Below are 59399 nucleotides of genomic sequence, written 5' to 3' on the forward strand. Positions count from 1 at the left end.
TAATAGATAAATATATATATATAAGTTTGTTACTTCTATTCATTATCTAGATTGTATATTATATACGTGGCCAAGACAATTCGTCTTCACTGAATGCAGCCCAGGCAAGCCGAAACGCTGGAGGCCAGCGCTCCAGCCTGTGCCTTTGAAGTGCTGACTACGCTGCAGTTTTGCATCGCTGTGAACAACATGTCAAAGCGCGCGGCTCCGCATCGTCGCAGAACTTGCAAAGGCGAAGATTGAAGGCGAGAGACGCGACGCAGCACCTCCCCGCCTCCAGCAGCCCCGGCCCAGGCTGGCAGCGCGGGGCGGCGCCGCGCGGCTCGCCGGGAAGCGTAGTTCGGGGCTCGGCGCTCGGGGTCGCTTCCTGTTGTCGGCGCGGAGCGCTGCCGGGGCCGCAGGTAGGAGGCCGCGCCGGCAGGGGTTCCCGGCGGCAGCGCAGCGGAGCAGCTCGCGTGGAGGGCCGGGGTGCCGCCGCCACGCCTCGCCTCGCCTCGCCTCGCCTCACCGGCGGCGGGGCGGCGAGCGAGGCCGGGGAGCCCCGTGCGCCGCGGGCCGCTTCGCTCCGCCGGCCGGGACGGCCTGAGCCGTGCCCTGCGTGCCGCCGGCCGAGGGGGGGACCGCGCGGAGGGAGAGGGTAGCACGGGCTGAGTGAGTGCCGGGCCTCGCCGGCCGCTGGCCTGAAGCCGCGTGCGGGGAGCCGAGCGAAACGGAGCGCCGTGCGGGGCGGAGCGCTGCCGAACAGGCAGCTCGCGAGTCGGCGGGAAGCATGGATCCGTGCTGACGGCCCGGAGACCTGTTTCCTTAACGGTGGTGGTGGGATCATTAAGTTGTTTAATTTCTTTACGTTCTGATGATTGCAACTATTTTCTTAGAATCTGCGCAAACGTATATGGGTGTCCAAATAATAGCTTCCTTATCTGCTGAAGATAAGCTTGTTTAATTTCTTCTACATTTTACTTTGACACCGTCTGTCAGAAGTTGTGTGCCCCTTGATTCAGCCTGAGGTACTGAAGAGGTTGCTCCAAAAGTACTGCCTCCTATTTATTTCCGTGGCAACTACAACAGATACAGAAAGCACAATAGTACTGTTTGATAGAGGATGCTCCTAGCTACAAAACACTTTTTTTTCAACGTAGTCAGCACATGTAGCTCTGCATTTTTGCCAGTGATGAACAAGAGCCTGCATGCCACATTCATAAACATATGAAACAGTGAAGGTGCCCTGCTGTCACTGTCACCACTGCTGAAATGCAGCACCCACCACCTCACTGTGCTCACTCCCACTGCTTTGGCTCCAGAAACGTGCAGCAAGTGTCTGTAAATGTCAGTGAGCACCACTTTTTTCCAAATGGAGGAATTCAGTGCCACATGCGCTCATGCATTTCCATGTCACACAGCATTCTGTCAGGCTGCCCCTCTGCTGCCATGTGTCACACAGCAACAACATGTAAAGGAATATTACATTGATGGGAAGGTTCATCCTGTACTGTTATGTCATCATCATTTGCCTGCTGAGGGCCAAGATCATAAAATAGAAGGCATTACTTTCGGAACTGCTCTTGTAGAAACTTAATAGTAATGCAGCCTGTATCTGCAAGCACTGTTAACAAAGCAGACATTATCTTGACACTGTTTACATGTTTTAGTTTTCAATTGTTGCAGTCCTATGAGAATATGGACAAGCTGACTTGTGTCGAGTTGTCCCTGTTTTAAGGAGCTCTGAATGTATGTCACTACTTTCACTTCTTCAGCACCTTCCAACCTAGGGCTTGTTACCTCAAAAAAAGGAACCTGGAAGCTATTCTATTCTGCTTTGAAATTCCCTTTTTTCAGGGTAGAGCTTTCTTATTTCTCACAGTTTCTGTGTATATAGCCTGCAGTATACTTGAGACTTATGCCTTGCCCTTTATTCATCCATAGCGCATCAGTTTTGCTTTTGGTAACATGGAGCTGTTGTGTAAATAGATCTCAGAACTACGTGTTCTGCTTTTCCAGCACCATTTCCAGCTGCACAGACACTGTGGATGGCGCAGTGGAGGCTGTGCTAGTGGTTCCCCTCCCTGCCCTCTTTCCCCCACTCTCCCAGGAAGGTTCTCTGGTGAAGAAGAGTCCTACAAACCAGTTAAGCATGGTCTGAGCTTGTGGATAACTAGGATAACTGACTAACAACACAGTTCTGTCTGCTCTGGTGTATACTTGTTTGGTAACCCCTTTCCACGGCCTAAGCGGAAAGCCTGTACTGATCCATCTGGATGGGTGTTTCATTTTAAGGTGTTGACACATGTGCCTGGAGCAGAACTGAGTGCTGGCATAGATTCACAGTACAAGCAAATTGTACTGTGTGTTTGTCCTCCACTGCAAAGACTAGATCACAGCATCAGCAGGCTAGAATGAGAGTGCTCAATCTGGTGATTCATTGTTTTCACTTCTTGAAGCTTTTCAGGCTTTCTAACCAGGAGAACTGGAGGTAGAGAAAGCATAAGTTTGCAGGAGCAAACCATTAATGAAAGTTCACCTCTGGTTTGAATACCACCTGTAAGTCATCCAGAGTGTAGCCTGGAGTGGGACTTGTGTACCTGTTGGTATTGTTTCACAGTTTCTTTGCCAGCAGCAGAAAAACCTGGACTAGTAAATCCTCATTTGCTTGTTACCTGTTGATGGATTTCTGATACAGTGCTTCAGATGGTTGTGGGAGAATTATGAACAGAAGAGGACAAGTCTGTGCAGACTTAACACCATTCATGACACTGACATGGTGTTTGAATTTGTAGGTCTTTAACTTTTAATGATTGTTGAGACTGTGTTGGTAGCATGACGGTTGTGATAAATGATTGGAAGGTTGTGTACAGAATTTTGTCTGTCATAAGTTTTTTTAAAAGATAAAACTCCAAGACTAGGTGAGCGTAGGTCAGATTCTTAGTGTAAGAGCTCAAGGTAGCTATAACACTACTAAAACAAGCTGGAGAGAAGTATTTGGTGTAGTGGAAATGGTCAGGCAATAAGTCTGGATATCACAACCAGCGTAATCCCGTGTATAAGAAATATTTAATGGCAGTGCAATCCAGGCAAGGAGTAGTAGGCATTAGATTAAACAATAATTAATCAGGTTACTTCTTCTGTGCTTTGTTCTTTTGCCTGCAGTTATCTTTTAAGCTACATTGGTTCTGGCTACAGTTGTCATATCATACAGTTTTGATATTATACAGTTTTCATATCTGCATCTGTTTGTAAAGTAGTTAATTTGCTGGTCATAAGCTTTTTTTATCTATTCTGAACAATAAGCACTTACAAGCTAGACTTTTGAAAAGGGTTTATTTTTAAATAGGCTCTTAAGAGGCAAATAAACAGTGCTGCATCCCAAACTGTGCTTTCAAGCCTAACTTGGTACATGCTATGTCTTGGAAGGATTGCTTTTCTTTATGGAATATTTGAAAGTGTTCTGGATCCTTTGTAGCCATAGTGCAGAGAAAGTCTTACTGGTGATCATTGTTTTCTGCGTTTTTCAGATTGAATTATAAAGCACAAATACATTATTTACAAGAGGTTTTAGGGAAGTGATGTATGAAGCGATACTTCATCCACACCACAATCAGAGCCCCGAGGAAGGAACAGTTCTGAGTTGCTCAGTCTTCTGGAAAATTCTGGCTAAATTCACTGATGAGTGTTGCGGTTTGAATTTGTTTCCAATTCCAGTCCATCCACTAGAGATTTAAATTTTAATCTGTGTTGTTTTGGCTAAATCCAGAGTGTGATTTAAACTCAAACAAAAGAGATTGCAAAGCGCAGAAGGGAGGGATCTCAGTTCCTGAGGTAAGGGTATACCTGTTTGGGCAAAGTTTGCAGGATGTTAAGCTGAAAAAGACAACAGAACAGAATAAAAAGGAACAGTTAACTGGATTATCAGTCTTCCACTTGAGACTTCCAGTAAAGTTTTACACAGAAAAAAAGAAGCTATGAGCTGTAGAGATTACCATTAAAAGCAACAAAAATAAAGCCATAAAAACTGTTTTCTCAAGATGCAATCAGAGGGATGCAGAAGGTCTTGGGAATGACAGAGGAACAGGTGGATAGTTGTAGCAGTAGATGAAGTCTCTAATCTCATTGATTTTCTTTCAGTAGTATTAAGCAGTTAGAAGAAGTGCACTGATATGAGTTAAATTGGGAGTATACAGGTCATAAAGGTAGTCAGTAGGGAGAAAAGAGGTGACGTAGAGCTATAGAAAATTATATAAGAAATCAGTAGAAGAGAAATGATCAAGAGGGAAGCTATAAATGAGATTTGGAAAGCAATAGTGTTATCTGAAAGGAAATTAAAATATTGCTGTCAATTAAGAAATCTCTTTGTAGATAGTGGTTGTTAAGGGCAAATTGGAAAGCAGTTTTGACAGTGTATAGGAGAGGCAGAAAATCGAGAGGAAATGAGCAGGAATGTGAAAGGTGAGAGTCACCAGAAGGTTGTAAAACAAAAAGAGTATTTAAGACATTCCAAATGAAGCCAAAGAAGTAACAGGGATGATGCAGAAGGGAAGTTACTTACTTTGGAGTAAAGGGGAGTGCGACAGCAAAAATGAAGGGTGAGGAAAAGGTAGTGTTATCACGGACTGCAAAGAATGCTTGTACAGTTGTCTTATTTTATCTGATCGCTTTTTGTGATCTGTGTCACTGCTAATATGAACAAGATAAAATCATGCCTTTAAACTTAAAAGACTTAATTCAAATCTTGTATGTCATGAGTTGTAGTGTTATGCATGCTGAAGGCATGAAGGAACTGGCATCCTTATAGGATGAAATGCCATCATTTGTACTCCTTTGCACAGGTATGCTTATCCAGGTAGACAAGAAGCCTGATGTAAATTTAAAACAGCTCATTCTATTGTTCTGTTCAGTGCCATCCTTTTCTGATCTTTTGCTATCTCTAGTTCCCACTTATCTTTCCATCAGCCTGTCTACCATACAAAATATCAGGAAACAATTGCACTGGAAAAGCAGAAATGAAATTTATTGGCTGTTGCTGTAGAAGAATCAGAGCACAATGATTTATTGAACACTTTACTTAAATGTGGAGGGTGTTTTGAAATTGTTATGCCTGCTGTGCTTGACCAGTGATGTTTGCATTACTAAATGACAATTCCCAGAAGCAAACTGAAGGAGTTTTGTTTTCTCCTCAGCACCTTCTGAACCTGTGGAACTGCCAGTTTTAAATTCATTGCAGATATATAGCTTACCTAACTGCATTTGTCTTGTTTTCTTTCTTTTGTTCAGAATAACTGTCAGAGTCTAGAAGAAAGAAGCATATTCATCAGATATGGAGGAGGATACAAAGCCTCTCTTGATTCCTGTAGGAGGCGATGAAAGTAATTATGGAATCATGAATATACAGTTTAATCCAGAAGATTTTAAATGCAAAAGGTGAGATGAAGGCTTAGCATACAGAATGATTCTGCGGTGGTTTTCTGTCTAATTTTTGCTTGCAGCAGCAGAATTCTATGAAGACATATAACTATTATTTGGAAACTAGGGTCTAAGTGCAATTTTGTCTCTGTACTATGTTTTCTCTAAGCACCAGATGATTTTTATTTAACACAACAAAGTGAAATGTTGGGACTGTATGAAGGCTTGCCAGATGCAGTAGGTGAGTGGCTGTCAATGTGTGTGAATGGCTGTGCGTGCATTCTGAAGGTGATATGGGGAAGAATATATTTTTAACTCATACTGAGGAAATATTTTGTCTTTAGGAACGCTATAGCATTTCTTCGGGTTTTTTTTTTTAGACAGAGCAAATACAAAAAATGGAACAGCTTGCTCTTTTTGCTTTAGCTGCAAAAATAAGATCTAGCTAAGCAATAATTTTCTCATATATAATAACGTTCTCATACAATTTAACAGTTCTGTTCCTCAAAGGAGCTCAGAAGAGAATTCCTCTGCTATGGCAGTTAAGGTTTTGTGAGCTGTTGTTTGTTATTAAATCAAAACTGAGATCAGAATGAGGACTGCCCTTCTTGTGTTAGCTGGAGACAGCAGTTACACTTTTTTACAAAAAAGAATACCTTGTTCTTTAGGACTGTGGTTTTACTCCTTTACCTCATTTTTTTTTTCTCTTTCCATCAAGCATCCTATTTAAGTATTGCAGGCTTCCCGTAGAAGCTGAAGATGGCACTGTTGTATACAAATTCCTTTTACTTGTGGCCACTTCAGCAAGAGTTTTTGAAGTTAGTGAATTCCTGCTGTCTCAGCCTGGACCTGTAGCTTTAGAAAGCCATACGAGACGATATGTTAGCCAGGGCTAAATAACTTCTCATTTATATGAGGGAAAGGGATGGAAGATGGAGGGAAGACAAAGGTAGGAATTAGCACAGGGGAACAATGGAACACAGGTGTGAGCATGCGCAGAACAATTTATATAGAGGTTCTGGGGAGCTCTTTATGTTGAAGACTGCATGTGTTGTGTTGGAAGAGCAGCGAGTTTCAAGAAGTAATGAGAGAAGTCTGCTCCGTTGTGACATATAAAAAACCAAGATCCACTTTTCAAAAGTGAAGTATTCATTCCTTATTGTGCTTTTTATTGTCCATGTGATTTCTTAGATTTGGTGATTCAACTTCATAAAACATTACAAACTGGTGTTTAGTTCTCTCTACAAAAGCAGTAGATGTTCCTGAATGTTCCTAGATTATATTTCTACCTTCATGACCTCCAGCAGATCCATTCTCTTTGTCCTTATTGTTCCTCCCTTAATTTCCTTCTTCCATTTAGAACATCCTAGTCTTTTGTCTTCTGAGCATGCAGAGGCGCAAAGACAATGTGCATCAGATCTGGGATATCAGAAAGACCTGGAAATCACTGTGGTGCCAAACAAGGTTGAATTTCTATCTTTTAGAAGGCATAGCACAAATTTCAGGTTGGATATTAGGAAAAGCTTCTCCAAAAGGGTGATTGGGCACTGTAACAGGCTGCCCAGGGAAGCTGTGGAATCACTGTCCCTGGAGGTATTCAGAAAGCATGTGGGTGTCTTACTAAATGGTCACGGTTTTGTGGGCAACGCTGATGGTAGATGGACAGACTAGATGGCCTTTGAGATTCCGACCTTAATGATACTATGATTCTATGATCTTTAGAACAAGAAACAAGGAAGAAGAGCTTGCCTTAACATGGTCAGAGCAATACTAGGGACTATGTGGTCTTGGAAGTGTGACTGGAAAGGGATTGCTCTTTCGATCTTCAGGGAGATGTAGCTGAAAGGAGAAAGGTTTATCATCCGAAAAGATCCAATGGTGCAAATGCAATAATAGTACATGATGTGCTCTGCTTAGTTGCTCCTTTTTTAAACTCACTGTTCAGAAACTATAATCAGATGTAGGTATGTGGTCACTTACCACAAATTTTCAGAATCCCTATTAAGCTTTGAGATTGGTATCAAAGAGTTCTTTGTAATCTTTTAAAGTTCATTTTGTCCTTTTTTGATACTGTTCTGTTCCTTTGCTTGGGTTTTGGGATTTGATTTCATTTACATCGTTACTTGGTTTTCTCAAAAGCTTGGAAGATTTAGGATTTTGAAAGGCGTGTTTTTCATTATTTACTTAAAAACAATGAACAAATTGCTTTTTTTAATAGAACTGTAAATTATTTTATCTAGTATTCTCCTAGTATTCTGGGCAAAATACAGAGCTACTTTTGACACTCTCAAAGGGGGTTCTTCACAATGACCGGAATTTCTTGCACTCTATTAGGCTTGTTTGCCTGTTTTATAGGGCCCTTTGAAAGCCAGACTGTCATTGTAATGGCTTGGTGATGCTTACTATATTCAAGGGATAGCAGTTTTTTTTCCTTCTTAATGCTCTTTAAACATACTTTTTGTCAGTGTATTGTTTTGCATATGAAAAACAGTGCCCCTTGTAAGGGAAGACCAAGCCTTCTGTGCTTTTTTTTCCCCTCAATTCCTTTTGAAGTTCCATAATGTTCTCTTACAATGCAGGAAAGATCAGAAGGTGAAATTAAACAGTTACAAATTAAACAGTGTTTGTGGGTGGCAGTCAGATAAGCTTTTTTCATGTGAAATTATTTCCTTTTCGTTTTAATGTTTCTCTTAACTTAAAAAAATAGATAATGGTAAAGGCTGACTTCCACGGCAGCTACAGTTTCTGCATTCTTGCTTTTACTTCTCCAAATCCACGAGAACTTCTTATTCCATTGCTTGGTTTTCATATTTCTGTATCACTAACATTTCTACTAATTCCTAATCATACTACTTCCTCACAAGACCTCTCTATAAACCTTCTTACCTGTTGTAAGAGAGGTATAGAATGTCTTTACCTTTGACATAGGGAAAGTGCTTGAAATGTGGTGTGGCAAAGCTTGTGGTACTTTATTTGCTAAACTGGTGTGCATCCTCTAAAGGATTATCGCAGTTCTGCTTCCATCGAGTATTTTAAGGTAGTTGTGTGATCATGCACTGATCATTATAATTACAGTGGTAAATATAAATATGGGAAAAGGTTAAGTTGCCAAGAGAATAAAGACCTTATAGGATACACTGTAAGTATACTTAAAATTCATACAGCTTAGATGGTAGAAATCAAGTCATGGAGTTGTTTGGAGCTGGTTTCCTCAAGATAAGTGCAGTAACATCTGTAGTGATCAGGTGGAAGAAATAGCAATCTATGAATCCACAGTCAATATAGATATTGACTATAGATATCTATATCCATAGTTTTTCTTACTACTTTTGCTCCTTACTTTAATTTCCATGACAGTGAAGCAGTTTCATTTCATAGTTTCTTCTGTGCACTGTACAGTGATCCTGTAATAATTTGGTGACTAATAATAATATTTTCAATCTCCTGGAAAAGTAGCTAACACATGTGGAGTTTGTTGAAGAAATCTGTGTAATAAGCTTCTTGTTGTCTTTTTGGAGGGAAAAAAATAAATTGTGCTATTCCTATTATTCAGTTATGAAAAGTTGTTAATAACATCACACAGATCTAAAACACGTTCAACAGCATTAAAAGCTACATTGTAAGGGCTTAGTTCTCCAGAAACAGTTGTTAGCTGTTTAAAAATATTTCAGCTAAAAGGTAAGGTAGGTATTAGCTGTACTGCTTCACTGCTCTGCAAAATAGAATACCTTTCTGAAAATATCCAGAAATGAGATGTGTCACCTTACAGGTGCTAGCAGCTGTGAGATTATATGTAGCTTGCGAAACAAAATTACTTATTCTGTTCTTTCCTCAACCTTCCCAATCCAACATTTGAGGTTTACACAGAGTAATACTTGGAAACAGCTCTAATTGTGAGCATCTCTTCTCATGTCCTTTGCTACCCAAGTTCATAATATGAGAAAGTTTGGACTACAGCTTTCTTTTTTTGTAGACCAGGGCTAGATTTTTATTAACTGTGTTTCTTTGTGAGAAAATAAGTAGTAGATGAGCAAGTTACAGGTTTGCGGGGAATGGTTTCTGAAGTACATGTGCAAGGGGTAATGTGTGGGAGGTAAGGACCTCCTGCATGGAATCCTGCATGTAGTCTCTACTCACTCTGTTGTGGAAAACAGCCATGTTTTACTGGTGTGTTTGTCCTGCTAAAAAGAGCATTGGTTTTCATGCTAGCTATTGAAATACAAGTTGTAATTGTGTTTGTTGGTGTGGATATAATACATTTGTGGATACTGTCATCTATCTCAGTGCATAGTGATTGTCTGTACTGTTCTGCATTAATAGTCACAGCCTTTAGTCATGGAGCCTCTCCCCTTCCCTCAGATCACATTGCCCCGCATCCTTTTCATATTCGTTTTGCCACATGAGCTATACAATGAGATTGCTTGTGTAAATCAGGAAGTTTTCTAGGATCTGTTGCAACTGCAGATGCTTGTATGTACAGACTGCGTGGCTACTAAGCTTAAGGTCCCTAAGAAAGAGTTTACCAAAATGCAGCCCAAATTGTGTCCTTTTGACATTTTGTCCCCTTTTGCATTGGGCTTTGAAAATCTTAAAGTCCTCTCTTGAAAGCTTTTGGACATGTCTGATTATGCCCTACGGCCAGTCTTTGATCTGAGCATGACTGGGGGCTGGGTAATGGCCTTGATCCTAAACAAGAGTGCCACCTACGCCCGATGAGATCAAAGAGGAAGATTATATCCTAGTCTGCCTACCTAACTTGCAAATGTTTTCTGGGAGACCTGTAGCAACTGTAGAACTGATGAGGGATCAGTCTGTCTTATCATAGTCACTTGCTCAAAATGACTGGAGGTATTCTGAGGAAAAAAAATCAATTACTGCTTTAGATCATTATCACTCTCATCCGGTGTGCACCAGAAAGGTTATGATGTTACCAGAAGGGGAAGTCACCCAAGTATTGTCTGCATTAAACATGTATTCCTCCAGGCAGAAAGCAGCAGCAACGCAAATGCAGAATTTCCTTGGGGTTATTTTGTGTTATTTAGCTTGTTTGTTTGTTTGTTTCCATCACACATATATTTGATTCTAAATCATGCTATTCTGTTGTATAGAATAGTGACATTTTGCTTATTCAGTCCAGACAATGATCAAAATACTGAAGAAAATGAAAAGTGTACTTTCAGTTATATTTTATGTTTTAATTAAAAAAAAAAGAGCTCATTTGAGGAGGCATTCAAACATATCATGTTTTCATTGCAACAATCTTTATTATACAGCTCTTCTAATGAGATATTTTTTGCAGCAGTGTCCAATGACTGGATCAACCCAACACATTTGGAGCTAAAAAAAGTTAAGTCTCATAAAGCTGACAATCCATGAGTATTTTTGTTTGCGAAGGTGCACTTCAGGCTTGAACATTAAGGCTATGGCTTAAAATTTATTTCTGTTTAGTTGTGACAAAGTCTTAATTAATTATTTATAGGAACACCCTAGAAGTCAACATACATAATCAGCATTTTCCCCTTCATTTTGTGAACTCTTTTCAAACAAACAAACAAACAAACAAAACAAAAAACAAAAAAAAAAAAAACACATCAGTGTGGAATGCTGTAAGAACTGAAAAGTGTCCATTTTCATTTTAGTGTATATGAAATGGTTTAGCAAGTCTAAGCAATTTTTTTCCATAGTGAAGGAGGATATAAGTAATGATGTCTTAAGATGAAGGAAAGAATGATTAACTTGTAAAGGAGTGAAGAGAGATAGTTTTCTCTGATTGTTTAGATTTTTCTTTACTGGTTTATATTTCTCCTACAGATACTCATAACTGCTGTGCCTGTTAAGCATTCAGGAATGAGGCCATGCTAGAACTTAGCATCATCTTTTCAAAGATATCACAGCTGACTTCAGAGCAATATTCCTTTTCTTTCCTCTGGATAAATGGGAAGGAAATGCTTAATTATTCACATGAGAAAAGAATGAAACCTTTGTTACTGAGAGCAGTGGCAGAAAGGTTTCCTTTGTAGGTCTGAGCCAGAAAGATGTATTGAGAATGTCATTCAAATAGACCATAATCGTATTACAGTAAAAATGACATGGATTTATTGCTAATTTAATTTTTACTGTTGGTAGCCTTAAACATGATGAAATCTCTGCTAAAGATTTGTTGTAGCATCAGGAGCAGGAAAAACTGCAGCTATCACTCTGCTCCACATAGAGAAAACTTCGGTGGAGGTGGCTGCATTCTTCTGCAGTGGCTGTGACCATACTTGCAGTACCTGTATAACTAGAGAAGAGTGAAAGGAAGGCCACTTTCCTGCTGTAGTCTGTGTTGAAGAGGGTATGTCTGAACTGTGGGGCATCTGTTGCTGGGAATCTCGTTCTCTGTAATTAGTCTAAATTCGAAAGGAAATCTGAAGGTGATTCAGAATTGAAAGTGGACATCTACTTTTCAGTGGCAAAGTGTAGTCCTGGTATCTTTGGCTCAAAAGTACCACACTGATTTGTTTGAGCTTGGTTCCATCTGCATTAAACACAATTTTATGCAGAGTTTTTGGCTAGATTATTAGTTCCCAGCCTTTTTTTTAGCAGGTTCTCATTACCTCTGCTTATTCCTCTTTTTCTCTATCTTTTTTCTGTTTCTGCCTTACTTGTGCCTTCTGTTTCTAGCTCTATTCATCATGGCTAGTTCTGGCAGCACAAGTTATAAATGTTAATGTGCTTGGCCAAGCTCATTAACGTTGTATTACTCATGTGACTCATTGCTGAGAGCTAGTAGAATGGATATTAGGTCTGAATTTTGATGTTAGGTTGTTGTGCAGAGTCTGAGCAATGTAGATTATATAAAGATTTGATGGTTTCACTCACAGCATTTGTTTTTTGTCAATGAATGACAGACGTGGCCAGAGTGATTCTAAGCTGTTCTCTGAATTATGTTAACTCTTGTAGTACAGGATTGCTAAAAATATTCCTTTCTTTTCATTTTTCATCCCCCTCCTTTAGACCATTTCATGTGGAGCCTACAAACATAGTCAGCGCCAATGATGACATGCAAAGAGTCTCTGACGAAGCTTCAGCAATGAATAAGCGGATTCATTACTATAGCAGGCTCACATCTCCTTCAGACAAGGCATTGGTGAGACAAAGACAGGGCCAGATGAACTGAGTGTTGGGTCTTCCACAGCCTAGGTATATAAAAGAAGTACAAACAATGGTAGGGGGGAAACTAATTGTAGTTTGCTTTGAAGTAGTATCTAGTAGCTGAGTATCTTGACAGAGTTTCCTGTTATCACAAGCCAAGATCAAATTCTTCTGTCTTTACCATCTAAGAAAAGATATAGTTTTAATTTTGGAAGAATGGTCCAGGCTGCCCAGATAGGTGTACTCATTGCTGCCCTTTATGAGGAGGATTTAAGCACCAGTCAGCTGTGGTGATTGAGCTATGTCTGTGTGATTGAGCTCTGTATATCACCTTTTTTAATATCTTTTTCAGTAGAAAATCTGCCTTTCTACTGCTTAGTTAAGAATCCAGTGAACGTTTTTTAATGCTCTTTTAAAAAAAAATCATGTTCCACCTTTCTTTTTCTTTTAAAGTGTGCTTTTCCTGGAAAGATTTTGTTTTACAGCAGTTGACTTGCTGTATTTGGGGTAATATTTATTTTGATGCTACTAATAATTATTCCTTTTTATTCTTTTGTTAGGTTGCTCCTGATCACGTACTTCCAGCTCCTGATGAGATCTATGTATATAGTCCGTTAGGAACTGCATTTAAAGTTGACAGTTGCACAGATGGCTATGGTAAAAACTCCAGTATAGTGACAATGTATGTTAAGCACCTTCTCATACAGTAGCCATAAAATGCGTTTTTTTAAATATTCTGTATTTTATCTAAGAAAGTAGTATGGAGTAAGAGTCTTTTAAAAATCATTCACTGACTTTCTATCTTTTCTTCCTAGATTTGTGATATGGAATACAATGATGGGCACATCTATATTAAGTATCCCATGGGGAATAAAGCAGGTAAAAATATGAAAAACATATGGTTATGAAAATGGTTTTGGCAATATGGCTCGCTCTTCTTTTTTCTGTAGTGTTATTGATACTTACAGAGTTGTTGTTTTCCCTCTAAACAGGCAGGATTTACTTCTGGAATCATTCTCATCATACTGATGGGCATTCTGACACTTTATTGCTGTTACAGAGTTGTGAAATCACGAAAAATGATACGTAAGCTTCATAATGCAAATATTTCCACAAACTGTGAAATACAGAGTTCCAGTAGTTTGTCGTATGCCTGTACACTGGAATATTTGTATATAAAAAATAAATTATGTCTGAATATAAAGGAATGAGGTTCTTCTTGTCATTTAGCCATCTGAGAACTGCAGTTCTGCTGTCTCATATGCACAACTGAAGGCATTTATGTATTCTGCAGTGTGTGTTGGATACAGTTTATGCATGATTGCGTCATTGAGGGTGTATCTACTTTGAGTGTATTTTTATTGTTCAATACTCATAACTGTTGTTCTTTTACATATAAACTACCACCTTACTTGTTCAAATAAAAGGTAGTTAATATCTACTGCTCCAGCATGTAGCTCATTTCCAAGTATTGTTGAGGACTGTTACTTCTGCAGAAAGACTCAGCTGCAAATGCAAGCATGCAATTTTTTGGCCCAAACCCTTAGTGCCTGTGCTTCTGAAAGTACTCAAAGTAGTAGTATTGCTGCATTTCTTCAAGGTAAAGCCTCTAATTCTTCAGGCTCCCCATGTAGAACAAGCAACATTAATGTCATAACCTATGTGAGGAAGAACAGCATTATGAATTTTTACTTAAAATTTAATAGCAATCTTCTTAGCTCTTTGAAACCCTCTGAATTTGTGTCAGAATTCAGAAAAAATCAACTTGTTCTTTTATGAAGAATTCTTGTGACCCTAATATAACATAACATTTTGTTTAGATTTCTAAATTTTTTTATTACTATGATTTGTTTATTTTTAATCTTCTTCAGCTTTAACAGATACCTCGAACTGGGAATTCCCAGATGTTTGCAAGTATTATTTTGGATCTTTCGGTCAGTGGTCAAGCCTGTTATTTTCTATGGTATCTCTTGTTGGAGCCATGGTCGTTTATTGGGTGCTTATGTCCAACTTTCTGTTCAACACAGGAAAGTTTATATACAGTAAGTATTAATCTTTGGTTAATTTAAACAGCTGTCTTGTTTAAAGATCAAAACTTTGGTTTATATTCAGAAAGGATTGTCCCTCGTACTTAATCTTGATTTTGTTACTTTCTGTGAACAGTCGAGTGAGAATAAGTAAGTATGGATTTATAGGCATAGTCACTTACATGTTTTCAAAGCCAGTTTCTCAATTTCTCAGTATGTGTTTCTAATAAATGACAAAGTACCAGTTAACTGGCTTGCAAGTGAGTGCAGACTTCTTGGTCTAGTTTAAAAAATGTGTTTTCGTTGTTGGGCTTAAAAAAAATTCCACACTCAATCCTGACTTGTTTCTTTCCACTTTCTTTCCACCCCTCCTTGTTTGTGCTGATGTAACTATTCAGAATGATCCAGGTTAATGAAAAAGATCTCCACCTAAGAATCACAGAATCATAGAATTGTGCAGGTTGGAAAAGACCTTGAAGATCATCAAATCCAACCACAACCTAACCAAACTACTATAAAACCTAATACTAACAACCTTCTGCTAAGTCGTGTCCCTAAGCACCGCATCCTAACAGATTTTAAACACATCCAGGGGTGGTGACTCAACCACATCCCTGGGAAGCCTGCTTAACAAACCTTTCTGTAAAAAAGTTTTCCTGTTACCCAACCTAAACCTCCCCTGGTGCAACTTGAGGCCACTTCTCTTCATCCTGTCACCTGTCATCAATGAAAAGAGACCAATCCCACACTCTCTGCAATCACCTTTCAGGTACTGGAAGGGAGCAATAAGGTCTCCTTCAGCCTCCTTTTCCCCAGACTAAACAGCCCCAGTTCCTTCAGTCTCCCCTTGTAGGCCATGTTCTCCAAGCCCTTCACAAGCCTTGTTGCCCTTCTTTGGACCTGCTCCAGCACCTCAGTGTCGTTTCTGTACTGAGGTGCACAAAACTGAACACAATACATGAGCTGAGACCTCACCAATGCCGAGTACAGGGGCAGGATGACTTCCCTAGTCCTGCTCACCTCACCATTCCTGATACCAGCCAGGATGCCATTGGCCTTCTTGGCCACATTTCTGGCTTATATTCAGCCAACTGTCCATCATTACACCAGGGTCCCTTTCTGTTAGGCAAAATTCCGTTCTCTCAGGAAAAAAAAAAAGTTTAATTCTAGATTCCAGCAAATGAAGTGTATATGTATGTATATAGCCATATAGACCATTTCTCCTAGCATCCTTGAAGGAATGATGAACAGTAGGACAGCGGGAGAACAATTTTTAGTCTGGCATTGCTACGGAAGAAAATCTTGGTTAGTTACATCCTTGTATGTGCGCAGACACAGAGGCTTTTGTGGATACAATCAATTAGGTATGTAGAGTTATGAGAATAAAAGATGGAATTGTGAGCTTTGAAAATCTGACTAAGTGTTGAATAGCACTACTGAGTTTTAAAGGCTTCTGTTTTGAATGTACTTAACAAATCTTTTTTGAAGCATATAACAGCAAAGATGCTTATGCCCCCTAAGCAAAGTTTAATTAGAGTCTCACCATCCCTGAAGGACACACGTTACTTTATTGAGTAACGAATGCATTATTTTATAATTCTTATGTTCTTAAGGTTACACTACATAGTTATTACAGAGTTTGTCTTTCTTTATAAGGTTAGCATTTTAATCCTTGCCAAAACATTCTGATTCTGTTAAGCAAATTTGAGAATCATCACAATAGGTCTTTTTCTAGGAAAAGCAATTCCTTTCTGTACGAGAGACAAGCTGCTCTTAATTGCTTTAAAAATCGGAACCCTTCTACCCTATTTGATTTTCTGTGTGCATAATACTTCCACATGCAGCAGAAGCAAATTTTAACCATAGGGATACTAATTAGATTTCCAGGCTGATGGGCTTTTTCTGCATGCATCAATATATATGTAAACACAAGGAGACAGCACTCTTTTACTGATAAAGTTTGAGAAACCTGAAAATTTTTACTTGCAGTAAAGTCGCATAGGAGTACAGTTGAGATAAAGTACTAAGAGAGATGACTGTAGATACCGAGACTTAGACATTTTTCCAGACTTGACATTATTTAAAGAACAACATGGAGGGGAAAAAAAAAAAAACAGAACGTCCTTCAGGCTCTGAAGAACGGTTAGAAAAAATGAGTAGGGGAAGCTTTATCTATATAATATTATATGGATTAAGATTATGGTTAAGAATAACTTTTTTTTTCTGTCACAAAATAAACTGATTTTTGAGATGTATCTCCTCAGTACTCTACTATGCAGTGCTGCAGTCAAGGAGCAGGGACTGGTGGACATGTGCTGGGGGAGTAGGAATGAGCAGCTGGAAGGGTATGCTTGGGTATTGCATGGATGGAGGGGACTGCTGAGAACAAAGTGGTGCACTGGTCCTTGAAATGCCCATCTGAGGTTGGTGGGAAGTGCCAATTGCATATTGCAGCTCTGATGTTATTCTTTCAAAATGTTTCCTTAACATTTTTGTTAACGGGTAAAAGCCTAATAGAAGAATCAGAACATTGCTAATACAATTTTTTTTTTTTTTTTCAGACTTTGTTCATGATATCAATGTAACAGATATTGTTCCAGGCACAAATGGAAGTAACAAAGGTAAGAAGCACTTACTAATTTGGAGGGGAGGGAGTTTCAAGGCAGTTTTCATGCATGAATTTTAACCCTGTTACGGCTATAAAATGTATAAACAAATCTAACTGTTTTTAGAAAGCTAATGTTTTCTATCTGGAGTTTCTGCTTCTACAGTTAACTGCACTTGGAAAGATTTATAATTTAAAATGAAACAGCAGGGGGGAGAGGACAAGGCTTAAGAAATATATTACGAGTTAGTGTATACCCGGCTAGGTACTCCTAAAAGCCATGAATGTTAGATCAACTAACAGTTGTGTGATTAGGAGTTTCCTTAAGGAATTTTAACCTTTGCACCCTGAAACTGAGGCATAGGAAGTGTGTTTTCTGTTGAAAATTCTTGGCTGGGATGTTTTTGTTCCTCAATAACTCTTCAGGATTTATTTACTTATTTATTTATTTTAATGCTGTAAGCATTTTTTTTTTAATTGCTGAACACAGAAAGAAATAGCATCTGGCTGCACGAGTGTTCACTTGTTTTCGCGGAGACTCTAATGTGCTCTAAGTCAAAAATCTGCATTCAATTATGAAGATGGATTGAGAGTTTTCAAATAGGCAGAGTGTAACACACAGTGAAGGCGGGAGCTTGCACGTCATCAGCTTCAGGTCTTTCTGCCTTGATGTACTAAATAACTTGATGTGTAGCTCTATTTTATGAAGCTGAAAGTTTTCTTTATTCTAAGCTCTTTTGGGGATAGAGAAACACTTCAGAAACAGCTGTGTCATGCCAGCTGTAATAGTGTTGCTGGAGTGCAGCTATTTGGAGTCAGGTGAAGGAACTCAAATAATTCTGAAAACCAGTTGAATTGCATTGATTTAGTGCTGAACTCTGTTTCTCCTTAAGTCCTTATGAGCAAGGCACCAGAAGCTGCTGCTGTGTTTTTTCTCTTGTGAGCAAAACTTCTGTTGTTTCATCATGCTTCTCTTGTTTCATCCCATTCTCTGGCAGCAGGAGATGCAACTTAAAGAAAAGTTAGAAAATCATATTCCTCTATTCCATAGCATCCTCTGCTTACTGGAAGATTCAGTGCAGAATCAATACAGAACTAAGGGCTGCTGGATAATCAGATGTCTCTTGGCTGGATATCTGGGGGGGAGGGAGGAAGGAGATCACAAAAACCAAAAGCATTTTTCAAGGTCTGTGAAACAGTCGTGTTGTAAGTAACGTAATGCAAGTAAGAATACTGGAATTAACATAATGGTCTCAAAAAACTTGATAGAACACTTTATACACCTTTGCCTTTGTAACAAAATACTTATGAAGGCAGTGTGGGAGGCAGGCTATAAAATATTGTGGAATGCCAAGGTTGGAAAGGAGAGATCATGAGAACTGTAAGGCAGGTTCATATTTCAACACATAACTTTATAGACATGTTAGAAAGAAATGCCAATATTAACCGGAAGCAAATTGGCATATTTTCACAATTGGCATATTTTCCACAGCATCTTTTATGTTTGGTTGGTTTTGTTCCAGTCACTTGTTAAGGTGCTGTTCAGGTGTTACCATGTAACAGGAATTTGACATTGTCTTTTCACAGAATTATGTGTATATTTCTCAGGTTGCTTCTGTTGTCTGAAAGTGACTTACTTGCAACCTGACATTACATCAAGATGAGAGTATGTTTGCTTTTGTACATGAGTTTTAGACCTGCCCCTGGTAATCATAGCTTTCTTGTCAAGCTATTTGTGTGTTTCATTGTGTATCACATGCAACATGCAGTGATGCAGGTTCTTTTGTAGACAGATGTGCATGCATTTATTAATATGATGTTAAGAGTGCAGGACAGATCGCAATGCAAAGCATGAAGTGAAATGTAGAGGTGTGCTGCTCTGACTGAATTTGGGCAGATGTATGTAGGCACAGGACATGGCTGCAGGTAGGTAACCCTGGAGACTCTATGCCAAAACTCAGGCTACAAACAAGTGAGTGTTTCTGTTGTGCTCAGCTTATAGTACAAGGTGCACAGCAGGGAAACTGTAGCACTGAACTACTGATAAAAAACAAGACGATCTGAGTTGCTAAACGTTGCTTTTGGTTCTTCACCCTAGAGGTAAAGCAAAATCCAGAAATTATGGGATCTTAGCAGTGAAAACTATGTGCAAGTGAAATTCTTTTCATCTGTGTATATTTTTATTTTCCTTTCCAGTCATTTGTCCAAATGCTGCTAGTGATCACCCACCACAGAACCAGAGTATGATATTCTCTTCTGGGAACAGTACAGGTTTTCAGCTCTTCGAGGAGTGGTGGAGCAAATCACAAACAGTACCATTTTACTTGATTGCTGTTCTTCTACCCCTGCTAAATCTGAAGTCTCCATCCTTCTTTGCAAAGTTTAATGTCCTAGGTAGGTAACGAGTACTACTAAAGCATTGACTTATTGTGTCTGAAATATATAGAAAGCACTGAAAGCTACTCTAGTAGTAGCTTGCCAGCAGCATACTACCTTGGGCAATTCATAGGTCAGTTTGTTAATCACCTGCAGACTTTCCACCCTGTTTTGCTTGAGCCTTGTGGTGAGTAGGAAATGATTTTTTTCCCTTTGCTCCCTTGATAATCCTGTATAAATTCCATTGTATTTGCAACAAATTTTCCCAAACTGTGGTACACACTGCAGTGCAGTGTTTGATACGTACTACTTTGGCCCAACCAGTCAGATACACCCTTCCTTGTCTGGTAAGTATTTGAACAGGCAGTTATTTCCTAAGATAAGTACTACAGACCTGAAGTAATTTGACACTAATCAGTTTATTAATTCACAGCAACATCAGTCAGTCAGTCCTTGTAACCTGCTGCCATGCTTTGCTTCAGCTCAGCTTCTGGCCTTTCTGTACTACAAGGACAAAAATTGTGACTTCTCCTTGTTTTTGTGCATTGAGATAGAAGAACAAAGCAGTTGGGAATGGTAAAGTAAATAAAGTGCGTAAGTGATAGTGGGGGCAGATGTTGGAAGGCATTGCATTGAAGCCAATGCTGAAGAGAAGGGGGAAAAAACAGGTGGAAAATACAGAACTGTTTGAAAAAGATGAAGCTGTATTGTAAAGAAGATAATAGGCAGGGAATTGAAGACTTTATTTAGCCAGTGTGACAGTGAATTAGAGCTTGTAACTACTATTGCTGGATCTAATAAATGGAGATACAATATAGGAATTTGAGTAAGTGATAAGGCTTCTTTCTAAAAAGTCAGGTGTTTATATAGAATATCAAGTTTAGGGTTAAGAAAATATTTTTCAGGTGAGACATGCCATAAATATATCTGCTTTCAAAATAAGCACTCTGTCAAGGCATCTGTTTTTCACTTGAGAACTAACCTGTGTATTAAAGCATGAATTTTCTCATAACTTCAATTGATTGTTATCTAATGCAGAAGGTTTTCAAAGCTGCTTTAGCTTCTGTAAATCTTCTAAGTTTTTCAGACAAGAATTGGAAGACTTGTCTGATTTTTCATGTACTAAAGTGAATCTTGGTAGAAAACTCTTGCTTATCTTCATATTTATGGAAACCTAAATTGTGAGGAAATTATAGACAATTTTAGCTGTTAAGTGGATCCTAAAGAACAGAACCTTTTATCTTCTTAGTCTTTGCCTGTATTTTTGTAATTTACCTTGTAGCCTTGGAAATAATACAATATTGTTGACCTGGAGGTTACATCACAGTAGCCCTAATTACTGGTGCAAGGTTTCCTTCAATTTCTGAGTAGTTATTATCTGCCCTTCTTCTGCCCCTCTCTTTTAGGTTCTGAAGCCAAGTTCATACTCTCTCTGTCTCACAGGCAGACACAGCAAGGCATTTATACAAACTGTAATCTTATTCATAATCCCTTAGCAGTGCAGATTGTTGCTGGATGACTCTGGACCAATGAGGTGGAGTTCAAATCCTGTATTATGACCAAAGTTCTCCATGATCATGACAAGTTTTAAAGTTATCAAGCATCGTTATCAAGCTTTTATCTCTCAGTTTAAAGTTGACAACTGTAGTAAGCATTAATTCATCTCTCACTGGACTATGCAATCAAGGGACTGAATGAATGGACATTGAGATAGCTGTGCTTTCTTTGGCCAGCAATGTCTCACGTCCGATTAGAATCCTGATAGTTGAATCTAGAATCCATCAGTTATCGTCTAGAGCTCTTCTTACCTAACTAGCATGAGGGATTGCTGGTTCACTGTGACTAGTGCAGTATTTGCAGAATATTAGACATACTTAACGTGTGCATTCAGTGCAAGTGCATTGCTCTTTCTCTCACATATAAAAAAAAGAAACTAAAAGAAAATTTGGAACTATTTTGTATTTTTAAGAATGAATACCACCTGTAAAAGTTTCGGCTACTGATAACTGGTTGGATGGAGCAAGGAAAAGCACAGCAAAAATACTTTCTATTGACTCTTGGTATTTGTTTGGTCTTTTCTAGGTACGATTTCAGTTATCTACTTAGTTCTTCTGGTTACTGTAAAGGCTGCTCACCTGGGAATTCACTTAGAATTCAACTGGTTTACAGGGAATGAGTTTTTTGTACCAGGTAAGATAATTAAGAATGTAACGAAATGTATATGATGGGCTTAATTGCTTTCTAAAACAATTCTAAAATGTCTGTCTTGTTCACCTCTTAACATCTTTGTGTGGTAAGCAGAGTAAGGAAATGCTGTCTGAAGTTGCATCTAGAGGTTCAGGAATCTCCACTTTCCAACAGCTGTTAGCTTTCTGGTACCCTTTTTTCCTTTCTTGAATGTTGTTTTGCTTTCCCCCCACTCTCACAGTAACATTACAAATCACTCCGTGAGACGTTATGTTTGTATAAACAGTTCTACTGAATGAAAAGATAGTCTAAAGAGATCAGTTTCTTGGTTTAGGAGACCTCAAAAGAGAGATAAGGGCCAGATCTTAAACTTTTTCCCTACTCTTTACAGGAGTTGTGTCTTCTAATATTATTGTAAAGTCATGGAATGATTAGAGTTGGAAGGGCCTTTAAAGACCATCCAGTTCCAACTCCGAGGCAGTGTTGCCACCCAGATCAGGTCACCCTATATTGAATTGAATCACTTCCTATGATATATAGCATTACATTTGTAAGAAGTGGAGTACCCAGTGGTTAGACTATTTCAGTAACATTACTAATACTGTTAGAATATAGACAAAGCATGTAGGTGATGCATACAAATGCAGCTACAGCAGGTTGTTGTAGTGATGAGGAAAACAGTACTGAAAGAAATTCTGAATCTGATGGTTCAATTTTTATTATTGACATTAAAGTAGTGGATGGAAAACAAGGCCAAAACTTGCACTCTGAATCTAACACATCGTGCTTGTTAGGTACTGAAAATACAGTGAATCCAGCCTTACAGAAAGTATTTTCTGTCAAACTTGTTGAACCCTTTGTTATTTGCTTGAAGTATTTTTAACTGGCTCAACCTCATAGCACTTTAGAGAAAGCTGATTTAGATATTCTTGCATAAAGCTCTGTGTGATCTCTGAGGGTTTTTGAGCATCTGATGAGTGTTCTGCTGTATTGCTGGATGTTTTCCAGAAGCTGAGCGAGTTCTCACATATCAAATTTCTGTAACTCTCTCAAGTATATATTTATCCTTTTATAATATCAGCAAAGATGGTGCTTTAATCATGTTACGGCATTGGTAAATTCTTAGATAAGTTGCAGCACTTCAAGGAAAAGTATTGTGGACATAATCAGAATTGCAAGGGTTGGAAGGGATCTCTAGAAATCACTGAGTCCAACCTCTGCTAAAGCTGTTTTCCTACAGTAGGTTGCACAGGTAGGCGTCCAGATGAATCTTGAATATCTCCAAAGAAGGAGACTCCACAACCTCTCTGGGCGACCTGTTCCGGTGCTCCATCACCCTCACTGTAAAGTTCTTCCACCTCTTTGTGTGGAACTTCCTATGTTCTAGTTTTTGACTGTCTAGAATCCCTTGTCCTGTCACTATACAACACTGAAAAGAGTATGGCCGCGTCCGATTACTTCCTACACTTTAGATATTTATGAACATTGATCAGATCCCCTCTCAGTTTTTTCTTCTCTGGGCTGAGCAGACCCTTCAAATATTCAGCATAACATAGTCCTTCTAGTATTCAAAGAAATAATACTCTGCTATTTCCATGGGGACTAAAGATTTTAAAAAAGGCATCATTGATGCTATAAAGGGTTAGAGAAGGGGCTTGTACCCTGTTTTTGAAGTAGCACGTATTTAACATCTGCATATGGCAGTTTTCTTTTAGGAGCTTGCTAATCTTCATCATTTTTCAAAAACAAAGGAAGCTCTCAGAGCATATAATAGCTTTTCTCTCATTTCCATTTTTGGGGACCAGAACGTTTACAGCTGCAGTGGAACCAATTCCTGCCTTAAAAAATGCTCTGCAGTTAAACTGTTCAGAAGCAGGAAGGCTTGTATGTTTAAGTCCTAGATTAACCTGCTACACTTTAGTGGCTGGGGTCATGCAAGAAACTTTTTTGCATGCATAATATAGTAACCACCATCTTCATGCATTTTGTACTTCCTAATTAAATATTTGTGTTGGCTATGGTCAAGGACAGATTGTCCCTTTTCAACATGTTCATTCTTACTTTTGCGAATCTACCACACTATATGTTATCTGGATATTGACATTGTTTCATAGAAACAAGTTACTAACACTTTTTCTCCCCTCCTTTAGAATTTAGAGTTCTGTTCCCTCAGCTCACAGGGGTTCTAACGCTTGCCTTCTTCATTCACAATTGTGTCATCACTCTTCTTCATAATAACAAGAATCAAGAAAACAACGTAAGTAATTCCACAAGGCTTTGCTGATTTTTAACTAGATAACCATGCAACAGTTATTTTTTTGCAGTCTGTTTCTCTGGAAATTAATCCAGAGACTGTAACAGTTTGAGAATATGTAAATTGGTTTTGTGATCTGAGAAGAAACAAGTTATACATACTGGCTACCAAAGAGTAACAGAAGAATGACAAATTTATTCAAATGAAAGTCTTGAGGAACATCCCAGGCTTATGTGTGATTAAGTGGCCAAATTACACAGAAGAAGCAGAAAAACTGACAAGGTTGCTGTAGGAGTAGTCATGGATTTTAAAACAGAAAAGAGGAGAATCTCAAGCACGGAACTCATTCTAAAGGAGACCTGAACTATTGTTCTACACAGCTATAGTTCTATCCAGCTATATGTTGGGTTCTAGATAATGTCTCTTTCGAGAGTTGCTTGAAGTTAAGGTTTGCAGAGAAACCTGACCCTCTTTAGGAAATCCTCAAAGCTGAAGTCTGGATTGGGAACTTCTGTGATATCTAGTCTTTGGGCTGGTCTTTAACCTTTGTTATTTACTACTCATCCACATGAAATTGCACTCTTTCTTCATGTCTTCTAGTCTTAAAAATTGGGTAAGGATGGTACAATGTTTCAGATACATTTATTTGATTTCTTTTTCTCACTTGCATTCTGGGATTCCTGTCTAGCTTCATTAAAATCTTGGCTGGAAATTTAACTACAGTAACATAAAAATATTTTAAAGTATTAGATGGGTCAAAAACTAGTACATCTGATTTATTTACTCAGGTGAAGTGCAGGTTACGTACCAGTGCATTGAGGTGACATGACTTTTTGCTTTGATAAATCTTCATAGATAGATTTTTTGTCCCTGTGAGCCAAGATAGTGATACCTCTCTGAAAAGGAGTCATGAATCCTCTAGGAAGGCTTTTTTTGTATTTTACAGGCATTTCTGGAAAGTTTAACAGCTAAAGAGTGGGTTAGCAATGCTCTGGAGAAAGAAAATAAGTAAATTATTCTCAATGAGTTGTAAAAAAATCTTACAGTACACAAGAGGGCAATATTATGTTTTTCTTAGCTGTGGATTTCACATTCTAAAGTGCTGTCATTTCTGCTGTCAGCTTTGTATGCAGGGAAGGTCTGCTGCCTCCTTGCTGCTTTAAGACTTTTCATGTGGCTTTACCTCTTGCATTTATATTGGAGGAAGCAGTTAGAGAAATGAAGACAGTACCTGGAATATTCTCCAGCTTGCTCTTTCTGCGTCAAGGAGGAAGAAACTGCTGTCTGCTTTTGAATCAGTTTTCTGAACACCTTTCATAGGATTTAAGTTGGATTTTGAGGCATGCATCTCAGCAATAATCAGTCCTCAGCAATAATCTTGCACTGCAGAAGTGTGTTTAAACTGATCAGAAAGAGCACCTTTTCATATAGCATTATAAAAGGAAGCCAAATCCGTGTGTTTTCCTTCTAGGAGTTGCATTTAGCTAGGGATTTTTTTGCCTGTTTCTTTCTGTTTGTAACGCTATAAAAGCTTTTCACCTAGGTCTGCAAAGTGCTTTGTAAATGTTAATGACGTATTGACATTGCTAAAGAAGTGTTCTGTGATTATTTCACTGCTCTGCTTGACTAAGTTGAAAGTTTATGTGTGTATATGGATCTCAACCTCTGTGACTGGTCACAAGTAGAGAGTAACCTCTTCCTGTATTTGTATCAACAAGATACACTCTTATGTCAGTATCTCACAGGGATCAAATGGAGACTGCTGCTTAATGAATGTATTGAGCTATTAACATGTCACATCCATGAGCGTTCTGTGAAAAGGCACAAAACTTGACAACCTGCAAAAGTACAACTTGCTGAAACTAGCAGTAATAAGAACTACTTAGGAGAGGTGGAAAAAGAGTAAGAAAAACAATAGAGTGCCTTTTATGGAGTCAGAAATCCAAAACAATAGCAGCTTCCATTCTAGTCAGAGGCATATATCACTGTCCAAAGTTTAAAACACACATGGGAGGATGATTCCTCCAGCTGCTGTTCCCATATAGTTCCCATACAGTGCTGTGGGTGTGACAGGAGCAGTGAACTGAAGTAAGTCAAGTGTCAGCAGCACAGCCTGGAGAAGCCCTGTGAGCATAGTTTTTCATCTGCAGATCTGCATTCAGTAATCCCGCGAGATAAATATCCCCTGCTCCTGTCTTCCAGTTTTTCCTTCTTGTGTCAATCAGTATATTTGTGCAACTACACAGTGAACCGGTTTGGAAACTGCACATAAAATTAACAAACTCGAGAAAGATTATTTGTTGGGTTTCTTTGGTTTTGAATCTGTTACACTTCTGTGATCTGGTTCCTTAAGCAACTGTCTCAGCAAACTGGATGCTTGTACAAGCCCAGCACAAGAGCTACAGCTATGCTTAAGAGACATGCTCTGTGTGCAAGGGCTATCTCCTAACAATTGTTTGTGGACATTCCTAGGGAAAGACTGGGAACAGGAGAGTATTTTTTATTCAGATGGGATCTCTAGAAGGCACAGAGCTGAGGGTTGTGTATGTTTTCTGCCTTACTGGAGAACTGTTTATTCCCCAAGAACAGAGTGAGCTTCCATTGATAATACTCTATCATCAGTTTCTCTTTCCAGCCAAGAGAGTGGTGAGGTGCTGGAACAGGCTGCCCAGAGAGGTTGTGGATGCCCCATCCCTGGAGGTGTTCAAGGACAGATTGGATGGGGCCCTGGGCAGCCTGTATTAAATGGGGAGGTTGGTGGCCCTGCCTGCAGCAGGGGCTTGGAGATTCATGATCCTTGAGGTCCTTTCTAACCCTGGCCATTCTATGATTCTGTGATTCTGTGTGATTATGCACAGACTATGGATTTTAGTGAAGTACTTTTGTCATCCTCTTATATGTTATCATTTGAACATGTAAAGTCTGTTTTTAAGCTATAGATCAGAGTCTAGTTAAGATATTACAGAAGTAGCATCTGCCTTTTGAGAAGTTACCAATCTGAAATGCATCAGTCAAAAGCTACTTTTTCTAATATAGTAATCATTAGTACAGAGTGATACAGAATTCTCTATCTAAAAATTGACTAATTGCAAACTAGCTTTCAGTAAAATACTGAACAAAAATAAGTTGTTTTCCCCAAGTCCCGTTACAGGGAAAACAAGGCCTGAAAGTTGCTGGCTCTTTTCATCTTCCCAGAGGAAATATCTGGGGAGCCATAGAGCACTGCACCCAGCCTGTGCCTAGGTCTTCATCCATGGCTTGTAACATAATGTCTTGTACTATGAGAGCTCTCCCTGAGTTAGCTTCATCTGGTCTATCAAACTTATCCTTCTTTTAGGAAGCCAATTTCTGTGTCTCTTCTGTGAACGCTGCTAGTCTTAGTCCATTTTTCTGTAAGTGCAGAGACACTTTTAACGCATCATTCTGAATATCTTGACCAGAAAAACTACTGGTCAGCAATAGCAGTAGCTGAAGTATTGCCCAATTTCCACTTCTGCAGGTGCTTGTTATTAAAGGTGTACTCAGGAAGGGCTTGGCAGGTGGCAAGGTGTCAGTCCTTATGGACTGTGACCTGCCTGTTATCTGTAATACTTCCCTTCCTTTCTGATCCCCCATATACTTCTTTCTTTCAACCATATGTTTTACATTTCATTTTTAGATTGTAAACTCTGGATGCAAGGACCACTGTATTTCTGTTTAGGCAGCTTCCACCTGAGTGGGAAAAGGGCTATCAAGATCTTTATATTAAATTTAAAATAGACAAATGCGATTATTGCTCTGTTATTTAAAAGTAATCCTTTTATCTGTACCCATGTGTCCTTTAGTTTTATCTGTAATTATGCTGTCTAAACAGTATTTATAATCAAGGTCTTTAGAGAGTGAACTGAGGTATCCTATATAGTAATCAAAAGGTGTTCCTGTCACATACACACACGTTTGCACAAAGATAGCCCTTTTTCTTACTGAGAAGCAGATATTTGCAATGCAGTTGATGTATATGAGGAAAGATAAAATTTGGTTTTTGATTGCCACTATTACTTCTTTTTGCAAACAGAAATCAAAATCTCAAAATCTGAGTACTGTTTGTGTTGTGATAGCAACTGGAGTCAAGGCTGTATTGTGTCATGCACTTTAAAAGTGCATTATAAAAATTATCACAGTATTTAGTTTTAGTTTAGGCAAGCACTCTTTAGAAACTCTAGGAGCATGGTCTAGTTAATATAATCACAGGTAATAGCACACCTGCTAGTGACCCTTAATCAAATGTAGTCCAAAGGAATGAATTTGCATGGGTTTGTTTTCAGATCACATGCCCCTACAACTGCAAGTACTTGTACAGCAAAAATAATTTAACATTTGTTCACAGAGATTGTATATTAGCCAAATACAAATAGCAACTGATAGTTACTGTGCTATCTTTGTGCGTGGGGAATACATTTAAAATAGCAAATTTGAAGCAATTTTAAACAAATTCTGTCAGATAATGCGCCACGGTATATTTTGAAAAATTGTCCAAGTACTATCTTCAAGAAGTGAGAGTCCATATCTGTCTGCAAAACCACCTGACTCCGAACGTGTCTGATTCCTGCAGTTAATGAAAGTTACTCATAAATAGTTGTAAGAAATTAAGATGATTATATTTAGTATTTAAAAAATGGCTTCTTATGATCGGCACTGGTGCTGTTGAAGATGTAGTTGGGATCTGAAAGCCTGTACACTTTCCTCCATCTGCATGAAGAGAAATTCTTGGAATAATTTAAATACAATTGTATTTCTCAACCTCTGCTGAAGCTTGTAGTCCTTTCTCAGCAACAAGCATGAGGACAGTAGAGGCTACAGAAACATCTTCCAGCTGTGTATGTCTGACCAGGAACAGAAAGAGGTTGCAGCTGTTGAGGGGGCAAGGACTGTTACGTATACCATGGGGTTTGCATTACCAGCACTGTGTTGCCTGATAAGAAGGATTATTGGCTTCTTCTGAACTGATGATAAAAAAAGAGCATTGATCTGGCAAAATGAGCATGAGAGCTGGTTTTCTTCTGAACTTTTCTTGAAACTTGTAATCCACCATGTGCGTATTTTTACTGGACACTGCCTGCCTTCAGAAGATGCCACAAAGGTGTAAGATGCACTTCTCTTGTTAAGGAAGTAGTGTGAAGAAACTCTTGGCGAAGCATTTTCCTATGCTCTGTGAACTGGCTGGGTGCTGTAGAATCCTGGTCTGCAAGCCATATGGCTCTAATAATTTGGTGCTGTACCTGAGTTAATAAGATTTGCTTCTCAGTCATAGGAAAATAGGGCCATAGGAAAATAGGCCATATATTGAGCCATTAGTGATAATCGTCTAAGAAGCTGATTATTAGCAGCAGCTGAACAAATGGTTTGCTATAAGGTATGACAGTCTCGTAGCATAGAATATGGTTATACAGAATATAATTCATTAATTAGTAAAAAAATAAAGATGTCTTTATTTCTAAAAAAAAAAGGAGTTGATGAAGACAAAAATCTAGGTACACTGCTATTAAGTCACTGTACTGTGTCTGTGAATTCTGCAATTTCACAAAGTTCTTGAGAAGATTTGCTGCTTGTGTTCCAGTACTAAATGTTGCTAACAGACTTTGAATATATGCTATGTGTCTGATTAGGTAAACCAGAAATACTGTCAAAGTGGATTTATCTCCTTAGCTTTAGCACTGTCTTCTGAAATTCTTCAACTATTATTTAGTGCACTTATGTGGAGCATTTATAGAAATTCAGTAGTAAAGCAGATATGCAAATTTAAAGAAAATAGGCATTATATCATATAATAAAAAACTAAAGAACATATATACCTCTGTGCATACAAGTGCTTTTGCTTTATTGTGATTGTACTTGTATTTTTAATTAATTAATTTAATTAATTGCAAATCAGCTGTTTTTTCCATTATCACGGTATTCATACGGATATCTGATGCATTGGTTTCTGTTTTGGAGTGTGTTATCCTCCATTATATCTGCAGCTGGGTATGCCAATATCTTTAATGGTAGAATTTTAATCCCAATTAAGGCATTTATGGGTTTTGTCTTTAACAACCATCTCTGCGCCCAAGGCTCTGATAGCAACAGGTGTATGTAAGAAAGGAGAGCTTTCTTTCAGTTTGTATGTTTTGACAACTCATGGTATGTATACCCAGCAAAAGTGTACTGCTTATATTGGGATATCTTTTTCTTGTATACCTTGCATATCTAGATAAATGTGTAATACTTGTCTCCAGTTTGAATTATCTTGCACTTTCTGGTCTGATCCAGGATCTAATTTGAAGTCTCCATTCAAGTAATAGTAAGTGATAGTAAAAATGGTAAAAAATGTAAAATAATAATAAAATATAAAATATAAAAGCAACAATAGCAAATACAATAGAAATCTTCTACTGAGCTTTTTCTTTTGTCTGTTTTGGTGTGTCAGTGCTGGCCAAAATAAGGTTTTATTTTTCCTTAGGTGAGAGACCTCTCCATTGCTTACTTCCTGGTGGGATTAACATATCTGTATGTTGGAGTAATAATTTTTGCATCTTTTCCTTCTCCACCACTATCCAAAGAATGTATTGAACAGGTAAGATGTTTTACTGCACTACATAGTCATCTTTAACCTTTAATCAAGTTATTAAAAGAAACTGCTTCTGCTGCTTGCTTCATGATTCATCCTGGCAGACACATCTGTTCTTCACTCTGGTCAGTTGGCTGATGCTTCATGGGCACTACCACAAGCAGATGAGTAATGCTTTTGTTATCTCATTAGCATTCATGTCTGGTTGCCAGTAGTTGTCTAAAAACAAACATTAAATAAATCTTCTGTGAAAGTGAAGACCAAAAGGAGCAATGCAGACTTGAATTTTTAGTTTATTTATTTCTGAAAAGTATCATGTTTGCATTTAATTGTGCATGCAGTGACAAATCCTGCTCACTTGGGCTGGTTTCAAGTACTCTAAAAAAAAAGATAACAACCACCCCAAAACATGAAAGGAAATGCAAGTGCATTCACGCCAGTCCTTGCTATGGATAGATTTGCAGTATAGCACTGTGCTAGGCCTTGCCAACAGAGTTTTTCAGATAACACATAGCACTGCTGTAAAGGCTATTAAACTCTTCTCTGCCTATAGGCAAGGCTGATTCTCACACCCTTGACTAGTTCAAAGATAGGAATTGTGAGCTGGCGATGTATTTTATGCAAAGTGATCCACATTGCCTGCATAGTAGGTAGCAATGAAGCAGATTTTAAGGGCTTCCTCTGACTGTAGGTTAGTTAGAATTGGCACTACTGCTTAACCAGGAAATGATACTTTTAAAATCATCTGTAGTAACTTAACGGGATAAAATCCATAGTTAATAGATGACAACAGTTTTTATTATAGTTTATTTTCTGTAGACACACCCTAAAGACCCTTACGTATTTCCATGTAATCTAAGTCTTGTATATTCTGGTTTTCGGGTGTTTGCAATGTTTTTTGTTTATGATAATGATCCAGTTTTACTGAATAAATACTTTTTTTCACTCCTTAGATATGATATGAGAGGTAATAAGGGCACATGAATTCATTTGTCTGAGAAGTCAGGGTAGCTGCTCCGTAGGCTTGGCTCTTCTTGAATACTGAGAGTAGAAAATATTTTTTAACATTGAAACTGATGTCATCTCTTTAGTATTAAAAAAATAGGAGGTATTTGGTTACATAACAATTTCAAAGGGGAGAAAAAGTATTTCGTGTTATGGGTTTGATCTAGCATTTAGATTTGCTTGGCTTTTAGCATCTTCTTTCTTGAACACAGGTATTAAAAGTCAGCACATAAATGTAATTGAGACATCACTGGTAAATGTAATGTTATCCCTCTGTTTAGAATTTTCTAGATAACTTTCCCAGCAACGACATCATGTCTTTTATTGCAAGAATATTTCTGCTGTTCCAGATGATTACTGTATACCCACTGTTGGGCTATCTGGCACGGGTCCAGCTATTAAGACAGGTTTTTGGAAACGCTTACCCAAGGTAAGAAGACTGGCCTTTGACAAGAGCTTGGCACACTGTGCTTAACTAGCCTCTTGTGTATAGTCAGAAAGTTGGCTGGGCTTTCAGAGTTTCCTTTGGTGCATTAGTACATTTCAAAAGCTAATTCAAAATGTTTGCAGAGGCAAAGGTTGAATAGGCATGCAGAGGAAATTCTAGCCTGCAGACCAGGGAGGGAGCCGTGTCTTTTGTTTTAGCTCTTCATTTTGTCATTTTTAACACAGTTCTTTTGTCTTGAATTTGCACAGCAAAAAAAAGTAGTTGTGCAGAAAAAAAAGGTTTTCAGTTCAGAAAAGTTTTGCCAAATGGTCTTTAAGTTTTGAAGGCATGTACTCTGCATATTAACCTTTCAGGGTTGAGTGTGCAAAGCTAGTAACCATCCATCTGTTTTTAAACAGAGCTGATAGCTCACTGAGTTGTTACTTATGTTATCTTGACTGCTGTTATGCTTATAAAAATAGCTTTTCAAATGCTAATTTCAGAGATGAGCCACACCCTTGCATTTGTACCTTGCCTGAACACCAGGGAAGAGCTGACCCAGAACTCAATTTCGGTTTTGTTTGTTGTTATTTTGTTGTTGCTGTTGTTTTAAATAAAACCTAGGACATTTATATTTGGAATATCATCTGAATTTGTCACAGCTGAGAAGTTGGTATTTATCTCTGAGTTGTTATTTTATGCTGTGAATTACTGTTGATGGAGGGAAGGAAAAAATATCACAGGAAGCCATGTGTATTTCCTCTGTGGCATCAGCAGTAGCATACAGGTCTGGGAAGACATTGTTAAAAGTTTCAGGTTTCTTTTGGGTGCTAAAATAGTTATGGAAAGGTCTAGAAACTGGATGTCTAAATTAGGACATGAAATAAATGCCTGTTTTTTTTGTTGCTAAATTGTACTCAGTTCAAAGTGAAGGAGATTTTTAGGAACTCTGCAAGCTACTATTGGAAACAAGGCCATTGATTTAAGTGCTAAACATGGATTTCACAGCCTTGGGAAATAACCGTGTTCTTAGTATTACGTAAATCTGCCTCTTCCCATCTCTTCTCCCAAGTCACTCCCTGAATGGTTCTCATTTCCCTTCTGGCCTCTCCTAAAAGTGTCTGCTCATGTTAGCTCAAGCTTGCTGTTTTTAAGCTTTTGTGGTATGACGAATGAGATACTGCACATTCTTTGTACTTGTCTCTGGGATGTCCTGTGGGTAGCTTCAGTCTCTCTCTTTTTTTTTTTTTAAGTCCTTACAGGGGGAGGTATTTAACATTTCTGAGAAGTCAGAAATCGTTTCTAGAAAGCCACTTGTTCTCTTGCTCACCTGTGGGGGCAATTCTGTACATAGTATATTCTGACTATATGTGTTTCTCTTTGGTACCCCAGGTATCTCACATGTTGCTCAAATGTCTCTCAATTGATATCTAGGCTCCAGCTTCTGTATGTTTATAGCTTTGTTTTCCTGTGCAGTGGAGACTAACTGAAGAATGGTAGTGAGCATGAGACCTCTTTCTAGGATTATAGTAGAAGACCCATGGTCTGCTTGTGAAATACCTCATGAGGACTGATTTTCACCAGCAACCTAAGCTAATCTTTTAGTAGCACTGTTCTCTTATTGCCTTTCTAGGGAAGAATTTCAGTTTTCTGGGTTTTTTGACCACCAACTACTCTGGAAAAATTAGAACTGTGGTCCTGATGTTGTGAGAGCCTGTGAATACAGTGCTCTTCCTATCATCATTTTATCAATGAAAAATGTGTTAATTACAGAGCTGTTTGGGCCTTCAATCATAGAATCACCAAGGTTGAAAAAAAAACTTCCAAAATCATCCTGTCCAGCCATCCACCTAATACTAATATTTCCCCACTAAGCTGTACCCCTCAGTACAACATCTAAATGCTCCTTGAACACCTCCAGGGATGGTGACTCCACCACTTCCCTGGACAGCCTATTCCAGTGCCTCTCCACTCTTTTGGAGAAGAAATTTTTCTGTTTTAGCTAGAATTCCATGTTACTGCTTCCAGAAGGACTTGGTAGATATTTTCATACTCCTGTGATCTCCTTACTGTTCTGTTATGCTGAGAGAACTGTGTTTTAAAAGCAGTCTGGGAAAGATGATTTATGGAGACACATTTTGAAAAGAGAGAGATGGTAGCTCTTACTGATGTTAACCTGATGTCTCACTGTATATCCTGTTGATCTACCCTGAAGAATTCAGCTGGAAATACTAAGTTGTATGCTTCTCCATAGGAAAATGATAAATTATATGTACTTGGCTCTTACCAAAATTCTAAATGTCAATGTCAATTGACAATTCTATGTTCTATTGTATAAGATAATTGTATAATAATAATATTCTATATTCTATGTTAACTCTATGTCAATTCTAAATGTCAATGGCTAACAGTTTCCAGGCAAGAAAAGAAGACTAATCTGTCTTCTGAAATACAGACTTTAACTCTTAGGTGTGTATCTAGGGTGTGTGTATGGAGGGGAATATTCACTTGACTGTGAAAATTTATTTGTGACTAAGGAATCAGAAGGATGAGGTAAAAGAAAAAGCAGGTGGGGTTCTGCACCATTTGTCTAGAGGGATTACAAATTAATTAATTTAATTAATTACAAATTAAAACAACAAAAATTTGGGGGTTTTGAGTCTGATTCTGTTTGTTTACGATTTTTTTCTACCTTTTCTGATTTATTTTCAGGCTGTGTAACTAGAGTTTAGGTTTGTTCTTTGATGGTATATCCATCCACATGCATATAGAACACATCTATTAGTGTGCCAAATTCATATTGGTGGTGCATTTGAAGATCTGTGTTGGCCACCTAGCCTCTTCTTACCTTCGCTGTGATTCAATATGCCTAATTAGATGTATTTCCATAGTTACATCCTTCCTATATTAAATTTCCTTTGCAGCTGACAGAACGTAATAAATTTACATTGTCTATAATTATCCTGTTTGTCTCAAAAAAAACATTTTTTAGTCAGAAGGGACCTCAAGAGATCGTTGAGTCAAGCCCCTCTGCTAAAGCAGATTCCCTATAGTAGGTCGCACAGTTAGGTGTCCTCCAACAGTAAGCCTGTGGTGCTGGTTTCTGAGAGCCCAACTGGGTCTAAATTCTGCCTTTTAAAAAAGAATCATCCTTATCTTTGGAGAGCTGAAATACATATTGACTCTAAATTAGCGGATTCTCCTTGTCTACCAGTTTCAGACACCTGTGCCACTGTCTGTCTTAAACACATATGTAGACATGCTGGACACAGTGGTCTTATGACAGGCACCATCACAAAGCTTGGAGCCTTCCTGTGCTTCCCACAAAAGACTTAATGATAACGGAACGCATCCTAGTTTCATCTTCTATTGAGCAAAGAGTACATTAGTGTAAAGACCACAACACATAAATGGACATACGGGAACAAAATCCAAGAAGATCTTTCTTCTCGCTCATGTGTTGTAAAAGAAGGCCAAAATGCTGTGTTTTGGGAAATTACTTTCTTTTCTAAAGCAAGACATATTTGCAATGGCATCGTTTAATGAGTGACTTATGGCCAGAGGCATGTGGTTTATCTGCTGCCTCTGGTGTGATTCTGGATCTTCTTGCATGTATAGAAAAGTAATTTTTTCTAGTGTTACTGTTGGCTTGTAGCTACAGTGATAGTTGTGACAGAGAATTCCCTTAATTAATTATATGCCGTGCATAAAATACTTTGTGCAGTCATTGTTTTTTAGAATTTCTTCTTAAAATCTTCCTTGCTCTGAGAGGTTAAATAAACCGATGGACAGAAATCCCTTGGCTTTCCTAAAAGATGTCCTCCCCTTACTCCATGGCAGCCCAGCAGACCTGCCAGTTCTCCTACAGATGTGTCTTCTGATGCAGTGAAGTACATTTCTGCTGTTTGCATGTACGTTTCTGCTTTGCATCTGAAGTGCAGTGATTCAGAGTCTTTTGATTGGTGTCACTTGGGCGAGACTTCTGGGAAGAAAATTCAGTTTTAGATTCAGTGACTTTTCAAAAATCTTTACTTATACTGTTTTGATTTCCTTACTATTCAAATGTGTGTGTTCATGTTGTGATTCCACACTGATTGCAGCACTTCTAATTTCTTTGCTTCTGACCTGTCAGGACTTTTAACCAGTTTCTTCTTTAGTTTATTCCCTGCCCCGGGGTTTGTCTTCACTCTTGTTGGTGTGATTCTTAGTTTAAGGATGCTGAAGTTAGCGAAATAATAAGGCCATTATTCACAAGGTTAACTGCAACTACCACTTCTCCAGGGGAAGACTGGATGCAGCGTGTCTACTGAATGCTTTTTTCCCTATGGATCTAAAAAGCCAGAAGTGATGTGGTTATGCTGCCAAAAATTACTTCTTTTCTGACCACCTTGTGCAACATGTGGTGACCATTAAGTGTACAGCAAGCTACTGGTGAACCAAGCTGCATCGTGAAAACATAGTGCCTATGGGGAGTGCTTGTCCTGGCGGGTGTGCACCTGCATAAAACTTGGAATCTTATTTATAAAAATGCACTGTCTGAAATAATGCAGTTGCTGGTAGCTGTAGATGTCAGATCCTTGTTCAGAAGGATTGTTTCCAAAATGTCAGTGTTTTTCTCAGGATTTAAGAATGTTAGTTCCTCCTTTCTGAAAGGTGAGATAACCTGTGAGTATCTGAACAGTTAGAAGAACCTGAACGCACAGGTGTGGAGGAGCTGTTTTGTTGCAGTTTAAATACACAGTCCGTTTTATTGGTGAACTGGAAGCACAGTCTAATTTGAGCTGTTATTGAAAGGTAGAAGGAGGTGCAGAAATGTTCCAAGGAGAAATAGTGTCACCTTTTTCCTTGAAGTGAATTGATTAAAATCCTTTTCAGGCTTTTTGTTACTTTTCTTGAGATTGCTGCTTAATTGTGACAGCAGAAACTGGAAAACAGTTCTCTGCAAGCACTGCCTTGCTTTGGAGCATTTTCAGACAATTGCTTTCACTTGAGTAAAAACACATCCTTCTTTGTCCTGATTTTTTTTCCCAGATGAAGAACTGGAATCATACTTCCATTTCACAGCACACATGCGCGCACACACATCTGCACGCACATAAGTTTGCCTTTGAAGTTGTAAAAAGCTAGAATTAATTTTTTAAAAAGCAACAACTCTGAACTACAAAATCATTTCTGTTGTAAAGCATGTCAAAATGAAATATTCCCAACTTTTTTCAGTTTTTCTGTAAAAATATTCTGTACCAACCTAAATTTGGAAAACATGTCCTAGTTGTGTGGCCTGCACTCTGTTTAATCTTACCTGCTGAAAGTTTGTCTCAGCAAAAAAAGGAAGGAAAGAATTGCCACCATTTTCTGTGTTCATAAATTTTGTCTTCATTTGTGTTATCTCATGGTGAGATTTGCAAACTGCCATGTGTGTGAGAGAAAATGTTAACAAAAAGTTTCATGAACTGTGCAGTTAATTAGATTTTTTTAAGGGAGTATTAGAGAAACAGTAGATGTTTGGCCCATCTTTTATTCATCGTCTGGTTCTTGGGGAGTGATCCTTGGGGTTTTACCAGCTTTATATGGGGCGATGTTTCTCTCAGCTGCTGTGTTCCCACTGCTGTCTTCAGTCTCTGCAGTGTACCTCTCATGCACCACTGTTAAGAGTGCCAAGCCCAGAGTGAAGGATGTTATTTCTGTCTAGTTTTAGATCATTTTTGATGGGCAAATCTTAGATATAGTGTGTATCTTCAATTATGTCTTTGTGCGTGAATTGCCACGGTTCCCCTACACTCAAATGAGTCCCCTCTACTGCTTCAACCTTTCTTCCAAACCTGGAAGCCAGCAGCCAGCCTTTCAGCCATGAGAGTGGTGACTTTTACTGTTTCAGCTGTAGCCCACTTGAAAAGATTGTTCATCAGTGACTTTCTATGTAGCACAGATACATTCTACATTTAAAACAATCAGCATCAGCTTATGGGTTTTGATTATTTTAAGAAATCAAAGCATTCTGAACCAATGAAAACTGAATCTATGGTTCCTGTGTGCAAATTCTTCTTTCCCTTCATAGAAACAGCTGTGTGACCAAAATATCCCAGTGTTTTTTCTTATATTTCCTGACTTTACTGAAATATGCCAACATTTTATATTCTCTGAAGAAAAGTGATATTCTCCCAAGTGTTAGCTGTGTGCATAATGCCTGCCCTAAGTTAGTCTCAGGCATTAAAAGCTGCTTGTGGAGAACAGGAAGCCTCCAGTTTTTTCATCCTTATTGCAAAAAGGAAAGCAACAGGAAATTATTTGTAGAACCAAAATCAATTTTAAAAAATCTAGTATAAGCAGTATGCATGCCCGATATTAAATTAGGTCCAACATCTCAAACGTTTGCTTTGCGTCAAAATATATTAGAGGTCAAGTATTAAGCTTGTTTGCTTGTTTTTTTTCCGTAGTATTTTGTGTAATGTTTTTCTTTCAGTGATGTATCTCTCTTGGTTTCCGTAGCTCACACACACATAGCAGTCCACATCATTCTCTGAGCAAGCTAATTCTTTCTTGTGGATTTCTTCAGTATTTGAATATCTATCTGAAATACTTGAAAGCTGAGTACCATGTCTGATGCTTTCAGAAGAATTGCCAGATTATACATACTTACTCCTTAAGAATATTTGAAGTCAAAACACTAGATATTTATAGTTTGGTGTTCAGAATTTTCAATAAATATTATATTTCCTGTGAAATTAATCAGCTTTAATAGCATGAGTCATGCTTGAATTGAAATACTATCCATGTACCAATTAAATATTAGTTTAAATTAAAAGTAATGGTGTTTTGTAATAAATACAGTGTAGATTTTAATACCTTTTTTCTCACTTTTCTGTAGTGTTTTCCATGTGCTTGCTCTGAACGTAGCAATTGTAGGAGCTGGAGTAGCAATGGCAAGATTTTATCCAAATATTGGAGGTATCATAAGGTAAGCATTGCTTTGCACATTAAACTTACCTACGGTGTTAATGTGTTTATGTCTCAATTCTGTAAAAGAACAATAAGAGGGTAAGGAATTGTAACTTTATATTTTGTGCACCTAGACTTCTGTAAGTTGTGCAGAGCAAATTTAGAAGTATAAGCAGTCTGCTTCTGCTCTTTAAAAGTTCTGACAAGCAACTATCCATAATAGTACTTTTGCACCTGTGGTGACTGAGATGAGATTCCCCAAGTTTCACTAGAGCTATACCTGGTCACCATGTAACTGTCCACATCAAAGAATATTATGTCAGCATAAAAGTTCCTTGCTTATTGTCTGATTTCTCTCAGTTTTATGTTAAGACTGTTTGAAGCTAATTTGAAAGTCTATGATAAAAATGCAATAGTGCAGGTAACTTAAAAGGGAAAAGTAACCTAAAAATTGTACTTCTAAATTGCATCTTAGATCTACTGTGTTAAACACATGGGATTTCTGTAATTCTCCTATGAAAAAAGGCTGAAAGCTGGGCTTGTTCATTCTGGAGTGGAGAATGCTGCAGGGAGGCCTCATTGATACCTTCTGCTACTTAAAGGCTGATAAACAGGAAGGAGAACAACTTCTACATGGTCTGATACTGACAGGACAAAGGAGAACAGCTTTAAAATAGAAGAGGAGAAATGTAGGCTAGTAAATTCTTTCCTCATACTGTGATGAGATGCTGGCACAGCTGGCCAGAGAAGCTGTGGGTGCCCCATCCTTAGAGGTGCTTAAGGCCAGGCTGGATGGGGACTGGGCAGCCTGAGCTGATGGGAGCAGCCCTGCCCATGGATGAGTTGGGACTGGGTGGATTTAAGGTCCTTTCCAACCCAAACCATTTTATGATTCCATATACATAATCATTTTCATTCATTTGTAGTTTGTATTATTCCTATGGCACCAGGAGAGGGAGATGTTTAAAAATATAGAAATTTGCAATTATAAAACTAGGATGAGAGGCTTAGGGTGGTTAGTATTGCAGAATGGCTTACTTTTGCTCAGTAGCTGGTCTTTAAGGTGTCCTTTTTTCCATTTCCTTTTCTTTTGTTATTATTTCTCATTTTAGTGAAAACATTCTGATTCCAGTGATAGAGACAGTTTACTTATTAACTGAAAATAAACATCATGTAATACACGTCTCTATTTGCAAACTGGTCTTGACTTCTGCTGACGCATTCACTGTGCATGGCACTTAAGCATTTGGAATAGTGCATTTCCAACTGATAAATTTTCTATGTACAATCTAATGTATATTTAGAAGTTTTGTTATGCAGGCTTATTTTATGTAGCAGTATTTCCACTGTCTAAAGGGCGTGATCAAATCTTTGAAATAAAATATGTTGCTAGTTAATAATTTACATTTGGCTGCACTATAGCTTAATAGATGGAAATTCACAGCAGGGGAAAATAATGAAAAGGTTTGATATGCAAGAGAATGCTTAGAAAAAGTTAGATGTTTCAGTTGCTGTGTTTGATTGTGCTTCAAGAAGGGCATTTTGATCTTTTTGAGTCTGGAGAACAGCCTTTTTGAATCTCATTAAGTTATTTAAAATAAAAGTTGCAATTTCAAGAGCAGTTCTATTGTTATGTGCTTTAACATGTTCTGAGATGGCTGGGAATCAGTAAGATTTGCAGTTCTGTAAGTAACAGATACTTAAAGTAAGCACTGTTGGTATTTTATTTGTATTTCCCCTAAGAAAGTAAAAACATCCATAGTGAGTCCAGTTCATGCCCAGAATCATGTGGGAATGTGAAGAAACATCAGCGGTATGTCAGAGAGGAGGTAGGGAGAGTCGGGGGACTGAGAGAGACATCATGAAATGCCAGTGCAGGACAACAGTGAACATAAATCAGTGTTTAGTGACTGCAAGTAGTCATTATTTGGTCAGACTGTTCACTAGTTTGAGTGGGAAAAAAAAAAGACAAGAAAAAGTAAGAGTTAACATAAAGCATTTTGTTCTCTTCCCTCCCCCACCCCTTTTTTTTTTTCTTTGCTCTTTTCCCCTTCTCTCCTCCCTTTCTTCAGATACTCTGGAGCAACATGTGGTCTGGCCTTTGTCTTTGTGTATCCATCACTCATCTACGTGATCTCCATGCATCGTGCTGGGCAGCTGACGTGGCCAGCGTTGATCATTCACATCTTTATAATCCTCCTTGGACTGGCTAATCTGATTGCACAATTTCTATTCTGAAAATCCCTTTCTCCCTGTGGCTGTCACAAGTGATACTGTGACATTTGGCCACAGCCTTGAGCAACATTATCACACTTGATAATGCAATCATCTTGAGAAAAGCTGCACCTTTGAAATAAATTCAAAATACATCTTACAGGCACTTGAAAGAAAACCTGCTTTGTTCCACTAAAAACACAATTTTGAGATTAGTGAAATACTTCAAATATGATTGGGGTAGTTCGGTTGCTGTTGAATATACGTCAAGGGTTAATGATGCTCAGATATTTTAATTTTTTAGAGCTAACTTCTCAAAACACTCAGCTTGCAGCCTTAAGCTGTAGAACTCCTCTTTCTTTTGAAAGAACCGTCCTTACCTTTAATCTGAACGTGTTTCTGTGGTATTGTTCACTAGCTGTTTGAAATGTTCTTTTGTTGCAATTGTTTTACTGTTTTGTTTGGAAAATGAAGAAATCATTTTCTTCCCTTTTTTTCTTTTATTTTTTACTTTTTTGAAGTTAATTTATTGTCATTTGGGTCAAAATGCACTCTTAATTTTGAATATGCTATTAAATTGTTTTGGCAACATTCTTCCTGTAAAAAATTCCAACTACAAGAAACAATAAACTCTTATCCCAGTGTTTTATTCAGAACCAATATGTACACAAGCTATTTGTGATCTTAAAATGAAAAACATCAGGGGGTTGAAAAAAAAATAAAACAAGACTCAATTAAAATCAGAATTCCAGGCTTGACCTCACTTCAACTCTTTTAACTAAGTGAAGTTGTCTTGTCAGGAGTTATTATGTAGTTCTGTGGGTGCAAGATGCTTTACAGGCTTGATGTTTCAGACCTGAGCAGAGACATTACAGGCAAAGCTAGCATACTTTCACATTGTGCATTAAAGGAAGTAATTTCTGTTTTAGCTGATTCTTAAAAGAAACTGGAAGAATATGGGAAAGGTAGTGGTGTTTCGTTGTTCTTGTTACTATTGATTTTGTTTTTAACTTCTTGTTTACCAACCGAGAGAGTGTGCATGTGTATGTATACAACTTCCTTTGCCTGAGGATCTGAGCCCTAAAATATGTGTTTACAGCATTACCTAGATAATGTGCCATATTTCTCTAAGGAATAATTCTGTGAATTTTTTTGGTGTGAGTTTTTGTAGTGATGATGCAGATCCATTTGTCTATCATGGACTTATTGCATGTAATCAGAATATTCACAAGCATCAGAATCAATTTGGGAGTCAGCAGAACAAAGTTTTGATTTTTTTTTCCTTTGGTGGTAACCAAGGTCATAAGTTGAAAAGTAATTTTTTAAAATTTAAAGGCACGTTTAGTTGCCTGAGAAGAAGAAGCAGATATAGATTGCAGTGTCTCTCTTCATGCAGGCACAGAAAGCAGCAGACTTCATCCTGCTTGCCTATGTGACCTGAAGTGATGGCCAGCTAATTCCAGTTCCTTATATTTTCTATTCCAGCAAATCATCATGTGACTTAACAGAGCAGAAAAAAGTAGTGTATTAACTCAGTGGTGCATTGTGAAATGTTGTTTGCCATCTTTCCATAGAAGAAGAATAAATTTTGATGGAAATACTCAGTTCTATCTTTTTGTTTGAATTTGCTGAGAAGTGAAAGGTTTTCTTTCGGCTCTGGCAAGCACCAGGCTGAAGCTTTCTTCACAGCATTACTAGGCTATGTGCTTGGCAGCATCCTTCCTTCACTGCACTCTGAAAATCCAGCCCTCCGTATTGATGTGGTAACTCTGTGACACAACCTGAAGTTTTCATTGCATGAGGCTCCATTACACGTGAGCATATGGCTGATATCATCAAACTCAAATCCGGATCTCAAGCAGTATAAGAGATTAACCCAGCATGACCTTTAGGCACTGCCAAAGCCATCAGTAGCCAGGAAAACTCCCAGAAAGCTCCAGGAGCAGTTGTGGACGTGTCTGTGCAGCAGAGGTTGGGTGATTACATGTGGTTTGAATACCTTGACCAAGAGATTAGTACTTGAGTGGAAGACTCACGTTAAATAGAAATGAAATTTATTTTCCAAAGGCAAGGGCAGGTGACAGGGCTTTAAGTCTGCCTTCTGCCATGACGAGAGAAAAAATTACCTTCTATATATCCAAGCTTGTACAGGCCTTCTCTGTAATGGCCTAGCGTTATCTGTTCTGCTTGCTTAGTGTTGTCATGGTCCAGGTTCTTCCTTTTCTAGCAGTCTTCAAAATCTCTCCTTTACTTACTAGCTTTCACTTTTGTCTCAGTTTTGCCAATCACAGCTGTGTCTACTTCTGCAAGTCCATTTTTCCTCTTATATCTGTATTAATACATGCCTAGATGCCAGTTAATATATTAAATCCATTAGTTCAAATGATTTTTGCAGCAAAAATGAGCATTCAAGATTCAAATGTTGCATCATTTAGACAGGAATTTTGGGGAAGCATGTTATGTAACATTTTCTTTTTTCTTAAAAAATTTCAAATGTTCAGGCTTCACATAATGAAAAATATTCCACGGTAATGGCATTTGATTGCAATGCCAAAAGCCTTATTGGCTTTACACTATGCCCTTTCATCTTCTGGATTGTTCCATTCTCTGCCTTCTAGGTTTCTGCACAAGAGTTAGCATTTAATTATGTGATCACATCACATTTTTCATAGAACATTGCCTTGAGAGTGCAAGGGTTGCAGAGATGATAAGTTTTCTGTCATTGCTCAGGCTTGCTGTCTCCCAGCTTTGAGTACTGGAAATTGTTAACAAGAGCGTGCTGCAGCCCCTAAGTTTGGAAACTCTTCTGTGACCTTCATTCACAAACACCCCTCAAACCTAGTGTGGCACAGCAATGCTGAGAGGCAGTGGGAGTGTAACTGAATGAATGCTGGATCTGCTGCAGGAAGGAGAGACTCCTGGAGAGTTTATGGCCTTCTAATCTTAGAGATAGAGTCTGAATTCTCTAGTGTGCCAGGGATTCCTGTGTGCTTTCAGATTACTGCTATGATGGCCATGTCCTGCTGTAGCACAGGGAAGTGAGATATGGTAACCTCTGGAGAGCATTTTTATGCTTTTTAGGACATTTTACTTCCTAATAGGATGTTAGATGTTAGTGACACTAAAAGCCCCAAAGAGTTTGTTTTAGCTGATTGTACCTTACCTCACAGGGAGTATGGTGTAAGTTTTTCCCTCTTAGTTGGTATTCTGTGAGGCTGTGCTACGATCAGCATATTTAATTTCTGCAGTTGAGAGTGCCATTAAGCTTTCCTTGGAAAGGAGCGGGACTCAGTTTGCCAGATCCTTTTGCCTCTCCCTCCTGTAATTTCAGATGGTGGAACCAGAACTACGTAACTGTTGTTTTGTGGTTTGTTTTTCCAAACACCAACAGATATGAGGGGAGCAGGGAGGGTCTTTTATTTTTTTTGAACTCACCTACTGATGGCTTTTCCCATATATCTCGTTTTTGTAATCATTTTGTGGATTACACAGTCTAGATAAAAAATGCAGCTTTATATAAAACGTTTTTCAATCCCTTCTTAGTATGTTTATGTTGCAGCTTGGCTAGAGCTCACTGAATTATTTCCAATAGTCCAAAGACTGTTTAAAAATTGCTGTCCATGTGTTTCCTTTCATCATTGTTTGAATGGTCTTTTTTCAATTCCATGGACCTTGTTCACTTCTGACATTTCATTAAACTGTTAGAGGAAGTTGAGATTAGTCAAGTCATTTCAAATCAACACAGCAGAGTCATTCAGCTGCAGTATGAGGGGCGAAGAAATGCCTACACATTGGACTTCCAGGCTAGATATTAAATGCCATACCAGACAGAGACATTATCCCAGCTGCCCAGCTGGCTTCATGTCTTAGAGCAAAATGAGTCTGTATTACGAAATTGCTATAAGGGACTCAAATTACAGTCCAGTTACAGGAACAGAGAGGAGGATGCTTTGCACTGAAACTTATTTTTTTCTCTCTGTTGAATATCTAGTTGCCTTCATACAAGGTTTGTATTAGGGAGCCCAGATACCCGGTATCAAGTTAGCATAAGCAACTTCGGGGAGATATCCTCACCCTTCTGTGAAGAGCTCAGGCATTCTGGGCTGGTACAAGTTGAGTGGTAGAGCTTTGAGGATGATTCCTGCTGCTTCTTTGTGCTGGCATTGTGGATTTGGAGAAGGCTGTGATCATGTGGCATTACTTTTCCTAGTAGAGTGCAACACTCTTTACCAGCTTAAGACTTAACCTGTCTGCAGTCTTTCAGTTTGAGAGAGAATTTCTCCAGTGTTATGGAAATACAGGAACGTATGGGTGCAGACAGATGAACAAATGGGCAAAAGATCACATCCTGCCTTTGCTGAAGTTACCATGATCATTTACTCTTGCCTAGGAAACTGAAGTCTTCCTGTGTCTTGATTTGTTGAGCCCTAGAAATTATGTATTTGATTTTCAGTGTTGTTTCAGGTTTAAATGTTATCTTCTCTGCCCTTGTTATGACAAGGGTGTACAAAAGGAATGAGCTTAGGGATGACCTCTGATCCAGGTAGCTGTAATTACTTCTCTGAAATATTATCTACTATATTGAAAATATAACAAAATTTGCTATTTTGAGTAGTTGATTTTTGTATTTTATTTTTATTTAAATATCTGAAGTCTGGCCTGAAACTATGTATTCCAGAAGAAGAGAGCAAGTGAATTAAAGACAACAGAAAGTAGTCTTTGAGTCTACTTGTGTACAGGATGGATAAGTACTTCTTTTCTGCAGGTAGGTATCATAGCAATTGCAATCAATGATGGGCTAGATCTCCAGAAATAAACTCATATCTACAGTGCACATTCTTTCTCATTCCTTTCCAGTCTTATTTTGTACATAGCTCAAGTGCCCTAATTAACTCCTTTAAGACAGGTTTGTTCACCTGATTTGCATCTGGGTAATAAATTTCCATCTAGTGACATCAAAGGAGCACATACATAACCACAGGCTCTCCCACGTTCCGTGGGACCTTATGAGACCCTCCTAGATTCTTCTGTAGTAAAATCTTCACCGTTCCCCATCTGCACTGAAGTGTCGATTCTTATTTCCTAAGCCAAACTGCAAGAGGGCTTCAGCCACAGGGTAAACTGGCTTCTGTGGTTTTGTAGTGAGGGCATTATACCGTTTTCTTTAGCTTTTACCTTCGTCCCATGTATTCATACTGAAAAAAATCAGGCTATTGGACAGCACAATGTTTTAACATTGTGTGTGCTTCTCAGAGCACCCTGACTCAAGTCTCTAAGAATTAATCTGATAAAATGATCTGTGCTGAATCAGGGACAGAACCACATCAACTCCATTTTATCCAGAGTATGAAAGGTCTGGAAAAAAAATCACTGAAAAATAAGCTCCATAAGAAAGTGAAGTACAAAGGCAAAGCTTTAAAAGTCATCAAAACAAAATTTCCTGGCAAAGGCAGCCTAAACCTTTGGCTTATTTGGGCCTACTGCCATCAGTAGGAATCCTTTCCTTTCCCTTCAATGGGCACTGATTCAGGCCTTGAAGAAATTGCTCTTGAAAAGGTTCTGGCAGTGACAAGATGATTCCATCAGAAACAGCAATATTCAGCTTTCCATGCAAGAAGCTGAGTGTACTTCAGCAGCTTTGATTCAGGTGTGGTCAGACCTGCAGTATATTGCATTGTAGAGTACAATAAAACAGATTTCACCTTTTAAAAAGCGCTGGAAAGGTGAATACCAGACTAAAACACAGCATAAGTGAGAAGTACATTTATAATTTTAATGTGGGTTTGTTGTGCTTTTTTTTCTTTTTATTTTGTTATGGCAGTTTGTTCAGAAAGAACTGTAATACCTTTAACCTACTCTGAGCTGGCTATTTCATCCCAGGGTGTATCTTGCCTTTTCTGACTCTTCAGGCAAGAACACATAAGAACTCTGGGATTTGTGCGTGGTAGCACTGTTGCACCCCCATGCGCTTGTTCAGTTATAGTTGTTTATCAGCAGCATTTCTCTGTGGAGTATTTTAGAGCACTTGAACCACACAGAAAGTGTGCACCAAGATGGACCTGCTAAATTTGGTGAATAGTCAGTTGTGTGTAGATGTTGTCATGTATTTCTGGGGAAGAAAAGGAAACACTAAGGGCACTCTGTCCTTTTCAAAAACACTCATAAGGAATGGTCTTCCATTCCTCCTACAGAGCTGCGAAATATCCTCCCTTTTTGAAGCGCTATGTGAATTTCCATATAGCTCACTCCCTTTGCTACTGACCACTAACCTCAAGCTAGCAGATAGCTGAAGAGCAGACTGTGAACTTTTCTGAGCATGTTTACTTTAAAATGTTGTCAATATGTGAAGTCACAGAAGCCCCAGAGCTCAGTTTTCTGATGTGTTTCTCTTTTGGCATCACTACCTACTCATTGTATCATGCTTTTTTGTCATGGACTTATCTCTAGATCTGTCTGTGTTCATGATGGGGACAGCAGGTCTACAGGCCCACTAGTCCAAAAAAAAAGAAGGGAAGGGAACAAAAAGAGAAAGAAACAGTAATAAGTAAATAAATAAAAACAGTGGCAACGATATGGGAAGGAAAGTTAGTTTACTAACTGTAATACCGGGCATACAAGTTAATTGGAATTGAAGCTAATAAATCAAATAAGTGAGAGACAATGTCAAAACTGAAGGCCTTACTCTAAAGCTGAAGGTGAGATGGCTAGGGAGCAACATGCTGACAAGATGAGCAGAAAAGGAGAAGGGGTGTCTCATGACCTGTGAACAGTTTTGTCTTTCCCTCTGAATGGAAAACAGAAATGCAAGGTCCTCTGGGGTACATAGATATTCTTCTGAGATCCAGGCACCTGGAAAATCAGCAGTCCATGGAGCTGGAGCATTAACTCTTTAACTCCCAGTGCTCTGCATGATGTTATGATGTGGAATACAGATAACAAAAGTCATAAAACCATTAATCCAGTTTTGCTTAAAGTAACTACAAACAGCCCCTGCTGATAGCTCTTTTACAGCAAATGAATAGTTGTGTATCTGTCAGGTATGTCTATCAAGTTCTCCAATGACTGAACTAATAAGAGGTCACTGGGCGTGCAAGTCAAGTAAAAAGCAACACCTTTTGAGGATCTAGAGACCTGAGTAGCTCATTCTAGTGCTGACATGAGTGCACAGCTGGGTATGCCTCACACAAATAGTCTATGTGTAAGCCGTTGCTTTAGTGCCCAAAATACACATTGCATCCTTTTGCCATGAAGTTTGGCCATGCCAGGCTGAGAACAGTTACACCATACTTCCTCCTTGATATTCATTCTACCAATAGGATGAGTATGTGACAACTGGCAACTTGACAGGCTAACAGGAACAATAATACATCATGCAATAGCTGTAAGGATTTTGGTTTGGTGTTATTCGTTAACTATGATGACTTTAATGAGTTCAAGAGTTATGTTTTCTGCTGGGAGTAAAGAGGAGAGAGCAATCACAGATCTGCTGGTTTTATACAGGTATGCACAGCTGCATTTGCTTCAGGCCACATCCAGTTTCCAGCCATTCACAGCTCATGGAGGTGCCCTGAAACTGGCAAGTTGCATCATCACTGCTAAGCTGATTGCTTTCTTACTTCATTGCTTTGCTGTTCTTACTTCAGGAACTCTCAAAAGAGTTAAAATGTGTTGTGATGTCTTATTGATTCACACCAAAGCTGTAGAAGAAATAATATGAAATAGTCATCGGAAAATCTGGGAAGAAAACTCCCTAACACTATTGAAGCATTAGGAATCAGGCATTCTTTATTTCATTATACATGCCAGGTGACTTGATGAACCAAGCACATCCTGTCGGACTTCAGGTGCTATATTTGTGCAGTTAAAATATACATATGCAGTTTATTTCCTGGAAACAGCGCACATATTCATTCTTTTCCAAGAACCCATTAATAAATGCTGATGTCCTTTGAGCATGTGCCATGCAGCTCTCTGGTGATCTTAAGACCCTGTCCTTCATCCCCTGTATTCCACTTTCCCTAATTTGGCAAATTTCCTCATTATACCATGAGAAGCAACTTTTTCTCTTATCTACACTAGAATTCAAAACAGTTATATCAAAGAAGAATACCCAAAAAGAGTATTTGCATCTGATAGATTGAAAGCTCCTAGTACATACCAAATTGATAACAAGTGCTCTTTGGTATCAAGATGAATATAAAAATGGCAGGCAATGGCAAAAGCTGCTTCAAGACGTGAAGTTCCATCCAGAAACCTAAAGACATGGAGGAAAGCATTGTGTGATTGTTTCCATCTTCTTAGCACTCACTGAAGTATTAGTAAGATACTTCTGAGTTTCATGGAGCTCTGGTGTCAGGCAGATACTCAAAAGCAATCAGCTAGATGTCCCTAACCAACAGTACTCCGTGGGAGCCAGATTAACACTGCAAAGCTGTAAGTGAATGACCTCAGCCCAGAAAAGCAGAAAAGCTGAATGTCTTCAAATAACTGTGTAAGTGGGTCAGTCAAACATGCAAATAGTGTGCTGATGTAGCTGATACAAAAGCCTGTGCATCCTCTTAACTTTCCTTATTCAACTATAAACCTTATGAAACAAATGGAGTATTTTACTTACTGAGCTGTAAGCAATAAATATGAAAATTCATTTTTAACACCTTTCTTCTATGCTTTTAAATGTTTGCATCTTCAGCAATATACATTTTTGTTTGCTAATATTGAATCTCTGAATCTCTCATGAGAGGGGTCCTATTGCCAGGTCCTCCTTATGGTTCTAAGACCAGTGGCTTTAAATTAACTGAAATAATTTGAACTTAACTAAGTTTCTTTCTGCTGCAAGACATCTATTACAGAAGCTGCATTTAAGAGTGATACTTTTTTGCCTTCAAGAGTTTTGGAGTAAGTCTCCTTTTTCAGTTTCAAGATGACCAAATAGTTCCAGTAATTCTTGATATCCTTGCCAGTTTATTATTAGTGCAGTTGGCTATTAACCAGCTGACTGATGTCAGTTTCATAATAAAGAATTACAAAGCTAGACATTTGTCCCATGAGAAGCTGAAGGAGGATGATCAAACACAATTGTAAATCTGTGTAAGAGTCTACACGGTTTCTGGCAAAAGTTTTACTGCTTTTTATAGCAATACTTATTCAACAGGTTTTCTTTCCCTTTCCTGGATATGTGCATATTGCATTGTTCTCTGGTTTTTCTTTTGTTTTAAGTATCATGTAATGGAGTACATGAATATTCTTGTTTAATGTGTGTATATAACACTTTATTTAACGTAGCTCATGGATTTATCCCACAAGGTAAAGGTTCCCTAATTGCTGTGCTGCCAACTGCATGTAAGAGAGTTGCAACTGTGAAGAAAAAGTATGTTTTCCAAGGTGGCAGCAGCAATTTTTCAGGCTGTTGCATGCACAGCAGTGTGGCTGCACACACCAAGGGATCTCCGGTCATCAGTAAAGCTTGTGGATCCTGTCAGCTGCAAAAGCAGAAACTTAATGGTAGTATGAGAGCTATCCATGTCCCTCCTCCATCTATCAGGAGCTCTCTGATTGACTTACTCTTGCAACGAAGTATTTTTAAGAGTGTTTTAAAATGATTGTTCAAGAAAAAAAAAAAAAAAAAAGGGTTAATTGCAAGATATCTATCTGGATTATTAGAGAGGGGACGGAAATAGATTCTAAACTTCTTAGCACTGGGTTAAAAAAGATATTAGATTTAGGTTGCTGCTCATTACTATGAATGTTTTTTACTGCCTTGCCACCTGAGAGAAATTACTGGAGGCAGAGTTACATCCCTAAGCACAAGATTTGTGGAATCCATTGTTGCTAAAAAATGGAGTAAGATTTAGCCAGAAATATCTCTTGGGAAGGAAATGCTGTTGAAAATGCTGTAAGAAGTTATTCGCCTTAGTCTTAGCCACGGGGACATGGCCAGTCTTTCTCATTACAACCAAGCAAAGATGCTGCATTTGCCCTATTTACATCTGAAGTCCTATTGGGAACCAAACAGCACTTATCTAAGCTGTCTCTGGGGTCCAGTAAAGCATAGTCTGCTAATCAGTACTTCTCCACAAAAGACATCTGCACTTCTGCATTCAAAAAGGTGTTTTGAAGAAAATTTGAATCTCAACAACTGTTTTGATCTCATTTTCCATTGCCTGAACTGTATCTTTACTGACATCTGTGCTACTCTACTGGTGATAAAAAGTTTCCAGCCTTCAGGCTATATGAATATGTAGAACATTCCAACAGATTCACATACCATCTTGCCAGTGCAGATCTACAAAGGTGGTTTTCCAGCACACATTAGGCAACACCTAACCATGAAAAATTCACTCTATTTCAGCAGGCAAGGAATATGTCTGGGAAAAATTCAAACTTGACTCCTTAAAACCAAACTATCAATTCAATTGAATTGTCTTTAGGACACAATTTCCTACATACATTCCACATAGTATGAAGCAGGCAAATTTATAGAAGACAGAAGTTTTATTAGGAAGGCACATAGAGTCTCATCCACTCTTTTGTTCAGTGAAACTGTTAGTACATTAATCAGAAAGGAAGAAAAGCAAAGGGAAGGGAAGAAAAAGAAAAAAAAGCAATGGAGGCTTTTGCTATTCATTGCATGTGGCAATAACATCTGATAATTAGATGCCCACAAGGGCCCAAATTTTGCATTGCAATCTGTTTTCTTGTTTTGTGCAATTTCAGAAGATTTGGATAGGTTTGTTTCTGTTCAAGCTCAGTGCTGCTAATATTTAATTATTGACTCGAGCTCTACTTTGTTTACTGGCTGTACTGAGCCTCTCATAAACAGATCAGTGATTCCCAAAGGCTGCAGTGTCTCTTATTAGCTGTGCAACTCAGGATAGAAAGAGGGAAATGGAGAAATTTCCATGGAAGATTAAGCAAGTTGTAAGCAAGGAAAAAGCAAGCAGTCTTGCTCCTGGCATCTTTGAATCCCTTCATATCTATATGGCTAAAATTGGTGCTTTTAATTTCCTCTACCTTACCTTCCTCCCCACCTCTCCCCATGTTTTCCCGTGCCTGAAAGAGCTTGTCACACAGTACATGGAGGAGCCATAGGAAAGGTCAGGTTGAATTAGGGACATAACAACTTTGTGTCAGGTATTTTAAAAAGATTAACAGGACTCTGCCATCTGGAAGGGGACACAGTTGACTACAAGAAACTGGGATATTTGTTTTACATCTATTTGTACTGACAGAAGCTCCAGCAGCACAGTGGTCACCTAACTGAACTGGGGCACTGGTTCAATACTGACTCAGAGGGAAGCATGCCAGCAGCACCACTGAAAATGCATTACATATAATAGGAAATTTGGACAGCTACTTGTTATAAGGCTGTTTTGGAAATGCATGAGTCACTGCATTTCTGGAATCCGAACCTTTCTCAGCATGTTTTTAGATACTCTCTCCTGCTTTTAAAAAAATCCCGAAGGACTGATGCTGAGTTAGTTTATCAGGGATCTTCACATTGGAATACTGTAATCTGTGTCACCTTCCTGTTTCAAAAAATCAGAATGCAACCCACAGTTGTCTTCCACTGTGAAATAATATTCACAGTCATTTTGTAATTGACACTAATCTCATTTAGAGTGGATTCACCAAGTCTTTTACCTCTGCTGTTGCAGTCATTGTCCAGTCCGGTGCTTTCAGGTGAGGCTCCTCCACCTCTTGGAACCACTATGTGTACAGCAATCCTTCACCCTTTTATTTAAAAATGTTTCTTACACGACTGAGCACTAACAACAGCGATAAAATTACATGGGTATTTCTCATTTACTGAGCATGCCACAGATGCTTCTATGTTTTCTTTGCTTCCTTTCTCCTCCTGCTGACAGCTCTGTTACAGTCTTCTGAGCTGCACCCCCATCTCCAAAGGCTTTGAATCCATGAATGACTTTGAACTGTACTGATGGTTGAAGATCTTTTCTTCTAACATGTATGATAATTTCTCTTCAACATGTTGTTTTTTTCTCTGCTGCTTACCATAAAATCTAGAGCTGAATTGAATCACAATTTAAACACTGTTATTTAGTGTGATAAATACAGCTATCTGTGCACCCACATTTGTGAGATTCAAATACAAGTGTGTTTCAAATGATCAGAGTACAAGAAAAATCAATGATATGTTTCAGCTGGGAGTACATTACAAAGAAAAGGGAGGCTTCCCATGTTGTAAACAATTACATATGTTGTACAGAACATTTCAGCAAACAAGATCCAGCAATGAGTAAAATTAAAGAAATGTGTTTAAAAATGATCTGGATTGTAGACTTAGAGCTCTATCACAGTATCCATTATGGTTCAGATTATTGAAGTCATAGATGACTAATAGACTTCTTAGAAGTTGGTACTTAAGTGTATTCCTAATGTCTGTGTGGTGACCTAACCCTACAGTCATCTGCAGTCATCTCTAGAGTCACAAGAGTACTCAGCACCTACCTCACACATTAGAGCAAGGAAGATGCAAGAAACAAGAGTTCTGCAGCCTTTTTTGACCAGTTAATCCTGGCCTAGCCTCTCTCTCCCTCACAAGAGCCAGCAGTCAGATTATGTCCTGCCCAATTTTGGCAGCAGAAACACTCACTTTGGAGATTTGGGGAGCTGATTTCCCCCTTCTTTTCCAGAACATGTGTAGCAGAATTACAGCAAAATCGGCATCCTCTCAGGTTTTCTTGCTTACCAGCCTTTCAGAGCCACTGATCTCAATTGTGCTAACATGTGATTAAGCCAAAAGGGTTCTTTTCCACAGTGTTGAATTATGTACAAGTTTAAAAATAATGATAGTAATTAATTTTTTAAAGCAAGCATAGTACAAAAAGCTTAATAGAAAGCAAACAATACCATGGGCATACTTAGCAGATACAATGTTACGATTTACAATTGCACTATGTCACACATACACCCACAGAAGCAAACTCATTTTGTATATGTGCATTTCCTTGGCTACGTCATGTCCCTTCACACTCACTCCTAGCTTTCCTTTTAGCTTTCATGTTAACAGCAGAGTAACAGTGGTGAAATGCAGGATTACAGATAGCTGTAAAAAGCAGGTTCAGTTGTGGGTACCTTTGCCAACCTGTCATGGCTGCTCCAGTATGTTTATTTATCACACGCTCCACAGACTCTGAAGCAAAACAAAGACCAGGTTTATAACAAGTGACTGCAACAGGTATCCTCTCCCAGGTGCTGAGTCTGAGATGGAATACTGCCCTGTGCCTATTTTTAGAGTATACACAGAGTAGTTAGGCAGTGAGTCAGATTTTGCCCTGTTGATTCATGTGAAGATTCTATGAGGAGGCAGCTCTGCTCTTGAATTTCTCTCCAGATAGCCAGTACTGTACAAGATAACCACCATGCTGGCTTTTACACTTGCGTGGATCTGCTTAATTTATGTGCTCTACAGGAAGCTGTTTGTAAGAAGAACCATCATGGCTGTTTATTGTTTATGTTGATGCAGTATAACCTTGATGGCTCTTATCTAAAATAATCTGAGTTTACATCTGAAATCTAGCAGTTGTGTTCATTGTATGATAAACTGAATGAAAACTACTATGTAAGCCTCAAACATACAGTTATTACTTGCGAATTTTACAATAATAGCATTTGCATTAGAGAATTAGATCTGTACCATAAGTTTAAATCCATGACATCTATATCCAAGCCTCTTGTCATTTGTGTCTTGTTTACCTTCACAGTATCCACTTGCAGTACAGCAGTGTAATCTTCTCCACCTGAGAGAGGGAAACAGAGGCACATGGTGTATATAAGCATTTTGGTATATGTAAGCACGTGGCTTGTGTTCCTGTTCAAGACCAAACTCCTTGAAAGTCCACACCACCTGCCTACTGACTTATCTGACAGAAGCCAGTGTATGCACCAGGAAGGGCAATTCGAAAATGCTGCAATGCCTTTTATGCTTGCAAATGAACCCTGACATACATACTGTGACCCATATAGCCATAAGGTGGAGGGATATAGCAATTCATCCCAGCTCCTCAGATGTCTTGGGAAGTGCTTACGTGAACAATTACAGCCATTTTCCTCACTTCTGGGTAATGCAAAGCACAGCAAAGATCAGTATTATATATCAGTATTATTGACTTTAATAGTGAAGGAGGTAATATGGGGGTATCATTCTATGTTTTCTGCTTTTTTTTCCCAACATCTGTAGGTATTAGTTTCTTTAGGATAATGTCTCTGTTCCCTTCCAAACACTTTAAAAGGCTAAAAAGTTAAAATAACATTGACTGGTTTTAGTTTAGTACACCACACGTTGTTTCTATCATGTGAGAATTGCTTAACTGCACTTCGCTTCAGCAGCACAATTTATTACAAACCTTGGAAATCATTTCAGGAGCCCAAGGACCTCGTGGACCTTGGACCAAGTTTCAGCAGACTGCTCAGATGTGCAGTAACATTGCAGATGTCTAGGAACGTGTTCTTGCACATTTATCTGCTAACGCAAGTGTCCCAATGCTGGTATTAACACTCAAGAGCATTTTGTGGATTTAAAACAATCCCTGGAAGAGTTGGGTCCCATAAAAGTTATTCTGACAGATACAATCCTTCTCCTCTCTTTTGCCAAGTGGCTGCTCTGGCTATGGGAGCCTGAAAGACTCTTGCCTGCTTTCAGGGCTTCTTGTGTTCCAGACACTACGGCATCCCTGCCCAGTGCTGACTTCACTGTTATTTTTATCACTTACTCTTGTTGGGAAAGAAGCAGTGTCACAGGGAAAGATAAAATAGGAGGATATTTGCATACTTTCATCTGCTCAGACTACTACTCATACAGTACAGGTTTATTCCTTGTCTCTCAGGACTAGTGCCTCAAGGAGAATGGCAGCAAAATTGGGGCTCTTTTTGCTGCTGTGGAAAATAATACTTTCTCTCGCCCTGCTTTGTGAGTTCTGTGAGGCAACGGGGCTGTGAGTGTGTGCAGCACATAGCACAGTTGGCTCCAATCTCACGAGGGCCTCTTGGTATTAGTGTAATAAAAGTAAACACCAAGTGGTCAGGGCTTAATTAGAATCTGGACATTCTGTGCTCTGGCAGTAGATTACAGGACCATTGACTTGCACCTCAAGATACTGAATCTGCTGTTGGCAAAAGGATGAATCTGTGTAAAGGGACAAGAGCAAAGTGGAATTCCACATTTCCTACTCTGTGTGTAGGACTAGGAGGAAGTGATTTCGGTAACTGAACTCTGCATGTTGGAAAACCTCCAGCTGTGGCTTTTTGTGAACTCTGATGACTATTTCATGGAGTTGAGTACTATTTATAGAAGATGGAGATGCAGAAGCTTTCATTAGATGATGAGTGTATGAAGACTTAAATCCTTATAATTCTTTGAAGAGGAGTACTAAATAATAAACCTTACAATTATCTATTGATTTGTTCTCCTCCACCCTTAATTTTATTTTGAGCAGGAACTGATCCTGATTATGTTCTGGGAAGAATAATTCAGGGATGCAAGAAATGAACATGTTCCACAATTGATGTTGAAGTGAGTTTCTTTTTGCTTTGCTGATTCTACCAGCTCGAGGTTTTTGGTGACATTTTGGCTATTGTTATTTCACCTTCAAAGCCCCCTTTTAATTTATTTCTGTAGTTGCAGCTGTTTATGTAGTAGGCTATTGTAATTGTGTTGTATTAGCACACGGGATGATGTCCAAGGTTTATAATGTCTTAAGAAAACAACAACAAAATGTTATGAATAAATTTCCTTGGTTTGATAGCAATAGGAAAAAACAAAAACAAAAAAAAACAAAAAAAACAAAAAAAAACACAAGTCTGTGGATCTTGAACAAGAGCAACACTGTAACAGCACAATGCCATTACTAGAAATGTTGCAAAAGGCTCCTTCTGCAAACCTATTCCCTTAGCCATTTGCGTTCTATTAGCCTTGTCTTGGCTTTGGAGCATAATTTTGCCTAAATATGAGTACTGCAGTAACATCTGCAGGCACAATGCACTGTATTAGGTAATGCACATAGTAAGGGGCCATTACTGTTCAGAAGACTTTCCAGTATAAACAAGAACGTGTAGGGCTGGAGGGGCAGCATAAGGCTGCCCACCCACCTAGCAGGAGTAAAACAACAGGCCTGGGAAATAAACTCAGCTCTGTTTCTCCCTGCATTTCTCTGCTTTTGTTTCTTCCTGTGCTGCTCCAAAGCATTTCAGACCGGTTTGCTGCCTGTTTAATGCATGGAATGTAAGAGGTGTGACTGCTGTGGCCAAGCAGGGATGAGCAACAGGAGCAGATATTTCCGTGGCTGCGCTCTGAATGTGCAGCTTTGGTCAGCCAGTGAAACATTAGAAGTACCTGAAAGATATGCACTAATACATTTCTGTGTCTGTTGAAGTTGATGCATGGATACCCAAAGATATAAGAAACCAGCCTTTGGAGGCTGAATGTAATGGGTCAAAATGGTTTGCTTTTGATACTTCATTGGAAAGTTCTTTACTGTGCAACTGGTGTATCTGTTGAAGTTCGTCTCTTGAGATTCCTAGTGCTGCTTGAGGTACTTCTGATTTGGTGGCTGGTTTAACTGCAAAGTGTGACCAGGAAGAGAAGAGGGAAAGGAAAGCAGTAGATGGAGGACACAAATCCTGCAGCTCCTGAATCACTCTGACTTGCAATAATATTAAGATTTTTTTTAATAAAAGTTTCACTCAGCCATGGACATTTTATGAGTGCCCAGAGGACATTCTTCCCTTCAGAATCTATTATTGCTCCAGAGCAGCATTTGAAATTGAAACAAACAGTAAAACCCAATAAAGAGCAAACAGGGACAGTTGCTTAGCCCTAGTAACAGCCAACAGGGACAGTTGCTTAGGTCAACTAGTAAGAGTGTATCTGATGTTCGTATGGCTAATTTTCTTTGTCAAAAATGGTACACGTGTGTGCAAGCTTGCCGTGGGAAACTCTCCCATTACTTGTACTAACCCCAGCCCATGACCAGAAATTACTTGGAAGTGTGCTACATAGTTCTGAGCTATAACACTATTTGTGAGCTAACAAATAAATAGTGTGGGCAATCATGTGCCAGTACCTGTTTTTTGTGTGTTTAATTAACCTGCTTAATTAACTTATGTAAGGCACAGCCTGAAGTGTTTTCTGGAATATACTAAATGATCTTCTGAGGCTGTATGGTGTATGTTATTAAAATATGTATAAACAAAGGTATGTACTTGGGATTTAATTAATTTTCAATCATTACATGAGCACAAATGTTAATTTTATATTATTAGATTGTTGGGTGACATCTGCTTGATTCCTTAGTTCTATGGCTAATATTTAGAAATAACTTGTCATTCGTACAAGCATGGTGTTATCACTCTTACAGAAATGCTGTTATGACTTCAGTATAAAGTTGAGGGTGCAGAGTCCTACAGGATCCTAACTTCCCAGCAGTGAAAGAGTGGAGCACCATAGGTGTCAATCCCATGTCATTGGCCTGAAAGTAGGAGATTTTAGTGAGTGCATCTTAGAAGAGGTGTTGGGGGTGAGGAACCCAGACTGGTATAATCTGTATTTAATGGAAAAAATATTAAGGGAGAGAATGCAGGAAAATCCTCTTGCTTTGTTCATTAGGAATACAAAGATTCTTTATTGCTCACAGCTCCCTGACTGAAAAACAGACATGAGACATGGGAGCAAAGAAAATAAAACAACTAAACAGACCAAACAGAAGATGTGAAGCTAAGAGTATGTTGATGGAATCTAAATTCTGCTTTCTGAAACTTAATAAGCAAAGCATGGCAGCTGACTTTAGGGGTCCTTGTCCCAGAACTAGTCAGGACCGTGTGTATTTTCATTAGGGGAAAATCCCGCTTCCTGGACAAATAGCATAGGAGAGTTCAGGAGAGTCACCTCAGCACACTTCCTTCCTTGATTTTCTTCTGTAGCCTTACTACATGCGTGCGATTTTGGTAGATAAATTAGAGGTAACCACACAAAATTACGTCAGTTTAACAGAGCAATTACTAACAAGTCTGAAACTATTCCATCCCTGTTAATTATTGATGTTTTGTAGTGTTAACGCTGCAGCCGTTGACTGGCTTTGAGTTTAACTAAAACCTGTTTCAGATTATATCCAAGCAGCCCAATACTGCCCAACGTCACCAAGCAGGCAGAGGCTTCAGGATTTAGGAGGCAGTCTGTGTGGCACTTGTTTCCAGCACACCTTTATAAAATGCAGGAATTCAGAAGTTCTGACGCTTCT

The 59399-nt window shown here is 38.6% G+C and overlaps 1 protein-coding gene across 1 annotated transcript; it reads left to right on the plus strand.

The window, feature by feature from the left end:
• Nucleotides 1-5305: 5305 nt before the first annotated feature.
• SLC38A9 (solute carrier family 38 member 9) lies at nt 5306-41169 on the plus strand (the record flags this gene model as incomplete). The annotated part of the gene is made up of 14 exons (XM_079548290.1): nt 5306-5412; nt 12391-12523; nt 13089-13210; nt 13344-13407; nt 13521-13614; nt 14400-14570; nt 17117-17176; nt 19357-19554; nt 21619-21726; nt 23874-23980; nt 30456-30569; nt 31850-31998; nt 38861-38950; nt 41004-41169. The coding sequence occupies exons 1-14, from the start codon at nt 5309-5311 to the stop codon at nt 41167-41169; spliced, it is 1680 nt and encodes a 559-aa protein (XP_079404416.1). The 5' UTR covers nt 5306-5308.
• Between the last annotated feature and the right edge of the window lie 18230 nt (nt 41170-59399).

The sequence above is a fragment of the Tetrao urogallus genome (genome assembly GCF_951394365.1).
Source record: "Tetrao urogallus genome assembly, chromosome: Z".
NCBI lineage: Eukaryota > Metazoa > Chordata > Aves > Galliformes > Phasianidae > Tetrao > Tetrao urogallus.